We start from the raw sequence: 72,089 nt of genomic DNA on the forward strand, positions 1-72,089 counted from the left end.
ATTTCCCTCTCACTTTAACTTTATATAAGCATTTCCCCTTTTTTTTTTTTTTATTAATGATCATTTGCATTCCATGTTATTGTTACCGATTTATTGATGCGCTTTATCCAACGTACTAATAATCTTTGAATGATCCACTTATAATAAGGAAAAATTTTATGCGATCAATATTTTTTATTTTTTTTTCTTATTTTAAATTAATATTAGCTGTTTACTTGTTTCTTTTAGACTAATATTGTCTCTCGTGACATTTTTATATCATTTAACCGTATCATGAGATATATATTATTGAAAGAAATGTTTAAATATCATTTTTAGCAATCAATTTAATTTATTTAATTTAATAATTTAATAATATATTTTTAATTTATATTTTTAAAAATTAATAATTAATTAATAATTAAAAATAATAAATTTTAATATTTTTTTAATATTTTTTTATTTTAAATTATATAATCATGTTAATTCTATCGTTTAAGAGCTTTAAATCTTGGGATCATTTTTTTAGAGATGACTTTAGCTTACTACCACTTTTTATCCGAAGTTATCCAAATAAACTTTAAACTTTTATAATTTTATAATTATGATACGTGTATATTAAAATTAACTACTAAAATTAGTTATTAATATAAAATATACATTAGAATATAAATATATATTAAAAATAAATTAATCACACATATATTTATATATAAATACATTAATAATTATTTTTAATAATTAATTTTAATATACAAATAATATTTTTAAAACTCTTATATACTTTTTAGGTTAACGTTATTTCTTAAAAAAGTATAGGTAGACAATAATTTTAGTGAACAATGTTATGCATACAATAATCTCCCTTCTCCATTTGTGATTTTCATAATTTTCGTAGGGATATAGTGTATTTTTTATTTTATTAGGCTAATTTTAAAGCACATTGTTCACATTATTTAAAAAAATTATTGTCTATAATTCTACATGACTGATAAGTAACAATTTTATTTTGTTGTTAATTTAAAGTCATGTACTTTAAATACCTAAATAAAAGAAAAAAAAGAAATAAAGTACTTCGTCACAGTCCGATAATTACATTCTCTTGCTCTCTCTTGTTGGAAATAATACACACACCCACACTCTCAAAGTAAATATTTAACTACACCTCACAACACTCTCTAATCAAAGAGTATAGAGGAAAAGAAAAGTCAGATACAAGCTTTAAATGTTTTCGACTGGTGCAAAAAATATAGAGAACTTAGCCTTATATTTATAGCCTAGGCGACCTACTCCATTTGCTATCCTAAGCAATGTGGGACTAATTCAACCAAATCCTAACAATCTCCACCTTGATTGAAATAGTCACACATCTTCAGCTTCCATAGTCAACACCGACAATTCTTTGCTGCCATTGTCTATACCGACAATCATAGTTCAGAGAACTATCATACTCAACCATGAAAGTATACTCACTTGGAATTAGACCACTCCAAGCATTTCGCCTTGGTACAGATCGAAATCTTGCTGAAAATTCATGGTGCAACTTCCAAATTGGCTTTTCCTGGAAGTTCTTCAGCCATCGACATAACTCCGCCACACACCTTGCATCTCAACGCCAACCAATGCCCGTGTGCAATTGTGGACCCGATTGCCACAACTTATCCTTATCCATGGCAGTGCGGCAATACCATGAGGATACTTCTTATCTTCTAGAGATCATCATCTTCTCCTTCAATGCCTTGTGCAAACCTGATTGTATCAACACATCCTTGACTTGTATTTGCCACAAGCCAAAATTGATTCTTCCATCAAATTTCTCTATTTCAAGCTTCACAGCACTTGAATATCTTGACATTGTTGCAACCGTATACTGGAATAGTATAACTCAACTGTAGACCGTGCACTAGGAAGGGTCCACAGGAAAGAGAGGTGGCTCACAATGGACACACTTAAATACCAAGTCTTTCCTGCACTCTGACAGTGTCACACTGCCTTCCAGCAACAATAACAGCAACCAAAGATCAACCTCAAGTCAGGACAAAAATTTTTTCTGATGTGGAAGGTCAGACTAGGCTGCAACCATAGAGCATACTAAGAATAAATCCCACCGAACCGAAGCTACCACATGTTGGGAATAATACATCATTCCCCCTTGAGAAAATACCTTTCACAGAGAAATAAAATAGACACAATCATAACACAAGAATTTAACGTGGAAAACCCCAATTACTGGAGAAAAAAAAAATCACAACCATTGTCAAATGACAACCAAAGAATATCACTATGTGAAAATTGTTACAACACATAGACTTCTTTCTCTCTAACACCGGCACCCCAGTACACCCACACTTTTAAAGCAAATATTTAACTACACCTCACAACACTCTCTAATCAAAGAGTATAGAAGAAAAGAATAGTCAGATACAAGCTTTAAGTGTTTTCGACTGATGCAAAAAATATAGAAAACTTAGCCTCATATTTATAGCCTAGACCACCCATTTCATTTGCTATCTTAAACAATGTGGGACTAATTCAACCAAATCCTAACATCTCTGATCAAATAAAGTCAGTGTAATATTGTGTCCTTGCATCTCTGATACACATAATTTGAAATCCGATTGTTATGGTGATCAAGATAACCATGAAAAACAACGAGAGCATCGAATTGTGTATTAGCTAGGATAATAGTATTATAACTGAATTTGCATTTCGAGGGCGAGGGATAGAGACGTAAAGTAGCTAGAGAAAGAGAGATTAGGAAAAATAAAATAAAATTGTCTCTAAATATTGTAGATTAAATATTAATAACTAGATAACTAGACAATGGTAGTACACTGCACACACAATTTTGAAGGGGAAAAAAATGTAAGAAAATACATGATGTAGCGATGTCGCGCTCAGCATCAATTATTACAAAAATCACACATTATTCATTTTACATATGCCTCGTATACTAAATTAAACATTAATCATTCTTATGATTTTTCACCTGCGGCGTCGTACTGTAATGGGACTTCTAACTCTGTGCTTTCCATCGGTCCACAACAATTCCCCAAATTGATATTTATAAAGCTTAATCACAATTGAAGCCTGTATGGTAACTCTAAATGTCTTCTTCTCGTTGATCTTTGTGAAAGTTAAGGAGTTGGGCACAACAGTAATTTTGCATCCATCTAATTTGGCAGTTGCATTATATGTGCCTGGGGGACCAACATTGGTGAGTGTACGAGTAATTGTTAGCGGACTCAACTTAAGATTTGGTAATGTGATTGAAGGATAGTTTAAGTCATCTATGGTGTGAGTTCCTTTACAAATGAAAGTCCTGTTGAAATTAAGTGCCGAAATGAGTTGTTGGTTGTATCCAGAGGCACATAAGAAGTTTAGGTAATCGTTGAGGTGTAGATCATAAACAAGTCCTGGCTCTATTGCACGGTTTGGTTGAACATGCCCTGAACCGTAAGCAAATGGGTTTGCTAATTTATGATCAAATGCATCTTGAATCGGCTTGTTTGTGTTGTCCAATGTGGTTGCTGAGCAAGATGTACATAAAATAGGTTAAAATTAACAACAATTAAATATATTCTGATCCTCTGTTTAAGTTCATTTTATGTTGTCAAAGTTTATTTATATTTTTGGCGTGAATTACCGGTGGTCATAATTGCTGATTTGATAGCTGCCGGACTCCAAGTAGGATGAAGGGTTCTGAGAAGTCCAGCTATGCCGGCAGCATGAGGACAAGACATAGAAGTTCCTTGCATCACGTTAAATGGAAATCCTCGACGGTTGTCTGTTAATAGGTCAGATGCACTTGCGAATAGTGAATATGCAGCAAGTATGTTCACCCCAGGTGCAGTTACATCAGGCTGTTAACTAACAAAAATTAGTCACGCTAAACAAGGATTTTCTAATAGTTATATTGATATGAAAATCTCTTTCTTATAAAATGGTAGTAGATATATGTGGTTGATAAGGAATCAAATGAAGATGAGACCTTGAGTATGGATGGCTGAATTTTGTTGGGTCCCCTAGAGGAGAACGAAGCCATAACTGGAGCTGGCTTTCTTCCATAGAGGGTTCTTGCCGACGAGAATCTTACTGTGATAGACGAGGCCAACGAGGCCGCTACAGGAGCCCTGCTATATTATTATTATAAACATAACGAACATAAATGCAAATGGACTCTTCGTATTCAAAATATATTCGGGAAAGTTATGGACTGACTATTTCTATATTTCATCATATGAATTAGTATTGAATTAAGGGTTGTTTGTATTTTTGAAACCTTGAAGTTGTTAAAGAAGTAGGATTCCTGGTTGGCAGAGCAGGCGGCCTATATGGTGGATGTGAACCATGATCGCCAACTGTTGACAAAACATGAGGCTCAGCAAGAAGAGTATTCCCATTTTGCTGTTGATTGCGCAAGAACATTCCCTTTGCACCTGCATTCTTCGCTTCATTCCCCTCACTAACTGATTTTATTTTTCCTTCTCTCAAGCATGCCACTATTTTCCCCGTTACTTTTGCTGGGTCAAGTGTTCCTGGCCTACAAAGTAAACTGCCAAACAACAATAACAGTAACAATTCTCACTTAACTGTATCTGAATTTTCATTCAAAATAACATATAAATAAAAGATTGATTTATTTGTACTTACGCATCTTGTATTGACGCATTGGCAAGTTTAGCATCATTGGCATCGATCAAAGAAAATGCTTGGTTTTGTGGCAAGTTTACGAAAAGACTCGCACCCTAACAAAAAATACACCACAGATATTAATTATTATTTCCCTTCATATTGCAAGACATGCATAGAAAAAATTGTGATAGTACCGTGATCCGTTGACCATTACTAAGAGTGATAGTGCTGCTGAAGTCCCTATCAATGGTGCTAGCAGCAATTGTGAAGACCCAAGGAGCCACATTCAAAACGGTTCCAGGTGTGGGTCCATCATTTCCCGCAGAAGCAACCAAAAGAACATTTCTAGAAATTGCATGGAAGGCACCAATGGAGACTTCATCAGTGAAGATATCTTCAGGGGCAACTAAATACCGGCCACCAGCAGAGAGCGAGATGATATCAACACCGTCGCTTAAGGCTTGGTCTATTGCGGCCAACACATCGGCGCCATAGCAACTGGCTGGGTCAGTTAGCGACCAACAAACCTTGTAAGCCGCAACTCTGGCTCTTGGAGACCCACCCTTTGCGGTGCCATTCCCAACCGCAAACACGCTTGCACCTGCCACAAAGTTGCCACCTGCCGTTGACAGAGTGTGGGTCCCATGCCCCACGAAGTCACGTGCTGTCAGTAGCAACGGGTTTAGCTTCCCATTGTAAGCTTGGAAAGCACTGTTGTAGTATCTTGCTCCAATTAACTTCCTGTTTACACCACAACATTAAAATCCAGCAACATTTTGTTGAAAAAGAAAATCAATTTTTTTCCTCAATTTTGAAAATAGAAAATATAAAAAGTTAAAGCATAACCTGTTGCAAGGATTTTTCTTGTTATCAGGTATTTGACAGACATTACCACCGCGCCATTTTGATGGAATGGGGCCATATCCTTTGTCACTGAAACTCTGTGATTCTGGCCAAACTCCTATTCAAGGAGAAATAATTTAATTTGGAGAATGATATTTTATATTAAATGATAGGCAGTTTATCAAAAAAGAAGGAAAAGATAGACACTAATTTAGTACACTTGTTATGCAAGAAAAAGTTTGGTATTAATTATAAAATCATTTTCTGTGTTGGAATATAAATTCAATCTTAATTAATTAATTACCTGTGTCAATGTTAGCAATGATCGTATTTTCACCAAATCTTCCCTTTGGCCATGCTGAGTTCTTGTCATTTCTGTGTAGTCCAAGAAATTCCCATGACCGGGTTGTGTGCAATTTGTGCTCCTTGGTCAAGAACACAGACACCACATTCGGTATTTCTGCCCCGATTATTACAAACATTTATCATTAATTAATAATTAATTCAGTGTCAACTTATTTGAAACAAAATTGAGATAAATTGACTAGGTAATTACTAATTATTACTGTATTACATTGGAGGTCAATGAACCAATAATGGAAAGCGACGTTGATAATAAAAATAATGGAACTATGGATCGGAAGCATTCTCACTTGCAACATGTGCTGCTTCTTCCTCTTCAAGAAGCGCAGCAAAACCATTTATGTGCTTATTATATGAATAGATAATGGCCTCTTTCCCTTTCTCATGGCTGTCAAAGAACCAATACGCATACACACGATATAATTAATCAATTATATATTTTCATGGAAGAATTATTTAATGGTTTTTATACGCTTAACTTTACTAAACTACTCCCACTATATTTAGATAAAATACTTATCATATGTAGTGGTGTCTTTTCTTAAGCTTTGTGTCTATCATAAGCAAAAGTTTAATAATAATAAGAGAAAAATATTTTGTACGTACCTTCCCAAAACTGAACCTAGTAAATTGTAATGATAATTTGTTGCGGCTTCAAGGTCAACAGAGGTAGGGTTTGGGCCATGAGAATGTGCTCCTAGGTATACAATGTAGCACTGTACATATATATATATATATATATTGGTGAAATGCAACATGTTACCACAAAGATTACAACTTACAACAATAATTACAATATATTTTTTTTCCATAAGAAATTAAGCAAGAAACAAATAGAACTGAAGCTACCTTTTTGCTGCTATGAACAGCATCCGGCAAAAATGCTATGAGAAGAAATGATATGGTAATAATAAGGGGAAGATTAAGGTAGTAAAAACTAGATTTGCCCATTTGAATGTGGGAATTGCTTGGCAGACATAGCATACAATTCAATTATATAGGGGATTCATCAATTCCTCGCCTATTATGTTAATGTTCCTTTATCTCTATTAGTGTCTTACGCGCGCTTATTGGTCTTCACAAAGTGCTTCTTCTTCACTCAGCTTTTGCTTTTGGAAAAGCAAAATGTCACAACGCATATTCCAATCCTCTTTTGTTTTTTATTCTTTCTCCAAGATTAGTTTCATATTAAATTAGATTATATTGGGGAAAGGTATATGTTTCTCAAATATAAAGTATATGATATGATATGGGTGTTGATATAATGAATTAATGGGTAGGGTTACACTTGGAAAAGAAGGAAAATTTCTATCGACGACTTCTTTAATTCTTACTAGTTTATAATTTTGGAGCAGCATGTTTCATGAGCTTCAGGTTATTTTAATGTTTTTTGGGGCAAAAGCATCTTCCAAAGCAAAGAGAACAAGGACCATAAGGCAATATCATAACACACTTTCTTTCTTTATGCAGACAAATCACAAACCCTTTATTAGTGAGATAATATTCGAAAGTATTAATTTTATAGGAAAACTCTATTTTTATATTTTCTTATTTTATTTTATTTTCTTTTCATGGTAAAATGCATAAATAAATTATTACTTTTTATTATGAAAAATATAAACTTATTTTGTTTAACATTCTAAATAATTTTGTTAAATGGACTCCATTTTTAATAAATTAGAGTTAATTTACATTATTTTACGGTTAAAATTATCAGTAATCAAAATTTTTATAACAAAAATAGTAGTTTATTCTAATAATAAATCGAGTGTAACAAAAATTTACTATCATTCAAATAACCAGAAATTATTTTTAATATGGAAATGGAAATAATGTTTTGATTGAATATTGACATTTAAAATGTATTATAATATTAGAAAAAGGAAAAGTATAGAGTACTAACATATTATCTACCAACTTATTGCTAACAATAATTAATTATTATATTTTAAATACATATATAAAGAGACACATCCAGAAAATATATTTATAAAGACACTTCTATTAAACACAGCCATAAAAAAGATATTTTTATTAGACACATCCAAGAAGACACTTCCATAAAACACAGTTATCAATAAGAGTTGGCAGAAGTTGGCAAATATGCTGTTGGTAACGTAGCGGGACCGTTGTAAAAATTATTCAACACGCTCCCTACGTATTGACCAATATTACCACGTGTCCAATACGCCCCCACATGTTGCAACATTCCTCCCACACTTGACTTCTCACCTACAAAATCCACCCATCTATAATTATACTAAATAATCCCATTTTCAAAAAATATGCCAATATTCTTTCTATATAAAAAAAAAATCAACCTCAAATAACATTTATAATACAAAAACACAAAGAAAGTCCTCGTGTGAATATAAGAAGCTGAGCACGAAATTTTGTATAACGGACGGAAGTTTTTCAAACAACCAAATGGAATCCAATGCATGTTCTTTCTTAGTCTTAGGTAGCAGTATGAAACCACTTATTAGCAATGAAAAATTAAAGAGAAAGCATTTGACTTTGTACGACATATATATAAACACACAGATACAAAACATAGTATCTGACATAGAAAGTGGGAAAAGAATTGTTAGACACTCGAAAGACTCACAACACACCCCTCACACATTTATCAAATTTTCTCCTCAATTGCAATTTTTAATATTTGAACCCTTGATCTTTAAGTTGGAGAGGAAGAGATATGCCATGTGAAAGAAAGCTCATTGACAAATTCAACGTTGGTTATAAATAAGTTATCACTTTTCTTTTAATGTTGGTTTTAACTTTTTTTTTTTGTTTTTTGTTCAGGATGATGCTTTTAACTAACAAGGAACATAGTTGTTTTTACGTTGTTGGTCTGGGCCTCCTGAAAGAGGCCTAATTTTACAAGGCTACAAATGTTGCAAGGCCAAGACAAGAACATAGTCCAATACAATACTGCAAAGCCCAAGGTCCCTTGTACGCAGAACTAAATAACGAGTTATTGGCCTGAAATTATCAAAGACACATAAGTAACCTGTTCTATGCTTAATAAAATCAACTAAGACACACAAAAAAAGTATATGAAAAAGAAAAACTACACAAACACTAAATAATATAGAATAGACGTTTAAGTACAGTTTTAGATTAAATTTAAGAATCTAAAATAGATGTAATTCACATAGTTCATAGTTGATTAGAAAAGGAAAAATGAAACCCATATTTATATGGCAAATCGCGACACAATATGTTTAGATGTAAATTATGAAGAAAAGGAAAAAAATATGCCATATGGAACACAAGTAGACTCACTTGTTCCTATTTCTTTCCCTTTTCATATATTTTTTTCTTCTTGGTCTTCTTTTCTTTGTTTATCTTCATTAATCACACTGAATAAAGGTCTCGTTCAGATTTAGCTAAAAGATTAACAACTAAACCATTAATAAAAATATCTTTTGTGGTGTGAAGCCGACACAACATAACCTTTTGCTAAAGCAATGAAGATTTTTCCACACAACAATAATTCAACCTTTGAAGTGGGGTGGTCCGGTTAAAAAATGGATTTTGTTTTCCTTTGTGCAAAACTTTCCAAAGTGCAGGATCGGCCACTCATTAGTTGCACTTGGTTACTTTTATATATATCAGTATATCCATACACCAGAACTATCTTCAGCCTTTGAATGCATTGCATCTTTGATTGATCCAAAAAGTCTTGTTATTATACTTATTCAGCTTGAACCATGTTCCAAAAAATCAGGGTTATGATGGCATGCAGGGTAACTATATGCATAGTTCTTAGTGTCCTCATAAATATGGCCTCAGCTGCAATTGATGAAAACAGGGAAGCAAATGCACTCTTGAAGTGGAAGGCCACTCTTGACAGCCAAAGCCAAGTTAAGTTGTCATCTTGGAACAACGGCACAAGTCCATGCAGATGGAGAGGAATTCAGTGTGATAAAACAAAGTCAATCACAAGCATGGATATTCAAAATTTTGGACTCAAAGGTACACTCCATACTCTCACCTTCTCTTCATTCCCCAACCTCCTTAGCATAAACATATACAACAACTTATTCCATGGAACCATTCCCCCACAGATTGCTAACTTGTCCAGAGTTAATCAATTGAACTTGTCCAAAAACTTCTTTGAGGGTTCCATTCCTAAAGAGATCTTCACCTTGACAAGTCTTCGCGGGCTTGATCTTTTCGAATGCCATCTAAGTGGCCAAATCCCTGAGTCTATAGGAAATTTGTCCAACTTAACATATCTAGATTTTGGAAACAACAATCTCTCTGGCCACATTCCTACTGGGATTGGCAAATTGACCAACCTTGAGTATTTTTCTTTTATAAATAATTATCTTTCTGGTTCCATTCCAATGGAAATAGGAATGATGACAAACCTTCAGACGATTGAATTCTCATATAACACTCTCTCTGGTGTTATCCCTTCTACAATTGGTAACTTGAGCAATCTGCAACAAATTTACATTCCTAATAACACACTGTCTGGACCAATCCCACCCTCTATCTGGAACATGTCTACTTTGACCTTGATATGGCTCTTTGGCAATGAACTTTCCGGATCTATCCCAAATTACATAGATAACTTAGCCCCCAATTTGAATTCCCTTTCACTTGAGGGCAACCACCTTTCTGGCTCCATTCCTCCCACACTTGGAAATTTGACAAAGCTCACCGAACTATACCTGAGATTTAACAATTTTTCTGGACCAATTCCTTCCTCTATAGGTAATCTGTTCAATTTGAACTACTTGACTTTCCAATATAATAAACTCAGTGGATCCATTCCTGACACAATTGGAAACTTGAAAAGCCTCTTTTCATTAGAATTGTCCAACAACATGCTTACTGGCTCCATCCCACAGGGCATTAATAACATGACATTGTTGCAAGATTTTTTAGTGGCCCAAAATAATTTCACCGGTCATTTGCCACCTCAAATCTGCTCAGGTGAGTCACTCTTGTACTTTGCTGCTGAGCACAACCGTTTTACCGGTCCAGTTCCAAGAAGCTTGAAGAATTGCTCTAGTATTGTTAGAATCACATTAGAGGGAAACCAGTTGGAAGGTGACATATCGAAAGACTTTGGCATATATCCCAATTTGAAACATATTGATTTGAGTGATAATAAATTTTATGGCCAAATTTCATCAAACTGGGGCAAATGTCATAGTCTTCAGAACTTGATCATATCCAACAATAATGTTTCCAGTGGTATACCACCACAAATTGTGAAGGCTACCAAACTTGGCAGGATTCAACTTTCCTCAAACCGATTGACAGGGAAGATTCCGAAAGAATTAGGGAGAATGAAAAGTTTGCTTGAACTCAAGATCAGTGATAATCTTCTCTCAGGAAACATTCCAACAGAATTAGGATCACTGCAGAATTTGCAAATCTTGCATCTAGCAGGAAATGAGTTGAGTGGTAACATACCAACAGAAGTTGTTGAGTTACCCAACTTGTTGGAATTGAATTTGAGCAACAACAAGCTAGAGGGAGGCATCCCCTCTCACTTTGGTTCATTCCAACCTCTATCTTCTCTTGATCTTAGCAGGAATTTCTTGAATGGAACTATTCCAAATGTGCTTGGACAGTTGACGCACTTGCAGTTGTTGAACCTCTCACACAATAATCTCTCTGGCAATATTCCATCCACTTTTGGTGGCATGTCAACCTTGACATCTGTCAATGTATCATACAACCAGTTAGAAGGGCCACTTCCAGAAAGTAAGGCCTTTCGCACTGCTACAATTGAGTCACTGAAAGGTAACAAAGGCTTGTGTGGTAATGTCACTGGCTTGGTGCAATGCAAAACTAATAGCTATAGCCAAAAGAGTCACAAGGCCATGCAATTAGTATTGTTTCTTATCTTTGGAATACTAGTACTTGTGCTTTGTGTGGTGGGTGTTTTAATGTATATTATTTGTAGAAGTGTGAGAAAGAAAGAAGACTCAGCCAAAGAAATACAATCAGAAGAACACTTTTCCATATGGAGCCATGATGGAAAAATGGCATTTGAAACTATCATTGAAGCTACCAAGAATTTTGATGACAAATATCTCATTGGATTTGGAGGGCAAGGATCTGTTTACAGAGCTGAGTTACCTTCAGGTATGGTTGTTGCTGTGAAGAAAATTCATGCAGAATCAGATCCAGAGGACAAGTCCAATTTGAAATCATTTAAAAGTGAAATTGAAGCACTGACAGAAATCAAGCACCGCAACATCATAAAGCTATATGGATTTTGCCAGCATTCCCGGTTCTCTTTTTTGGTTTATGAATTCCTGGAAGGTGGCAGTTTGGATCAAGTACTAAGCAATGAAGCAGAAGCAAGTGCATTTGATTGGAAGAAGCGAGTGAATGTGGTTAGAGGAGTTGCTAATGCTTTATCATATATCCATCATGATTGCGTGCCCCCTATAGTTCATCGTGACATATCAAGCAAGAATATTCTTCTGGATTCAGAAGATGAAGCTCATGTCTCTGATTTTGGGACAGCTAAGTTTCTAAAGCCAGGTTCAAATTGGACCACACTTGCAGTCACCTATGGCTATGGTGCTCCAGGTAATAAATCCATTTTACCTTGATACTAAAACCATATATGGATTTATGAATGACTAACTTTAAATTTTCAATGTTATAGAACTTGCTCAGAGTTTGGAGGTGACTACAAAAAGTGATGTGTATAGCTTTGGAGTGCTTTGTTTCGAAATCCTTGTGGGAAAGCATCCGGGAGATATGATCAATTCATTGTTGTCACCATCAACCGCATCAATAACATACAATTTGTTGTTGGTTGATGTAATTGATCAAAGGCCTCCCCATCCTGAGAAGTCAGTTGCTGGGGAAATCATGTTAATCACAAAGTGGGCGCTTGAGTGTTTGAGCCAAAATCCACAATTTCGGCCAAGCATGCATCAAGTGTCTAAAGAACTCATGATGGGAAAATCACCTTTCTCTGATGACCACTTTCCCATGATCAGACTTGGACAACTCAATCAAGAATTATTGGAAGCTCCACTTGTGTGATTAATGATTAATCTCACCCGTTTCTTATGAATTAGTGTGATCTAATGGGGGTTCATGTAACGCAACTGTATCATAGGCGTGTTCAATTTGTGAGTGTGTGTGTAACATGTATGTATGAGTTATGGGCAACTGTACCATAGGCTTGTTTAATCATTTTGCATACTGGTTACTGGGATATGCTAATCATTGTGTCTTTGTCTTTGAACTCAATTCTTAATTTGGGTGGAAAAGAAGGATGAGACTATAAACTAGAAAAAAGAATGTGGCATATGTACATGTCAAATATAAAGATGGATAACACAATACAGACCCTAAGTTGGGCAACTCATTGAAGGACCGGGAAGTGCACTTACGTGATTGCTTCATTATGATCTAATGATTCATACTTCATATATATAAAATAATCCTCCTGTGTCTTAATTCTTAAGCTTGTTTACTTTGGCAGTGTGTTGTGTACCCTTTATATGTATGAGTTAAGGTTACTTTCTTTGGTTAGGTTTTGTACCAACCAATCACAAAAGCAGATAAGCTTGTTGAGTTAGAATGAACGAATGAAAGTAGAGCAATGTCATTGTTAAATTTCTCAATAAAAATAGAACAAAGCTATTAATAGGAAAAATTGAACTATGACTAAACTAATTCTTGATTTTATTGGTAAAACTTGAAATATATTTTAATTTTATCTTTTAATTTTGCCAATGAGTTATAGCTCAAATGGCATAGACTCCCCATACTCAATTAAGAGGTCGCGGGTTCGAGTCACATATCTTTCCAAGGACTAATCTGTCACGGATTGAAACTCCATTTAAGAATTTGTCGCTGGCCAATGAATTACTGCATGCAAAGAATTCGAATCTCCAACACTTACTTAAGCAGACTAATGGGTAACCGTTACATCAATCCAACTTGATTATTTTTTTTATTTATTTTGTTAGAAGTTAAATCTTTTGGAGGCAAAAACTGAAAGTGATTGTAAGTATTTTTTTTGGGTCCTTGAATAAAATATTGGAGGAAGGATGAGAGTTGGGCTTTTGGTAGAAAGGAAGGTGAAACTATATAGTATATACCAGAAAATGATGGGTCAAATGTTCAGGTGAAAAGAAGACTGACAATAAGAAAACCAGGCCAGGTAGGGTGTGGGATGTGGCTAAAACCTTACCAGAATAACTTAAAGAGCCTGGTAACCCGTAAGCCATATGACCTTATGACCCACTTATATTTTAATCTTGTATTCGTTATGTGTGATCTGCTAAATTATTGCGGAAATGGTGGGTCTTCATGTTTTATGGGTGTGTGGCGCAGTGCTTCCCCGTCCATTTCATTTTGTCAAATTATTTTTTGGAAAAACACAAATTATCCGTTTAAAATTTTCTTTTTTAACTATAAGGAGAAGGGAAAACATTCCGTCTTCCATTTCCTTTAAAAACATTTAAGGAGCAAGGGAAATTATGCGAGTTAAGCCCCACTTTAGTCTCTGAGATTGACGAGTTACACTGATTTAGTTCTCCAGATCTCGATTGCACTAAATTAGTCCCCCAGATTCAAAAAAATGCAGCACGTTAGTCCTTACCCTATTTTCTGTCACCGGAGGACTGACGCCGTTAGTGACTTGGCAAATATTGCCACGCTGGACACTAGGAAACGGCGTCGTTTCTAAATTGGCGCTAAAAACCCCTTTTGAGCGACATCGTTTCTATGCGATGGAAAACAAAACGTTGGCCTCTCCCTCTTTTGTCTCCACTCTTCGTCTTCAACCCCTCCATGAGTGACGCAAAGGAAAAACGTCTCTCTTCCGTTACTCACTGAAAATAGGAACGAGTAAGCAATAGGATTCCGGAGACTGTTTGATCACGAGTGAACACTGTACAGTTGTCTGAGGAGGTACTTTGCTGCAACAAGGAGCTTCTGTTCTGTCACCGAGGTTAGTGAAGATTTTAAAAATTTATTTTTTCAAATTTTAGGGAATGCGTTGATGGTTGTTGATCATAGTTTATTGCTTTGTATATTGTTTTTGCCTAAGGTTTGTAGTGAAATTTTGGCTAGGGTTTTATTTCGATGTTGTCTGCAACTGTTTTTTTGGGGTTTGTCTTCATGCTCTGTTCCGATGGTGGATAAATGTGTTTTATTTTGATATATGTTTCTGTAATGTATGAATGTAGTTGATGAAAACTATCTTAAAGAGATCATTGTGTGGAACTGGTGCTGAAAAGAAATTTTTTTGTGTCCAAGCCCAAACCAAAGTCAAAGCCCAAAATCAGAACTAAAGCCTATTGCACAAGGTCTGCTTCACAAGTGAGGACAAGGCAGCAACATGAGAAGAAAAAACAAGTGCTGAGGTTGTCTTCTTCTGAAGATGAACACACCACAGAGGACAGTTCATATGATCCTGGGAGAGATGATAGCTCAAGTGATGATGATGTTGTTAAAAAATGTGAGACCAAGAGCAGAGAGCCTGGGTCGAAGCATGCACCTGCTAAGGGACTAGCAAAGTCTAAGAGGAAGTTTCTTAACGATGATGATGCATTGGTGGTGGATGATGAGGAGTGTGATGTGGACTTAAGTTTCTTAGAAGTCCCTGTGATAGGAGATGAAAACCTAGACAACTCATATGATCCTGGAGCAGAGTCTGATGGTGCTAACTCTTGGTACTCGGAGGAAATGAAGACTCCTCCTCCTTTGGAAGATGAATTTTCTGAAGAAGAGCCAGATGATGTATTCCCGGTATTTAGAGATGGTATTCGGTTTGGTGATTTAAAACTTGAGGTGGGGGATGAAGTTTAATACAAAGTCTGAGTTCAGAGAGGCAGTGAGAGAGTTTACAATTCAAGAAGGTAGGAGGATTCAGTTTATTAAGAACGATGCTGTGAGATGCAGGGCTGTCTGTAAGGCTGAGGAGTGCAAGTGGGTGGTATATGCCTCACGAGATCATGAGGAGACATGTTGGCAGATAAAAACCTTCAATGACGACCACACGTGTGCTAGAGAGACCACCAACCGAGCTGCAAATAGGAACTGGTTGACTAGCAAGTTAGTGAAGAAGGTTAGGAAATATCCTAACTTCAGACAATGTGAGGCAGCTGTCTACTTCAAGTCCAAGTGTGATCTGGTGCTAAATAAGAATTCAATTTCTAGAGCCTTGGCAGACGCTAGAGCTGTGGTGTATGGAGATGAGAAGGCCCAATATGCAATGGTAAGGGACTATGGAGAAACCCTATTAAAGTGTAATCCGGGTTCAACAGTTAGAATAGGAACCATCCCCCAACCAGATGGAGAGGTGATCTTTCAGAGGATGTATGTATGTCTTAGTGGGTGCAATAATGGTTTTAAGGCAGGGTGCAGCGACTGATTGGTTTAGATGGTGCGTTCCTTAAAGCTCAAACTGGAGGCCAGATTCCACCCGCTGTGGGTCAGGACGCAAATCATCACATCTATGTTATAGCATGGGCAATTGTGGATGTCGAGAACACGGAGAACTGGAGGTGGTTTCTGGAGCTACTCCATGAGGACCTCGGAAACTATAAAGAAAACAAATGGTGCTTCATGAGCGACATGCAGAAGGCAAGTATAAATTGCTAGTGCATGCCCTTTCATAGTAGGTTGTATTATTAGAACAGTTCTTATGGTATAGCCTATTACTAGTTAATGTAAGTTCTTTGAGTATTATGTGTCCACATGATGGTCTGAATAGCTGTGAACTGATTATACTGTTTGTGTATAGTATGCTGGTAACATGACTTAGGGACTATTATGTATCACGTATTGTAAGTCAGGGACTATTATGTGTCACGAATTGTATCTCAGGGACTATTATGTATCACGATGTGTAACTTAGGGACTATTATGTATCACGATTTGTAACTAAAGGACTATTATATATCACGTATTGTATCTGATTCACATGCAGGGCCTGCTTTTTGCAGTCTAGGAGGTAATGCCTCATGTCCACCATAGGTTCTGCGTGTGGCACTTATGGAGAAATTTTAACAAGCAGTGGAAGGATTTAGAGTTAAGGGGTTTACTTTGGAAATGCGCACGATCAACAACTTATCAAGATTTCTCTGACAATATGAAGAAGATTAAGAAAATTAATGAAGAGGCGTGGAATTACCTGAACAAGTGGCCTATGGAGTCCTGGACAAAGTCAGCATTTAGTCATGCTCCTAAACTGGATAATATCTGCAATAACGCTTGCGAGGTCTTTAATGCAAGAATTAAGGAAGCAAGGGCCAAGCCAATCATCACGCTACTTGAGGAGGTCAGAATGTTTGTCATGAGAACAATCGCTAAAAACAAAGTTAAGTTAGCCAACCATGTGGGAAAGCTACCACCAGTGGTTCAAAGTAGGTTGGACAAGATCAGGAAGGAGTCTAAAAGTTGGATGACAATCTGGACAGGGGATGATGAGTATGAGAAGTTTGAAGTTCATGGTCATCCAACTAACATGGTAGTGGATTTGGGCAAGCGACTCTGCACATGTCAATTTTGGATGCTAACAGGTAATTAATACTTTATTAACCAATAGACCTGTGTTAAATACTTTAATGACACATTACTTTGTTAATTCCTTCAGGAATGCCCTGTGTGCATGCGTGTGTAGCCCTCGCAAGGGTGAATAAGAGACTTGAAGATTTCTGTCATAAGTGGCTCACCATGGACGCATATAGAGACACTTATGCACATTATATAAATCCATTACCTGAACAATCTCTTTGGGAAAAATCTGAGCAGAATAGACCACAAGCTCCAAAGAAAAAGAAGAAGCCAGGACCAGTAACAAAGAAAAGGAGAAAGGATGCAGACGAGGGTAATGAGGGAAGCAAGAAATCTAAGGTAACTGGGACTCTAAAGAGACAACTAAAACCGTTTACTTGCAAATACTGTCTACAAAAGGGGCACACAAAGAGGGGTTGTCCAAAAAAGAGAGCAGCTGATGTTGCTCAAGCTCTTGCTGATGCAGCTGCAGCTGCTGCTAAGACAAAACCCACTGAACAAGCACCTACTCAAGCTCCTCCAGATGCACCTGCTCAGGCTCCTCCAGAAGCACCTTCTCAAGCTGCTCCAGAAGCCCCTGCTCAGCCACCTGCACCAGTTGAGATTGACCTCTTCCAGTCAAACTACTCCGATGCACAATAGTCCCAACATAGTCAAGAGGTAGTTACATTTAGTTTCACAACTCATACTCAAAATTGTTGTCCACGTTCAACTGAATTTATGTCCTACTGAAACAGGATCCACCTGCGAGGCCATCCATGTTGCAGACCAGAAGGAGGTCCTCCACACCACCATCAGGATCGATCACTGTGGATCCACTACAAGGAGCAAGCTCAGCCACATCTTCAAGACTGGCTAACTTCCTGAAATTTGTCCCAACACCTGGCTTCAAGCCACCAAGGAAGAAGAAATGAAGATGTACTTGATCCTGTTTTTTCCTATTTTGGATGAAACTTTGAATCTTTTTGTAAATCATGCTTTTTGTTTTGTGGACTGAATTTATGGCAGTAGACTTTTAATATATTTGAATACAATATGACAATGATGACACTCTGTGTCCTTTGGCTAAGGTGTATTTTGGAATTAGACCTACTCTTTACTTGTCTTAAGAGTTGTCATTAATATAGCAGGATTATTGTTACTTTTGTTAAAACTTATTGATATGGATATTATTATTGTGACAATTTCTTTCAGCTTCAATTATGCTACTTCAGATGCATTTTTTTGCAATTTCTTTCAGCAATTTCATTGAATGACAGAAAACAACTATGACATTTGAGAAGGAGAATTTTTCTTTCTTCTAATACACTTCCACCCTGAACACAGTAACACAAAGTCATCTTCAAGCTTTAACTACCAACATAAAACCAACAACAAAAACTATAAACAAAGCCAAAACTAGAATGTACATTTTTTGGGTTCTAACTTCAGCTTCTATCTTCCCAATTCTCCAAGCCAAATCTACCCTAACTTGGTCACCATCCACAGTAGACATTACCCTTCCTCTCAGGCCTTCTTCTCCAATGTCAGCCCAAACAAACAAACCACACCACCTCTTACCATTAATATTGTAGTTAGGGCACCCAAAGAATGGCTTGTTAGGGTTAGCCTCTGTTGTAGACCACCGAAGAATAGGGCGGCACCCACACCCACATCACTGCGGAACACCCGATGCTCTACTTCGACTGAAACTCCTTGTGTTGGACCGCATGGAACTCTGGCTCCCACTTGCAATCATGCTGGTAAACTCAGAAGGGAGTAGGAGACGAAGAACTAAAGAGAAACGAAAAGAAGAAGAAGATGATGGGGTCACAGGATGAACTTAGGTTTTAAAAGGGGGATAAGGACTAAATTGGAGCAAATCAAACTTTAGGCCACGTCATATAACCGTTAGTGTGTCCAGCGTGGCAATATTTGCCAAGTCACTAACGGCGTCAGTCCTCCGGTGATGAAAAATAGAGTAAGGACTAACGTGGTGCATTTTTTCAAATTTGGAGGACTAATTTAGTGCAATCGGGATCTGGAGGACTAAATCAATGCAACTCGTCAATCTCAGGGACCAAAGTGGGGCTTAACTCGAAATTGTGCACCCCATTTTTTTCTTTTTAATTTTCTTTAATTTTTTGAGAAAAATTAGAAATTGTCCCAGTAATTTTACCCTTTTGCATGTATTCCCTATTTTAGCAAAACTGGAAAACACCTAATATTTTTTTATTGTAAAAAAGAAAAACTATATAAAAAAATAGCCAAATTATTATGCATATATGATATACGTTAACAGTAAAAGAGAAGAGGGGAGACCAGGTGCTCAACTTCATTTTCTATTTTTTTTAATGATATTTTATATATGAATAAATTTATTAAAAAATGTGAATTTTAAGTGTGTATTTATTAAATTTTATATCCAATTTTTGGATTTGGAAATTTTTGTTTGCAAAAACTGATTTTTAAATATTTTTGTTATTTTTTATAATAAAATTATTTATATATTTAAATAAACTTTCACATCAATTTCATTTTTAGATAATTAAATATGAATCCTCTATAATTTTTAAAAAGATTAATATTTTCCAACAAAACCGTCCATATCACCTTTGGTAGGTAAATTGTTAATTTCAAAGACAAAGTAAGACCAAAAAAAAAAAATAGTTATCATTACATGAGTTCAAGCTCATTAAAAAGGAGAAATATTAACCATCTTGAGGTGGTATAGTGATTAGATTAGTTTATTAATCTATTTAAATAAATATTGAGAGTTTAAATTTTTGTTTTGTATATATAATAATTTATTAGTTAATAACAAATTTTTAAATAAAATTAAGATTCATGACAAATTAATTGTTAATCAGGTAGAAAATATCATATGCACATAAGATAAAGTCTCAACTATTATACCGACATCCCAAAACATTCAACTCCACAATACTAAAAACAGTTTCCATTTTGCATTCTCGAACGCTCAATGACAGCTCCACAGTTTCAGAAATGCATCCATAAAGGCTTAAATCCGATCTTAATCTTTGTTGAAGCGATCGTTTAATAATCATTCAGACAACAAAATTAAGTAAAACAAAACTTCCTACAGGGGTTTTGATAACAGCTACTAATCACTTCATTAATTCTTCTTCTCCTTTGGAATGAGTAGTGATGCCTATAAGTTTGATTTCAGCATGTTTTCAGAAAATGAAAAAACAACTTGCCATAAATTATCTCAACAGGAGTGTAATAATGATATTGAATCTACATAGCTATCCCTTGTATTGAGCCTTTGAAGGAGATAATTAGTGAATGATCAGGATGTTTAATTAGATGCCAAATTTAAAAAAGGTGTATACTTCATTATGTTGTTTGTTCTGTTGCCATTGTTTTTCCCTCCCCTACCTTTAGCTTTTTCTTTTCCAAAATGTAATGAGGCATACTTTCTCTCTTCTTTTTATTTTTCTTCTCTAGACTTTTGCTAGCTATGTCACACTTTTCTTCTAGTGCTCTTTATTTATTATTTTTTAAACCCGTACTTATTATTTCAATGCAAGACACCTGTGCATGTGATTATTATTATGAAAAACATTAGATCATCAATAAAATTTATTATTTTTAACTATTAATTAATTATTAATATTTAAAAATATATACTAAAAATATATTAAATTATTAGACTAAAAAAATTGAATTAATAACTAAAAGTGATGATAAAAAATAATAAATTTTAAATTCTATTAGACTATTAGCCATCTAGCATTTTTCTATTTTTATTCCCTGTTCTTTTTATTCTAATTTTTTAGAAATGAAAAAAATTGTGTATAATTTAGTATTATGGTTAATTTACGTTTTTTTTATATAAATTTTAATTTTTTTTATTTTAATAATAACTCGGATCCTCATATTTCATAGGGCACAGATCAAAAGATCATATTAGTATATCTAAAAAATTTTAAAATAAAAAAATAAATGTGACCCTAAAATTTACATATTTAAAAAAAAATAAAAACCATAAATCTGACCATTACATTTATAATATTCATAAAAAAAATACATATTTTACATTGTTAGAAAATACGACTGAAATTATAACACTAAAATTAAAAAGCGTCAATTTTCTCTTAAAGCGTCCTCTTAATTTTTTTTGTCTAAAGTTGAAAAAAAGAGCTTCCTCTCGAATCTCCATCCAATGCAAAAGAAAATCATTAGACCTGGAATTTCATTTCATTCCTAGAAAGAATACATTCACTCATTCAGTAGAGAAGCCCTTTTCTTTTTTATGCGACGTAGATATATATAGAATTGTTGTCCATTTGTCTTGTATGCGTTCATACTATATATACCCAATATATATGGATACGATGCTGGTGGTTTAATATATTTTATCTAAAATTTTATCGTTATCAATATTTATTTTTAATATTAAAAATTATCGTCTAATTTAGATTTATACAATATTAATTTTTAACATTCTATATTAAATTGTAATTATTAATAATTATTTTATAATTTGTTAATAAATAGGATATACATTTCTGTCAAAATAATATAATTCATTTTTATAATTGTAACTTTAATAATATTTCAATATGGAAAAGTCTACGTTACCAACAGCATATTTGCCAACTTCTGCCAACTCTTATTTATAATTGTGTTTCATGGAAGTGTGTTCGTGGATGTGTCTAATAATTAATATATCTATAAAAACATTTCTATTAAACACAGCTATAAAAAAGACATTTTTATTAGACACATCCACGAACATACTTCCATGAAACACAATTATAAATAAGAATTGGCAGAAGTTGGCAGATATGTTGTTGGTAACGTAGTGGAACCGTTTCAATATACGTACTGAAACTTTAGAAGATAATTATTTTCAGACAATAGATCCAATATTATATAAAAGCAACATCATATATATAATAATTGATACAACTCAGTCAAGGGAGACTTTAAACGGCATATATGTACGACGGAACAATGCAAAGATAAATTATGTTTTCGTTATTGGAGACATGGAGCTGTCTACATAAAAAAAAAAGTTGAATTCCTACTAAGCTAATCAACTCACTCGAAATAATTACAACCAAGTTTGCATCACTACTCCTTTTTTTTGGGCACATCATCACTAAATAATGTTGACTTAAACTTGATTCTCCACGTAACAAACGTTAGTAGTAGCAGATGATCCCACACCACTGATCCTAATATAATCCATATCGATATGTTAGTACTAGAGACAAGAAATTAAAAACATTATGTTGCCCACTTTATGAATTTACGAAATTCCTCGTGATTATTGTTGGTAATAATACTAGATGAAGTGGATATGATATCATTTGGTGCGTCCTTTTAGAGATTCGAAATGGATGACAACAAGGCCAAAAGCAGTGTGGTCACTGCTGGTGTTTCACATCACCAATAATGTTTAAAAGAATCTTTTAGGTGTATTTGAGACTTACTGTAAAGTAAATGACAATTCAATAAACAAATGAACGCTTATCCTTTTAATTTGGTAAAACCCTTACTGCTTATCCTTTTGGATCCTACTAATATTATTAGAGGTAAAAACTCAGGTGCAGTCGACTTCACGTGAAGTTGATAAGTGAGAGCCGTTAGATGATTTGACTTATTTGACGTCTAACGACTTTCAGCTATAAACTTCACATAAAGTCGACGCACCTGAGTTTCCAACTTTATTAGATCATCAATTTCTTGAGATTGTAATGCTATCTTCATTAATTCGTTTGTTCCACTCCTCCCACCACAAAAACAGAGTCGTCACCCCTCACTATCAGAAAGCATATACCCAATCCATCTACAGAATGAGAATATTATCTAACTCTTGGCACTTATAAAATTCTATTATTAGAAGCAGTTTGGAGATTGAGAACTAGTTCAAACTTTTACGTTGAATATTATTCTCGAATAATTAATAGTACAAGCCATGTTCATGCACGCACACACAATACATATCTGAAGAAAACATAACATAAATACACGAGGAATAAAGCACACAACATTCGCCATGGTTACATTAAACAGTAACATTATATACATAAACTCATTTGCGGCGTCGGATTGTAATAGGACTCCTGACTCTGTGCTTTCCATCTGTCCATATCAATTCACCAAATTGATATTTATAACTCTGAATCACACTTGATGCTTGCACAGTAACCTTGAAGGTCTTCTTTTCATTTAATTTAGTAAAAGTCAAGGAATTGGGCACAACAGCAATTTTGCATCCGTCCACTTTGGCAGTAACGTTATATGTGCCTGGGGGACCCACATTGGTGAGTGTACGAGTAACAGTTTCTGGACTCAACTTTAGATTTGGCAATGTGATTGAAGGATAATTCAAGTCGTCTATGCTGTGATTTCCTTTGCAAGTGAAAGTCCTGTTGAAATTAAGTGCTGAAATGGCTTGTTGATTGTATCCAGAAGCACATAAGAAGTTCAAATAATCGTCAAGGTGCAGATCATAAACAAGTCCTGGATCTATTGCAAGGTTTGGTCGAACATGTCCTGACCCATAAGCAAAAGAATTTGCTAGCTTATCATCAAATGCATCTTTGATAGGGCCGTTTGAGTTGTCTAGTGTGGTTGCTGCAAGGGCAAATATAACTGAATATGTTAAAGTATGTTGTAAATTAAAAATAAGACAAGTAATGCTAATTTGACGACCAGAAAAGACAAAACAACCAATAATTACAAGAAAATGAGAGTGGTGGCGAGAACAATTCAGATTCATTTGTTGGTTCATTTCTTATTATTTAACTAGTACGTATTTGTCGAATAAAACTATATAATATAGTATTAGGATTTAATTGATCTAATCATATCAGTTAATAATTGTAGCCATATATAGTTGAAGTGGAAAGTGAATTTAACTGATATCTCAAAATCATTATTTGTAGCCATATAGCTGTATGTGAACAAATTAGAGTTTCAAAGTCTTGTTATAAGTGGTAATTATTTATTAGTTAAAGTTGATTATTTTTTGTTGGGTAGGTTGCTACTACCTTGAAAAAGTATATATATATATATAGAGTATGTACCGGTGGTCATGATTGCAGACTTAATAGCGGCGGGACTCCAATGAGGATGAAGAGTTTTGAGAAGTCCGGCAATTCCAGAGATATGAGGGCAAGCCATAGATGTTCCTTGTAGCACATTGAATCGAAACCCTCGACGACCATCTACTAGTAGGTCAGACGCACTAGCGAATAGTGAGTAGGCAGCAAGTATGTTTGTTCCTGGTGCTGTAATATCAGGCTGAAACATAAAATAGAAAGTTACCTACTATGAAACAAGGCACCACATGTGATATATATATATATGTAGTTGATAATGAATTAAAATTAAAATGTATTGACCTTGAGTATTGATGGCTGAATCTGATTGGGCCCTCTAGAGGAGAATGAAGCCATAACTGGAGCGGGTTTTATTCCAAAGAATGTTTTTACTGGGGAGATCTTTATTGTTGTAGACGCCGTTATTTTATTAATATCACTGCAATAGTTGATATTTGATAATGAATTTAACATCTTGGTGTACAGACATATAACAAATCTTTTATTACTAATATATATATATATATATATATATATATATATATATATATATATATATATATCATTTTTCCACTGATTAACAACCAAATTATAATTAATTATTCATGAATTAAAAAATAAGAAAAATTTAGAAACCAACACTTTTATTAAAATTTAGTAAATATTTAATTAATAAAAAAAATGAGTAATCTCATACTATTAAAAATATTATTAATAATTAATTGATAACTATAAATTACAAAATTTATAATCTCTAACACTCTTCTTTAAAAATATTTTATTTTTATTGAATACAGGATTAGATTCTCTCCAATAAAAAAAAATGAGATGATATCAATTGTTTAATCTAATTCTTTATTACATTTTTTTTATATTTATTTTTGGTCCAAATTAATAATAAGAAATTACGATTCTTTAAAGTGTTAAAAAAACTGAAGACATCCATTTCCGATTGAATACCATATTTTATTGTGAAAATACAACGAATGATCATGCACAACTTACGTGGTAGCAGTGATATTATGATGTGGGTGTGGTGGTATAGGAGGAGGGTGGACATTTGGATAATTCACACACGACATAATGTGAGGCTCAGCAAGAGTTGTTCCCCCATTTTGCTTTTGATTTTCCATGAGTATTGCTCTGGCACCTGCTTTCAGAGCTTCCAAACCCTCCGAAACTGATTTTATTTTTCCTTCCCTGAGGCAGTCCACTATTGTTCCCTTGACTTTTGCTGGGTCAAGTGTTCCTCGTCTACAAAGGGAACTACAAAAACGCAAAATAATAACAACAAAATTATGTGTGTAATTAATCTCACCATCCATTTAATAATAAACAAGGCTCGGATAAGTGAATTGTACTTACGCATCTCGAGTTGTGGCATTGGCAAGTTTACCATCAGCAGCAAGGATCACAGGAAAGGCCTGGTTAGGTGGCAAGCTTGTGAATAAACTGGCTCCCTGAGGGAAAAAAAAAAAAGAAAAGAAAAAGATCACAAGAAACAATTTATGAACTTAATTTTGCTATGCTGTAAAATATTAATTAATTACATATTACCATATATTTACAAGCTTAGTGTGTATGATCTAGCTTAAAGATGAGAATAATAAGACGTACGGTGATTTGTCGACCGTTACCAAAAGTAATGGTACTACTAAAGTTCCTATCTGTTGTGCTAGCAGCAACCGTGAATATCCAGGGAGCCACATTAGCGACGGTTCCAGGTGTTGGTCCGTCATTTCCAGCAGAGGCAACGAACAATATGTTGTTAGAAATAGCATGGAATGAGCCAATGGATATCTCATCGGTGAATATATCTTCAGGGTGCACTAAATATTGGTCGCCGATGGAGACGGAGATGATATCAACACCGTCGTTTATGGCTTGGTCGATTGCGGACAAGATATCGGCCCCAAAGCAATCAGATGGATCCGTTAGAGACCAACAGACTTTGTAGGCTGCAACCCTGGCTCTTGGAGAGCCACCCTTAGCTGTGCCATTCCCAACCGCGAATACGCTTGCTCCTGCCACGAAGTTGCCACCTGCTGTCGATAAAGTGTGTGTCCCGTGCCCTACAAAGTCACGAGCTGTCTGTAACTTCCCGTCAAGTTTCCCATAGTATGTCTCAAAAGCTACGTTGAAAAATCTTGCTCCAATCAACTTCCTGATGCTCATAGCAAAAAATAATAAATAAGTCCCATTGCTAGAAGAGCAAATGCCATTTTTTAACCATTACAAAATATTTTTCTATTATTTGAAAATTCTTTTTCAATTTTTAACTATTTAACTAAAAAATCTAAGCGGTTTCTGGCACATTAACCAGTCACCATTTATAAATACCGAGTATTTAAATCAATTACTTAAATGATTAAAAACTGATTAAACTAATTACTTAAAGTTATTAGAACTCAATTAAAAATGTTCAATGTAAAAAATCATGGTCTTTTAGTTAATATATAGTACGATATATATATATATATATATATATATATATATATATATATATATATATATATATATATATATATTACAACTATTAACTAAAAAATAAAGTTTTTATAAAAATATAAAAAAATATTTTTAATATATTTATTATATACTTATTAAAATAAAAAATTTAAAATTTTTTACTACTAATAATAAATCCTAATATGTACCTTAAACACATATTTTAACTAAAATCTTTTTTAAAGACACTTCTGTATGTGTCTAGTTAAAATTAAACGCTTTTACATTTTTTATTATTTAAAGAATAAATAAATTTCTTTTTACCAATAAAAAAATTGTGTATTTTAAGTAAATGATTTATTTATCTCTGTTTTTAAAGATATAGTTAAAATTTTAGTTATCTTTTATTTAGTTATAAAATAAATGTACACTTAATACAAATATAAATTTTTTTTCAAGAAATAGATATACTAACTAAAAAGAAAAGGCTATCTAAAAGAAAGATGAATCAGATACCAAAAGGACAAAAATAAAAAAGGAAAGGAAAAATAAAAGTGACCTGTTGCAAGGATTTTTCCTAGAACTTTGGAATTCGTTTATTTGACAGACGTTACCCCCGCGCCATTTTGACGGGATTGGGCCATATCCCTTGTCATCGAAACTCGTGGATTCTGGCCAAACGCCTATTCAAATCGAAATTAGTAGAGTATTAACAATAGAGATTATTTTTTTTAAAAAGAAAAAAAAAAACGGGTGTTATACTTTTCTTTTTACCTTTTTTTTCAACTTTTGATATGCTGTTTCAATTTTTGATAGCATCATATTGAATAAGAATTCATCCAGTAATTTAAGTTAACAATCAATCATGGTATTAATATCAATTAATTAATAATAATATCATAGAATTTAGTTCTCAATTTGCAACTATGTGTAGAGTTCAGAATAAAATTATACAAATTAGGTGGATAATGTAATTTCAAAAACAAAATTAAAACTGAAAGTGAAAGAATTATTTCAAAAATAAAATAAAGAAAACTTGCAAAAATTGTATTCTTTCCATCTATCAATCTATCATTACGACCCAACAATATAAGTCGTATTATACATATAGTTATTTGGTTTGTATGTAAATAGTAATTGCAATTTATTGGAAAAGTATAGATAGATAATGAAAATATTAAATAATATGAATAATAGATATATTAGATATTTAATATGCAGATAATTATCTTAATATTAAGATTTAGGTGGATAATTTAAGTGTAATGTGTTTTTACGACCAATTTTAAAACATTTATTTACATTGTTCACAACAACCATTATTTACTTAACAAAAGTCCGACAGCATTTCATTTATGAAAGCTAGATACCTGTATCAATGTTAGCGATTATTGTATTTTCACCAAATCTTCCCTTTGGCCAAGCTGAGTTCTTATCATTTCTGTGTAGTCCAAGAAATTCCCACGACCGTGTCGTGTGCAATTTGTGCTTTTTGGTCAAGAACACAGAAACCACATTTGGGTTTTCTGCCACAATCAACACGTTGTGTCAATAAATAGTTAATTTAAAACAAAATTGAGAAAGATTGACTAGCTAGCTAGCAAGGTGAACATGAATTCTCACCTGCAACGATTGCTGCTTCTTCCTCGTCAAGTAAAGCAGCAAAGCCATTGATGTGCTTATTGTATGAGTATATCATGGCCTCTTTCGCTTTCTCATGGCTGTCCAACAATATTCACAACATATAATAATGTTTTTGTAACTGACAAAATATTTTGTACTCAAGTGAATAATAAAGGTATGCATGCTTCTATATGTGTATATACCTTCCCAAAACTGAACCTAGCAAATCATAATGAGAATATGTGGCGGTTTCCAAGTCAAAAGAGGTAGGGGTTGGACCATGAGAATGTGCTCCCAAGTACACAATGTAGCACTGTAGACAAACAAAAAGAGATTAGAAAACCAACTGCACAACTAATCATTCATAAATCATACCACAAAAATCGCAAATTCGAAGTAGAAAACTTCCAAAAGAATAGGAGCCTAGCCTATACCTTTTTGCTGCCATGGGCAGCTCCCGGCAAGAAAGTGAAAAGAAGAAACGATGAAACAAGAAGGGGAATGAAAATATTAGAACAGCTCATGATTTTTAGTGATTCGGATACTGCTTGGCAGACATAGCATATATCTATATATAGACAGAGAGCGCTTCCTACACTCCCCCTAATTGCTAATGGAAAAGTAATACGGCTATACGGGTGATACACAGTAGTTCTTGTTTTCGAAAGTAATACGGGTTAATATTTTTATTCATAAAAAAATTGAGAATTAATTAATATTAATTTCGAGTAATGCTACGCGTACACCAAAATTAGCCACCAAAGTTAGTTACCAGTATAAAATACATGTTGAAATATAAATATACATTAAAAATAAATTAAATTATACATGTATTTATACACAAATACATTAGTGACTAATTTTAGTGTACAAATAACATTTTTAAATTTAAATATATTATAAAAATAAAAAATAGTTGGTTATTTAATATTCTTTTGTGAACAATGTTAGAGATTAGTATTTTTATTCATATTAACTAATACTTTTGATAAATACTCTATTTTTATTCTATTAAAATTCAAATTTTAGTTTGTACTATTTAAAGTTAGTCAAGTATTAGGCAAAAATTATAAATTTTGTTGAATAATATATTATTACTCTTTTTTTATTCTAAATTCTAACTTTTTTTTCTTTTGCTTTTTTAATCAAAAGTTTATTTATTCCACTATTGAGTATTGACTCATCATCACTTTTCTTTCTAGCTTTCCCACTGTTTATATTGTTTTTAGGGTAAAGTATACTTTTTCTCCCTGAAGTTTGGCAAAAATTTTAAAAATACCTTTAAGTTTTATTTTGTTTCAATTTTGTTCCAAAAGTTTTCGATTTATATTAAATATACCCTTGACGGCTAAATTTTCAAAAAATTTAAGACTAATCTAACAATAATGCATGAAAATTATGCTTAAGTTACTTGTGTTGAGGATTGTTCTTATGAAATTATTGTTGAATTGATCTTAAATTTGTTGAAAAATTAGCTGTCATGAGTATATTTGATACAAATTAAAAATTTTTAGAATAAAATTAAAACAAAATAAAATTTAGGAACATTTTTAAAATTTTTATCAAATTTTAAAGACAAAAATATACTTTACCTTGGTTTTACTATGTTGACAACATGTTTCATGTGGACAAAAGCATCCTCTAAATATAATATGTTTCTTTCTTCGTTAAAAGTATTGCGGAAAAACCCTTTATCACTGTGACGCGATTCCGAAATATTCGACATTATATTCTCTTAACAAACCTCTACTAACGCTTTAGTTAAACAATAAATTAGACAAAAACTAAGTACCAATCATTTTAAAAAAAGGTTAGAGGGCTAGCAAGTTTTATAATTTGTAACTATTAATTAGTTATTATTAATATTTTAATAATCTAAAATTATATTTAATGGTATAAAATTGCTCACTTTTTTTTACTAGTTAAGTACTAGTCAGATTTTAATAAAATTGCTCATCTCTAGACTTTCTCCTATTTTTAACTGCTTCATACAAATAATTTAAGACCCATTATTTGCTGGTTTGCACCGAATTTTAATTTTTGAGTAGTGAATTAAATTATGCAGTAACTTTACGTGTTTGCTCATTTTTCCCCCAGTTTTCAAAAATATAAATCTGAGGTTTGCATGGATTAGTGGATTACATACATCTTCTACGTCTTTTTCTATTTGTGACGATTCTTTGAGTTTTTTTTTTTCGGATAGTGAAATAAGATTAAAAAGTAGAAATTATAGCTAAATTTATAAAAAGAAAAGTTGCACATTGAATTGAAATTATTAAAATAATAATATGCATTATGCTCATTTTACGTTTGTACAAAAAATCAATATTTCATGTTTATTATATATATATAAAAAGGTAATGTTATGAAGGCAAAAAAAAAGTCAAATATTTAGTATTCATTAATTGTTGCAGTAATTAATAAAATATTAAATAAAATAAGTTCTGATTATTTTGGCTAAATTTTTTGTTATCAAATATTTTTTATATATAAAATACTAGTGTTAAATCCGTGCGATGCACGGACTTATATTTTAATTTGATATAGTAAATCAAAAATAGTATTTTATAACTATAATTTTTTAACTTTAGTATAATATTATCATTGTTATTATATAATAAGTATATTGAATATGTTATTTTATATTTATTCAAAGTAAAATGTAAATGGAATAGTTTGAAATCTATAATATTTTTTAACAATAAGAAAAGAGACCTGAAAAATAAGAACATATATAACTGTATTAGTAACATATCAATTTTGCACTAAAGTTTATATCAATAGACTAACAAAAGTTTATTGACAATCTAATATTTTACTAACCTCATTAGATAAACAATTGTCATATGATGTTGTGCTTCATGTTACACATTTCATTTCAAGTCTGAAAATATAGTTAGAGATAAATTAAATTAGTTATATTTACGACAAATATTTGTACAAAAGTGTAAAACATAACATGTTACAAAAATGAAAATACTATTTTTCTTACCTAAATATTATTAAAAACTTCTTTGAACATGACATTTGTTATTGATGACTTTGAATTGCTGTCTTCGTCCAAAATTAGAACCTTAAGGCCACCGTGACTCTTAACTCTTGACAAAGCAACTTTAATATTGATTTTGACAAGTAAAGTCCTACATGTGATAATGATTTACCACATAGTGAAATACTTTGGTTTTTCAATATTTTTCTCCTCTCTTATATAGTATTCCGTCAGCCAATAATACCCAAGTTACATTCCAAATACGATTTGGTTTGCTAACACTATTAGATATCAATAGTATCATAAACAGTTTTTGCAATTGATGACCAGACCTCATTAATAGCTGTAGTGAATTTCCTATCGTCACACAGTAGTCCCATGGAATAGTAAGCATCTTGGAAGTTATAATATGTAATCCCATTAACTGTTCTAATAGACTCATATGTTGTGCAACCTCTCTGAACAGTTAATAAAATTCTCATATAGTAGATATCACCTGTACCCGGTAGAACATAGTTTAACCTCCCGATAGAATACCCTCTTTTGCGTGGATGTCATTTCCTTGCTTCTCTATCATAAACAAATTGATTTGGAAACTCAGCATACGTCAAAATTTGACCTGCTTCAAATTCTTTGTTGTCCTCCATCCATATTAAGAACATCGTACCTTTTCCTTTCTCTTATTTCATGATTTCCTCAAGATCATTATCATCTTTAAAGATGATATTTTGCTATCTCCAGACAAATAAAAGGTTAATCTCATCATTGAAGGCCACATCTGATGAATATCATAAGCCAAATACCTACAATCATAAAATTGTTTGATCTCATCAATAACCTGAGCATCCTCTCAACTGGAAACGTCCTTTAAAACTCCAACTGCTACCCTATCTGGACCTTTATTCACGTACTTAAAACAAATATTTGATAGCATTTGACTTGTTGCAATACTCTACATTAACATGCGCTTGATAAGACATCAGCAGATATGCATTGTATGAAACCACATTCTTATTATTTGTAACACCCTACTACACGGAGCTTTATGCTTAAGCCGTAAAATAGAGGTGGTGTGGTATTACGACCTCTAAAATATATATATATATATATATATATATATATATATATATATATATATATATACAACAAAGTAGAATACTAAGATACAGAATAACAAGCTCCTGACTCAGCATGCGAAGCTAAGACTGGCCGGAGTAATAAGTGTATACATACGTACATAAATACATTACCCAAAGTATCCTAAAATACAATATAACAACCTGTTTCTCCATCGTTGACCTCTAAGAGGGACATACAAGTTATATATACATATGGGAGAATCTAAACAAAAGTACAAAATATGTTAACCGAATATAAGTTCCCAAACTATGCTTGGCTTGCTCCGAAGTCTCAAATGCTTACTAAGGTGCCTCCGACCTGCATCTGAAAACAACAACATATATATGATATGAGAACCAAAGATTCATAGCATGGTAATGGTGCCATCAAAGATAAGAATATAAGGTCCCGGAAAAGCCAGAGGCAATCCTAGAACTCCAATACTCCGATATAAAGCTTAACGATACAATTAAACCAGAGATTTAGGTGAGTTGTCTAAGGTTCTTAGGTTCTAAACCAATTGTAACTTAACACTTCAAATATCACTCTCCTCTAATCCTCCAAAACACCGGTAGAATTACCCTCAGCGTCACATTCGCTAACATGAGGGATCTCTCAGTTGTAGAGATAGATAAAATAGATAAGAAAAACACAAGTAGAGTACAAGTACAGCAAATAGAACATATAACAGTTAAGCATAGATGATCACTTAGTCAATCCAAAACAAAAGACACCAAACAATCACATAAATACATATGATGTATGCCTACCCTATGGCTGATAAGTCTCATTTCTCGGTTACTTAGCCAACTCGACATGTCCCGTAGCTAACCCAAGCATCGTCCTCTTGAAAACTAGTGAGCAGTACAGTACCACAATCCTCACCTGGTGAGCGGTAAACCACCACGATCCCCACCATCTGCGAGCGGTAAACCACCAGGATCCTCACAAACATTTTCAATTGGAAAAGAAACAACCTGTGGGTGGTAAACAACCACGATCCCCACCATCTACGAGTGGTAAACCACCTCGATTCTCAAATACTGGACAAGCAGTAAACTACCACGATCCTTGCCAGGTCAAAGCTCAAAGATCAATTTCATTTTTAAAATTCACTATAAATCATTCATTTCTCAAACACATTCATCGTATATCCATGAGTTTTCCCAAGCTCATTATTATAATCATTCATATCATTCTCACACTTCCGTACTTCCTCAAGTATTTCACATTAACTCAGTCATCATTCATATCATGTATCATCTCATACTCATCATTCTTATCAATCATCAACTTATTCCCCCTTCTCAATCCAATCCTTCACTCCTCAACCCTTTTCTATAAGTTCATCCTCCATCCTAGGCTTAAAAATTAGGTATCAGATCCTATAGAGCAGTTACAGATGTTTGGAAAAACTAGAAAATTGGTGTAAATCTTAAAACACACTTTTTTTTTTTAAAAAGCAGGGGTCCGCGTACGCATTCATATGGCCGCATACACGACCTTGAAAAATTTTCCATCCCGCGTACACATCACCCTACTGTGTATGCGGAGCCTCTGGACAGAGGCCAATGGCCGCGTGCGTGTGTGCCGTGTATGCAGGCATAGTAGTAAATGCAAAAGCTGCTATGTCCAGAATTTCCTGTTTTTCACACCTAACTTCGGACGCACATAACTTCGAACGACATAAACTTCACGAACCCAATTTTCATTTAAAACAAGTTTGACAAAAATTGAGGGTCCGGAAGCCAAGTTATGACTCATCGAAGTTGGTCAAAAATAAGATTTTTCATCAAAATGACCAATTCTCAATTTAACCAAAACCTCAACACATATCACATTATTTGTCAGCTAACACAACCCTAATGCTTACAAACATTATACATCATCAATTTATAACTCTCATTATACTTCTAAACATTCTCAATCCACCACACACAATCATTATTCATTCTCAAATATTATCATCATAATTCATCACACATTCTCTTCAACTTTATCATTCAACACAATCATCGTCAATCATTCATTCATAATTCACTTATCATCATCAATATGTCACACATTTCCATCAACCTCATTACTCAACACAATCACCCTCAATAATTCATCAAACATTTCAACAATTCACTTAACAAACTCTAACACAAGTCATTAATCCACAATCACACATATCATACAACTTATCCTATAGTCATCTAACCTATATTTTCACAAAACATTATATGTTATCTATGAGAAACCAAAACCAAATCTTGACTGATTTCTCTCTAAGCCCAGAACGTCACAAGGATCACCATTCCACAAAGTCCAAGGATCCACACCTCTTGCAAACAGAAATTCAGCCCCAACGATCCAAATTCCAAGCTTTCAACACCACCAATTTGCCACCAACACTTATAATTTAATCTAATATCACACATACATCACTAAATCAACACCCCGTTCTCTATATCAATAATTTTACAAGGGTTAGAGGTTTTTCACCTTACCAGTAGAAGTTTGGAACAAGACCCAACAAGTGCACAAAGTTAATTTGATCCTTAAACACCGAAATTACACAAAATTTTAACACTAAAGCTCAAAAATTTTGAAACTGAAGAGTGAACAGATGGAAACGAAAGTGAAGCTTACCAACAACTTTGTTCCATGAGTTTTGTATAGAATTTTGAGACAAACGCATGGCTACTGACGGCTCATCAATCGGAGTTCCGGATTGAAAGATATAAGCAATTGAAGGTTGGACGTGATTAGATTTTCCTTCTCCTCTTCTCACTGTAACCCTCCCCCTTTTGTTTTCAATGTGTTTCAGTTTATGATGGTGATAGGGCTACAAATGGAGATTTTATATGTTAGGCCTTGGGCTCGGTTTGGGTTCGATTCAACTGGTTCGGTCTGACAGTTTAATTTTGGGCCAACTTTTTTAAAATTAGTGTCAAAATTCATGTTTTAATTAGTTCTACTTCATTAGACTATAAAATTTAAGTTTCTAATTTTTTTTAAATAATAATTAATTTATTGGCCAATTATTTACTAATTTCGCTGGTTTTACATTATCCATATGGACTCTCTTCTTCTCAGTAACAACTTCGGTGTCTCGTCTTCTATATGATAGGTATCCACTATTATCAATAACTGTGATGATACTGAATATTTTGGGATAATATTTAGTGCAATACCCATCTTTCATGCAGGAAGATTTTGAGAAAGCTCTACCACATGGTCCATGAATCATATATGTAGACACAGCTCTAAACAATTTTGGGTATCGAACAGGATCGGACAACTCTGATGATATTAACCAGTCAATTTGAGCTGTTGTTGTTATCTTGTGGTCTCCACTCAACCATAAAAAAATGTGAGCATGTGGTAGACCTCTTTTTTAGAATTCTACCGTGTATATTCCTTATAACAAAAGACAAAAAAATAATATGTTATAAATAAACTATCTATTTTATATATGTGCTTTGATAAAGATAAGGTTGATAATAAAAAATCAATAATATGTTAAAAATAAAAAATATTTTGTCATTTATTTTATAATAATTTAAAGATAAATTTCTCTAAAAAAAAGGTTGGATGATGAGTAATACCTGCATCTAGCATTCCAAATGGAATTTCTTGCTTAAGATCCGAGATTATCACGTTAAGCTTAATTTTGAACACTCTACATAATATATCCGGTCGGTCTTCAACCTTTAAGTTTCTTGGATTGTTAACTCTGTCAATCTCTTGCTAACTCGAGTTACATATCATTGTGATGAAGAGGTCTGGATATCCATATTTCTTACAAATTGCCATATCATCTTGACAATTATTAAACATATATCTTATGCCACCAGTGAATTGAAGGACACGGGTAGGATGACACGTTTACATGCTTTGGAAGCACGAGTCTCACCCCTAATAACTGCATCTTGAATTCCCTTATATATATCACTCTTCACCTTATCTTGGTTGTTTCAATAGTAGGTCAACCTTTGTGCTTCCACTACAAGAAAAATCACTTTTAGTGGCCATTTATTTTACTTTTAGCGGCAATAAAAATAGCTACTAATACATTTACCGGCAATTAGACATTAGCCGTCTTATGCTTCGTCGCTAAAAGGTTTTAGCGGCAATTATAACATTTGCCGGTAAAGACCGTTTTAATGGCCGCAAAAAGTATATAACTTTTAGCGGCCATTTTCTTGGCAATTTATATGGCCACGAAAAATAATTATAAGATTGCAATATTATTCACTTTTAGTGGCCATTACTATTACCGCCAAAATCCATTTTACGGGCAATTTATATGGCCACTAAAAATAATTCTAAAATTGTAATATTATTCACTTTTAGTTGCCATTATTATTGCCACTAAAATCTTAAGACTTTTTTTAATTGTATTATACTCATTTTCTTAGAAATAACAAATTATCTTTTTTCTAGAATCAAATATATATTTTGCCAACAATAGTTATTATTATGCATAATATAAATACACTAAATTTAATTACTACAAAATGAAATATTTCATTAAACTCAAAATATTGATACACAAATTTTTCTTGAAAAGTAATAAACCTACAAATTGAAACAACAAAAAATACTACAAGCCTATAACTATGTTACATCAATGTAGCAATCCAAGTGTTAGCAATAATCTAAAATTGTACCTTTAAAAGTAGCCTACTAACTTTTAATTTTAGCAATTGATCTAAGAATTTAAAAATAGATAAGAAAGGAAAATCATGAATAATGAATATCTAAAGAATCCAAAACTGTAAATCTTTGGCTGCTCTTCAAGGAATTGATAGCTTGCCAATGTTTTGCCACCAGAGAGCAAGTACAATTGATCAAAGAGTTCAAACACTTCACTGCTTGGTTGATGAATGGAAGTTATCACTGTTCTTCCATCTCTTGCCAATGCACGCAGTGTCTGAGTCACAAAGAAAGCTGAAGCAATGCAACAACAACAAAAGTAAAATTTTAATTGGGATAAGAAAATTTAAACAAACTTAGAAGAGAAAATCAAAACAAAGAACACATATCTAGGATGAGAAAATTGTAGAATTTAATATAGTAAATTAGGGTTTAATAATTAATATAGTTCCAATGCTGTTGTTGCAGCATTCCCCAGCAGGTATCCCTGAAGAAAAAGAGCATCTCAAAGACTATTCATGCTATTTTGTGATTGGCTGTTAAAAGAATACATTTGTTGAAAAGAGAAAGAGAAATAAATCATAAATGAAACCTGAAGATTAATCCATGGTTGTATTCCTTCTTCATTTCCTGTAAACATTGGAATTTGTTGAATGATTAATCTGGTAACATGCTTCATATGCTATAAGAGTTTTAGCTTTCCAGACAAACATAGATGATACTTGTACCTTGAGAAATTTCATGAGTAATTACAGGAATAGCAAATGTTACTGACCCACTTTCAAGCACAAAAGGAAGGTCTCCCTCAAATCCAGGGAGGTACTTCTGTATGTTGCCACATTATATAATAATAATAATAATAATAATAATATGTTGAAAGAAATGAACAAATAACATCATTCATGCATGGATCATTTATTGTCAGTCTAATCCATATCTTTATCCATATATTTTTTTAATATCTTTATTGGATAATCTTTATCTAATTTTACTTTAATTAGTTCATATAATTATGGCTTTCGTCAATAGAGCCTCCATAAACCAATTTCAATTCTCATACAAAAATGCTAGACATCTCATAATCACAGTTAAAAAGTCATGCATTATCTTCTAGAATTTCAATTCTCATACAAAAATGTCCAATAATTAGCACTAATTGGAAGACTATAATATTCTTAAACATCTCAAACGGTTCCTTGTTACATTAGTTAAAAGACTTAGTCAATAGGTCACAATCTGAAAGAAAGATAGGATAATTAAATGCATTCTACAACTTACATCAGGTGGGTTGGAGGCAGGCTTTGGTGATTTCCGATCAGGAGTAGCAGCAGGCTTTGAATTCACAGATCGCGGCGATTGTTCAATGGAATGGCACAGATTTTGCAAGGGTATGGTGATTCGGATTCCGATTTGGACACTCCTCTGCTAAGTTTGCTGCCTCTTGGAGTTGCTAGTGATGTTTTGTTGGGAGTTTCAGACAAATTGGATCTACCATAAGAAAGAATTGTAATGCCAATAACAGATCAATAATTCATTTTACAAAACAGAACATGACAACATAAGAAACAAAAAGACACAAAATGACATAGTTATATACACTCAAACTAATGGATCTAAACAAAAAAGGAAAGTGACCCTAATCCAAAATTCAGCATCCAGAATCATTGGCAAGCCAAAAATAAATGAGAATCGGAGTGAAAATGACAGTGATATAATAATCAGTTAATGCAAAAGGCCCTAAGCTAACATGAACACAGAAAAATCAAGCTGAAACTATAATCAAACATGAGAAAAAGAAAGAAACTGAGAAACACAATACAACTTACAAAAAAGTTACAAAATTTAGGTAAAAAATTCCACAATAGCATATCAGAACTACTGGATCAAACCCTATAAAGCAGAACCCAACCATCCAAACAGATCAAAAAAGAAAAAGAAAGGAACCAAATTTCAGATCTTCACATGAAACTCATAGAAGCATAACCACAAACACGAAGCAAGCATGCTTCAAATGCTTCTGCACTTACTTAGTAGCTTTTGAAGCCATGGTTGGGGGTGGTGGAGGAAGTAGTCCCAACAGTTTCTTTCATCAATAGAGCCTCCATAAACCACAGTTTCTTGATCTTTAGATCAGCCAAAAGATAGAACCACATAGAAAATACAATGTAAATACATACACAATAGGCATACATAGACACATAATGATTCTTAGTATCTGAATATTAATAATAACAATAAATCTAGATCACATCTAAAAAAACAAAAGAATTGGAGTATCATCATGATATTTAGATCATATCTAGATCATATCATAGAGAAAGAAACCTTAATGCATATGGAACACAATTACCTGCTTCAGAAGGCTCCTTAGTATCCCTTCTATTCTCTCTCGTAAATCAAACAACATTTTCAAAATCAAGTCACAAAGCCATCATTTGTTCCACCTCTCATTATTCAAATTCAGCTTAAACAGAAAAAAAGAGGTAAAAAACTAAACCTAGAACCGATCATAGAGACAAATGAAATAGAATAATTACCGCCATAGCTGCATTTTGGTACTCATTGAACAAAGAAACCGAAGGAAACCTTCCAGACAAGCCATGCCACATGCCATTCTCCTTCTCCTCATCTACCTTCTCGCTCCTCCTTCCGTCGCCGCCAAAATACTGTGGCGACAACTCCTTGCAGCTCCCGCTCACCTCTTGCCCCGTCAATTTCCCAATCCCCGGTGACAGGTAAGACTCCGGCGACGCATAGGCCTTCGCTGGCGGTGTCTTCTCCACAATCCTGACCAAAGAGAGAGGGCTGCCGCTCCCGCTGGCCTCTGGAGGAGCAACGATCCTCGCCACCTTCCTCGGCGGTCGGTAAGCCACGACTCCAGCACAACCTCGACGAAATCCTGCGATATCCGGTGGAACTTTCCCGGCGGAAGCGACGATACCGGTGATGGCGATGGTTTGGATACCGGAGAAGGGGATTGGCGTTGATTGGGATAAGTGATGGTTGGTAGGGTTTTGGATTTCGATGAGGAGTGGGATAGGTGATGGTTTAGGGTTAGGTTTTTCAGAGAGTGAGGGAGAGAAAAGGGTGGGTCTTCTTCTTTCTATGAAATTTGATCTATTGTTATAAAAAAATTATTTTAATAAAAATTATACCAGCCATAACACTATGGCTACTAAATTTTATTTTATTAAAAGTAGTTTTTTCTTATATTTTTACTGGCAATACTAATAATTGCCATTATAATATATAGAATTAGTGGTAAATATATAATGGCCACAAAATGATAACTTAAATAAACAATTAGCAGCCATTGAATTATTGCCGCTAAAAATTTGTCGCTAAAACTAATTATTCTTGTAGTGTTCAATCATGGAAAAACAATCAACCAAAAACTGCTAAAATAATCTTCCACCATTGACAATCGTTGCATAATCGATCCTTCTTTCTTGTATTCTAAATGCTATGAACTCCCTTAAACTCACATGTTGTCTCTTTCTATTTTTATCAGCCCTATGAGATTCTCGCAAAGAAATGTCTTTTTGGTAGCCATCTTTATCGTAAGAAAACATCATAGGATATTGAAAAGGAATAAATGTGGGGTGTATCTCATAAATCTTTTGTAGATGTCCAGACTTTAATTGAACTATAATATCATGTCCTTCATCTCCAGAATCAAAATCTCCTACTATTAGAGCTACAACCTCGTTAGAAGATGATAAATTGTAAATCCTCGCGTCTTTTGATTTTTTTTCGATACAACCGCAGCCTTATATTTGTGATATCATCTTGATTTAGTTAGTTTCTCACTGTCCTAAAGGTGTGAGAAAAAAATTATGTTGATCGATCATGTCCTTGAGGTCTAGAACCAAGGATTGGTCAAAGTTGTTGCTATTTGTTCTTGAACTGTATAAAAGATTAATTGAAAAATATTAGTATTCATAATTAACCAAAATCAAAGTATGAATTACCTTAACATGGATCTAATCAGTTTGGAATGCATGATACAAACCTGAAAATATCTATCCTATTTAAGATCTCATTTTTTGTATCATAAATATATAACTGCGTGAATTTTGGCCTTTGTCCCTCAATTGGCACTAAGCATCCAATTCTGTGGTAGTTTTGTCCACTCATAATGAACTAGGGAGGACCTGTCCCATCATTGATGGAGGTCTCAATTTTACCACCCAGGGACATGAAGCAAAACATGCTATTATAAGTTCTTATATTATCCTTAAAATGTTTGCTATTTTGGTTTGCTCTAGATATTAAATCTTGTAGGAGCTGAGGTGGACGTTGCAAAAAAGCAGTTGTATCTTCCCTCGCATACAACATATTTAGAATTCTATTGGATCCTATTTTGGACTTCTCTGATCTCTCCTCATACTACATCATAGCATCACAATGCCAACAAAAAAATCATGGCTCACCAATGTCTATCACATTTAATAATCACCAAGATAGTAAATTCTATTTCAGTTATATCTACAACAAATACTTTATATAAAAATATTCCTTCCTTCACCATGTGAAGTATAAAAATAATATCTATAAAAAATTATCGATGACTACAATCTATGAATTAAAAAGATGAGATCATATAATACGATTTTATTGTATCAAGATCAAGGTTTAAGTTTTATATGCACAGTAATCAAATAATAGGAATTACAATAAATCCATTTCCAAATACAAAAAATATAATATATAACCATATCTTTGTCAGAATTTTAAAAATTTATGCACTAATCGATATTTTTTTGTTTAATAAAAGCATAGTAATAGTAAATAATAAGGTGCTGATATTGTTGTCTTTAAACAAAGAGACTGAAAATGAATAGTTTGTAGTTAAAATAAGAGAGATAAAATACTTCTATTATACAAAGATAACAATGTAAATTGAGTACAGAAAAAAATTATAGATGTAATAAATAAAAAAATTTAAAAATTAAAACTTTTAAGAAGTCGCTTAATTAGGAATTAATATTAGAAATAACTACCTTAGCAAAACAACTTAAAATTTAAAAAATAATCACCTAAGCAAAACAACTTAAAATTTAAAAAATAACAACCTAAGCAAAACAATCTAAGCAAATTACTTAAATTTAAAAAGTACCAACCTAAACAAATAATAATTTATAATTTATAAATAAAATTTTAAAAATTTCTAGTGACGACACCTAAGCAAATAACTTAAAATTTAAAAAGTAACAATCTAAGCAAATAACTTAAAATTTAAAAAGTAACAACCTAATCAAATAATAATTTATAATTTATAAATATAATTCTAAAAATTTTTAGTGACGACACCTAAGCAAATAAATTTTTAAACTCAACGTATGAGCATCATATCAACATAAAAGCTCCCCATTTATATTACTATGAAGATAAAGATAAAAATAAAGATTAGCTTTTTTCTTTAAATAAAAGAATAATATTATTATAATAAAAATAAAATACACTAAACAATGAAAATATTGTATTATACATCTCTAACTCGTATTTTTATAGTTGACTCATAGTTACTTAGTTAGGATTTTCTGAAATATAATTGAGTTTGATTTGAATTTGATTTAAATTTATAGATAAAATAAATAAATTTAAATTATAAACTCTAATAACTAACTAATTTAACACTATAATTTTTTTTTTAAATCAAAGAGAATAAAGAAGAATATAAGATAACTACAATCAATTAGGTGAACTTAGCTATTGTTATTAGTTATTAAGTGAACTTAGTTTTCTTTAAAAATGATAATTTATTAGCTTTTTTTTAAATAAAAGAATAATATTATTATAATAAAATAAAATGTAACTATAATTTTAAAATTTAAAAAGTAACTTGTTAAGCAATTGATAAATAATTTTTTAAATTCGTTCAATAATATTAAAAACTAAATATCTAATAAGAAAGTGTATTTAAAAATTTAAAAGCTAAAAACCTAAGCAAATAACTTAAAATTTAAAAAATAACAACCTAAGCAAAATAACTTAAGCAAATAACTTAAAATTTATATATAAAGTTTTAAAAAATTTTAATGACGATACCTAAGAAAATAATTTCCAAACTCAATGTATGAGCCCCACGTCAACAAAAAACTCCTCTTTAAAAATTAATAACCTAAGGAAATAACTTAAAATTTAAAAAATAACAACCTAAGCAAATAACTTAAAATTAAAAGGTAACAACCTAAACAAATAATAATTTATAATTTATAAATAAAATTTTAAAAATTTCTAACGACGACACATAAGCAAATAATTAGTTCAACAATATTAAAACTAAATACCTAACAACCTAAGAAAGCGTATTTAAAAATTTAAAAAGTAACAACCTAAGTAAATAATAATTTATAATTTATAAATAAAATTTTAAAAATTTCTAATAATGACACCTAAACAAATAATTCCCAAACTCAATGTATGAGTGTCATGTTAGCATAAGAACTCCCTATTTGTATTACTATATATATATATTAATGTTAGGAAGACAATAAGATAAGTTTTGTCTGATTTTAGTTAAAATTTTTTTGTTACCAAACATTTTGATATATAAAATATGTATGTGGTTGTTTGTTCCAAACCCGTTTCCCGGGTCCCCAAACGGCCTCATTACGACCCAACTCCCCCGAGTCTAGGCCCTAACCATGCCCCACCAGCCAAGAGATCGTCAATCTTTAATTAACATTCAAATTTAAATACTCTCTTGATCTTAGTTAATAAAATAAGATAAGATAACAAGCACAAATTATATAACGGACCATCAGGTATGTTACACACTCTTAACTCTCACATATACCTCTTAGAACTATTTTGTCTTAGCTTGACCATTAGATTATCTTTGTAAGTACCATTCTCTGCCGTTCCAAAAACATCTGACTCCGTGTTCGCATGAGGCTGATAAATCTCTGATCTTTCTTTTAATCCGTACTAGTGACATCTTGTACATTGTTAAAAATAATACTTTAAAAATGACTCACCGTGCGATTAAGATAATAATTGTATATAATCACCAAGTTTCAGTCTATTGATTTCCAACATTCGCCACTAATTTTGTTTCGCGCGATCATAAAATGGGAAAAAAAAGATCAAGTTAAATAGACGCCAGTAATTTTTTTTTTATTTTTAAGAGAAATTTAGATGCCTAATATTTTTTATTAATATTAGCTAATCTTTTGAATTAACACTTTATATCTACATTATCAAAATTTAGAATTTAAACTTTAAATTTAGTCTTTAAAATTTAAAATTAATCAACTATTAATAAAAAATAATAAATTTTATTAGTTTTATAGTATTGTTCATTCTTTTAAACATTTTTTGGTCAACCATGCATATATCCTCTAATAAGGTGGGTATGATAAATTTAAACCACTTATGTCACGTTTAAGATGCATACACTACTTGAAAATTATTATTAATAGTAAAAAAGTAATGGAAAGAATTTGTTAAAAAATTGTGGTTTCTATGTTTTTTTTTTTTTTCATGGTAGGGGTTTCTAGTTTATTAACGGTAAAGAATATCTTTTAAGGGATAAGTACGATTTTGGTTCCTAAAGTTTTGTGCCAAAATCGAAATCGTCCCTCTTGTAATTTTGGATTTAAAATCGTCCTTAACATTTTTTTCGTATTAAAATCGTCCTTTTAATTTTTTTTTTATAAAAATACCCTCACCACTACCAACATAATTACCTCCTTCACCACCACCACCACCAACTGCCACTCCACCACCATTATCAACATCATCATCATTATCAACACCCACTGCCACTCCACCACCACTAACACCATCACCAATGCCACCGCCGTCCCCCTCCCCCCTTTCCCCTTCCCCTTCCCCCTCCCGTTCCCCCCACCCCCACCCCGCGTCCCCTCCCCTCCCCCTCACTGCCTCCCCCTTCCCCCCATCCAGCGTTCCCACCCGTCCCCTCTCCCTCCCCATCTCCCCCTTCCCCCCACCCCGCGTCCCCACCCGTCCTCTCCCCCTCCCCGTATTCCCTTCCCCTACCCCACTTCCCACCTCCACCTCCACCTCCACACAGAGAAGCAGAAACAGAAAATCAACAAATTCAAGCACAAATTTAACACAAGCAGAAACATAAAGTAACAAATTAACAAATCAGCAACAATAATATTCCACACCAAAAGAAGAAGAAATCCAGAAATTCACAGAATTCACAGAAGAAGAAGAAGAAGCGGCGGGCAGCGGTGCGGCGGTAAGAAGAGGAAGAAGAAGAAGAATAAGAAACAGGCGGCGGTGCGGCGGCGGGAAGAAGAAGCGGCGGGCGGCGGTGGGAAGAAGAAGAAGAAAAAGAAGAAGAAGAAGAAGAAGAAACGGGCGGCGGTGCGGTGGCGGGAAGAAGAAGAAGAAGCGGCGGGCGGCGGGCGGCGGTGCAGCGGCATGACGTCCCCCTTCTCTCCCCCCTCCACCTTCCCCCACCCCCTTTCTCGGCCCCCTCCTCCCTTTCTTTCTTTCTCTCCCCAGTCCCCACCCACCCCGCTTCTCTGATCCCTTTCTTTCTTTTTTTTATTTTATATTTATTTTATTTTAAAATTTTATTTTTTTATTAAAACAGGGGTAGTTTAGAAATTAAATTAAAAATCTTATTTAAAAGGACGATTTTAATACGAAAAAAAACGTTAAGGACGATTTTAAATCCAAAATTATAAGAGGGACGATTTCGATTCTGGCACAAAACTTTAGGGACCCAAATCGTACTTATCCGATCTTTTAACTATACGATCGCAACCGTTTTTGTTTTCGTTTTTAATTCTTCTTTTGGGAGTGAGTAGCAGCAACCTAACAAGTAGCAACGATAAATTTGGGTTTGAAAAGGATTAATTTTTTGGATATTGGAACGAATTTTTGAATGATGATTTTGGAGTGTCTATTTGGATCGGTACAAAAAGTCTCAACTAGGTCTAGCCAACCCAGGAATTTGGGGTTTGGGCCAACCCAATCCAAAATACATTTTGGGTTAGACTGGGTTATAAACATACGAATAATTACCCAAATCAGTTATTGACCTATCGATTTAGGGATACCATCGACAAAAAAAGAAAAAAACTCAAATTAGTCCCTAAAATTTTTAAACTTAGATAGTTTAGAATCTAAAATTTAAAATACACAAAAAAATTTCAAAGTTTAATTCCATCGGTCAAATTAGTCTCCGACCAAGTTATTCCGTTAGTCACTAATAGAAAATACTGACATAGAACGTTAACTCGCACACGTAACCGTTAAGTGTCCACGTGTTGCGAGGAGAAGAAATCAGTCCCTATGTTGAGAAGAAAAACAACGTCGTTTTTCCTAGGGATAAAACACAGCATTTGAAGGTCAGGTACTTTCATCCCCCTACTTCTCCCTTCATCTTCTCATCTCCTTCAATAACAGTGCATCTATCATTGCCATCTCTACTCTCAAAACACCACTTCACGACCAATTTTACCCCTTTCCTTTCATCTTTATTATTCTCTTTTTCAAAACACCATAATCACCACCATTAACACCTTGATTGTAACTACAACCTTCATAGCATCTCTTAAACTCCACCATCATCGTTAACTTCAACAACATCAAGAATTAAATACAAATTAGAAAATTCTAAAATCCCAAATCAACATTAAATCCAAACAATCCATCACCATAATCAAATTCAATGACATCGATAATTAAACACAAATAAAATACTCTTAAAACTCTAAATCAACATTAAATCTGAACAAATTCTTCCAATTGCCAGTCTAATGCAGTTGAAGGAATTGCAAATCAGCTCTGTATGAATTAACCGAAGAAGAAAATTATAAGATAATAAAGATTGAAAATCTAATAAGCTAAAATAAGAAAAAGAAAATAAAAAAGAGAGTAATAAAAGCATAGCACCTTGCAGCAGAGAAGAACAGAGGAAGAGAATCGGAGAGACAGTGGCAAGAGCGCAAGCAGAATAGTAGAAAAGGGGCAAGATGATGGGAACAAAGACAACAAGCGGACTCAAGAAGCAAGGAGAAGAGAGTGCAGCGAACTAGAGAGGGGTGGTGGCATCGGCGAGAGCTGAAGCAGTGACTATCCGAAGTAAATGGAGAAGGTGAAGAGAGACAAGATTCACTACAAGAAAAGCGCTAATTACCGTTAGATTTACCATCGGATTTAGCGTCAACTTTTACCGGCGGATTTAGCTTCGGGTTTTTTGACAGAAAGGAGGAGAAATTTGTCGCCAGAAAAGATTACCATTGAAACAGCTTTCTGTTGCTAAATCTGACGGTAATTATTGGCACAAAAACGTAACTCACCTGTGCCAATTTTACCGTCAGTATATTCTGCCGGTATCACGGTTTAGTGAAACGCGTCGCTTTGGTTATTTACCGGCGAATTAATCCGCCAGTAAATCCAACGGTGAAATTGGGATAAAATTCAAACGCAAAACTCTTCCCCCTCACTTCTGCAAACATTGCCTCTCTCCCTCTCTCTCTCTCTCTCTCTCTCTCTCTCTCTCTCTCTCTCTCTCTCTCTCTCTCTCTCTCTCTCTCCGTTGAAGATGTAACCGTTGCGACCGCCAGGAGCACGTCATCGCCGTTGCCACCACCTGCAGCACCCTCTGTCGCCGTCGCTACACATTGTCATCGATGTTGTTGCTGCTATCCCTGCCGCATCCTCTTCCGCGGTTGTTGTTCACGTTGCCGTCACTGCCGCCTCTATCACCACCACATTAAAGAGATCCTACAGCCACTATCATCAGATTTATTGTTGGTATGGTTATTTTATTTTTTCAGATTATTTTGTGAGTCTAGAATTTTTTTAGAGTATTTGATAAATTAGTGGTTAAATTTATTTAATGAAGTATGTAATTAGGAGTTGTTGTGTTAATTTAATGTTAGTAAAAATTAAATAATGTTAGGGTAGGTTAAGTATAGTGAGATTAAGAGTACTTGAGTTGTTGGAATATTTTAGTTGAGTTTATTGAATAAGTTTCTTTCAATTGCATTAAACTTATGTCGCTTAAATTTGTGATGCTTGTTGTTATAAGGGGTTGCGCACTAGAACGGTTAGGATTTGATATTTTATTGAATACGTGTATGTTATAATTTATGCCTGCAGCTATTTTCTGTGAAAATTGTTATATTTATTTGATGGATGTATCTGAATTAAGGAGAAGTTCTGCCAAATTATCATTTAAATTGTTTGAAACATGTTTGGTTTGTGAGAAAATAATAATTGTAATTGGCAGAAAATTCTAATTATAGGGTACACTCTGCCGAATTTTCTAAAAACTTTAATAAATTGTATTATTGGTTGAATTCTAGGGTGTATATTGCAATATGATTCCAAGTTATCGTTTATGGATGTATGATAGAGATAACGGTAGACGGGAGGATTTAAAACTTGAATTCTTTGAGATGGTTAACACGTTTGTTTCACATGTCTTCAGCATAGAACCGTTTAGGTCTGAAGGGGTATCTAGGTGTTCGTGACATAAGTATCAGCTGACTAAGTGGTTAGGACCTTCGAATATATAATACTTCACCTCTACTGTAATGCATCCAAGGATGGGTATTAGATGTGGACAAAACATGGAGAAGTGGACAAGTAGGGAATTAGCCTGTCTGCCTCGAATTTGAATAGGTCCAATTATTGATCAACGAGGGTTTGGTTGGTGAGAGAACTAAATATGGAAGAAATAAATTAGGAGGGGTAACCAAGAGAGATACAACGAGATGATGTTTGATACGATAGGTGTTATGGAAATGGAAGAGACTGAACAAGAGCCTAACCTGGAGGCAAAGAGATTTTATCATCTATTAGAATCTGTCGCAAAACCTTTGTTCGAGGGGTGCGTTCATTCGAAATTGTCTGCATGTGTTAGAATGATGAGCATTAAGTCGGAGTCAAATCATACCCAAGAATCTTTTGATAAGTGGGCTACCCTTTGTAATGAACTGGTACCTATAGGGGCCATTGGCATCCCCCGGAGCCGCTACAAAGCAAAGAAGTTTGTTTCATAATTGGGTCTAAATTCAATGAAAATTTATCTTTGTTTGAATGGTTGTATGCTGTATTACAAGAGTGGTGCATACCTAATAGAATGTAGATTTTGCGGATCACCGATGTTTCAAGTCGAGAGAGAACAGATTGGTAAACGGCGGTTAAAGAGAGTTCCAATGAAATGGAAGCACTACTTGCCCTTAATCCCTAGGCTGAAACGATTATATGCATTGATGAGTTCGACCCCTCATATGACCTAGAATAGAAACAACAATAAGAGAGCTGATGGAATCATGACACACCCGTCACACAGAGATGCTTCGAAGCATTTTGATCGGGTCCATCCTAATGTTAGATTAGTTTTGTGCTCTGAGGGGTTCGCACAAAATTCTAATTTTGGTAACGCATACTCTTGTTGGCCTGTAGTGGTGATACCTTATAACCTGAGTCCCGAAATGTGCATGAATGACCCATACATGTTTCTAATTTATATCATACCTGGTCTCAGCAATCCAAAGGACAAAATAGATGTCTTCTTGCATCCATTGGTGGATGAGTTAAAGGAGTTGTGGATCCATAGTGTAGATTGTATGATATTTCGACGAAGACAAACTTCCAAGTGCATGCTGTATTGATGTGGACCATTAACAACTTTCCTACATATAGGATGTTATCAGGTTGGTCCACTCAGGGCAGAATGGCATGTCCCATTTGTATGGAGGATACAAAGGCATTTTGGTTGATGAATGGCGGTAAGAATTCGTGGTTTGATTGTCATCGAAGATTTCTCGACATGGATCATCATTTTCAGCGCAACAAGAACTCGTTCAAAAATAATAAAATTGAACAAGAAGAGGCACTCGTGAGGTTGGGTGGTAGGCAATTTTGGTATCGTGTCAGTAGAATCCCAAAGATCGTTGATAACAGAGCAGGTTTGAGACCTCCGGAATATGGCAGGGAGCATAATTGGACTAAACAGAGTATATTTTGAGAGTTTCCTTATTGGAAAGACAACTTGGTTTGACATTGTCTTGATGTGATGCACATTGAAAAAAATGTGTTTGATAATATCATATACACAGTAGTGGACGTTGAGCGAACAAAGGATAACGATGAGGCTAGGTTAGACTTAGTGGATATTTGCAGGTGGCCAGATCTGAAAAGAGACTTAAGAACGATTAGTAGGATAAACCAAAGGCGGTGTTCGCTCTAACGAAGGACCAGAGACAAAATGTTTGTAAGTGGATTAGAGGATTGAGGTTTCCTTATGGTTACGCCTCTAACTTGAGCAAGTGTGCAAACGTCTTACGTGGTAGGCTTGTTGGGTTGAAGAGTCATGATTGTCATGTTTTCATGGAGTCTTTGCCTCTTGTCGTGTTAAGAGAACTTCCAACCAATATCTGAAAATCCCTCACAGAAATAAGTGAGTTCTTTAGGGAGTTATGTGCTATGAAACTTAGCATTAATGATCTCACAATCATGGTCAAGAACATTCTTATCATACTTTGTAAGCTAGAAAGGATATCCCCTCCATCATTTTTTGACGTTATGGAACACTTAGTAATCCACCTACTGTACGAAGCAAGCCTATGTGGGTCGGTCCAATATAGGTGGATGTATCCATTTGAGAGGATAATTGGTTCATTCAAGCGCACCATGAAGAACAGAGCTCAGATTGAGGGCAGCATCTGCGAAGCATTGCTAGCTAGGAATTTGCTCATTCTATTTTCAGCCTCATATTGAGTCACGTAGAACAAGGGTTAGAAGGAACAATGAGATGGGAGAACCCTTGTCAAGTGGAACAACATATTCAATCTTTGCTATATAAGGAGCTGCAATGGGTGCGAGTAGTGACTATTGGTTAGAGAAGAAGGAAATCAATACCACACATCTGCATGTGTTGCTTAACTGTGACCAGATTTTATCCTACCTCATGTGAGTTTTTAAGTCTGCATAAATATTACAACCAGTAAGATTCTAACTTCTTAATCTAATCAAAACTTCTTTATCATATTCTGTCATATAGGTTATTCCAAGAGAGAAATCCTGATACCTCATTGAACAATTTTTCACATTAGTTCAAAAAATACGTGAGCGTGCATCTAATTGACATAACAGATTGGAGACTAGTTGCACTTAGTTTGGGTATAATGAATAAGGGCACAAGTTACCCGATATACAACGTTAATAGATATCAGTTCCATTTTTTACAGCGGTCGATTGGAAAGAAAACATATAATACCAGAGTTTGAGTTCATGGGGATTCAGGCGGTGGTCATTCTGATTAGTCATTCTCGTGGATAAATTTTGACGCAAAATCTGACGGTAAATAGTGTACCGTCGGATTTTATTTATTTTGTCAATGATAAATTGGTGCATAATTTTCAAACCACAACTACCGACAAGTGCACTGGGTCGTACCAAGTAATAAACTCACGGTGAGTGAGTGTCAATCCCACGAGAGTTAATGGACTAAACAAGCAATGATTGGTTAACTATTCTAGTTAGACAATTGAAAGTGAGAGTTTTGGAAACCAATTAGCATCAAAGACAATGAATTAAGCGAAGCAAGCAGTAAATGTGCGAGAAAATACTGTGAGAAAAGAGTTATGGTTTTGGAGTTGTTTAGGCTTCCGGATTAGCAATTTTTATCAACTACCTTGATCATGCAAATACTATGAGAAAATCCTAGGTGATTGAATTCCAATTCCTTGGAAATTCAATCTCTTCTAACCTAATCAACCGTCAATTTCTTGATCAATTAATTGTGTTCAAAGGTTAAGTCCAATTTCTAGTTTATAAGCTACACAATTCTTAAGAACCCAGAAATAATTCGATTATATGTCACATATCACATTAAATCTAGATAAATGAAGAATTATGAGAAAAGGGTTTCAAGCTGTAATTCCAATGATGTAACTTTTCCAAGATTCAAAAGGATTCAAATTAGATTAGGGTTTTTTTCAATATACTCTAATCTGTGGGATGAAGAACAAAACTAATTCTTAAACATAAATCAATGCATTAATCAAGAGTAGAAGAACAAATATTTATTAATCCATGAAAGTAAACAGAGCTCCTAACCTTAACAATAGAGGTTTAGTGGCTCATGGTGCAGAGAAAATCCTCAGAGTAAAAGTGTGTAAAAACTGAAAAGTACCGAAGTGGAAGAGAGAAGAGCCCACAGGGCAAATCTTTTCCCTTTTATATCTAATCCTAATTGATACTAAAACTTAAATTAAAAACCTAATAATATCTTTTCTAATTTCTAATTGATTTAAAAATTAAATCAAAAGCTTCAATGTGATTTGTTGCACACAATGGGGACCACTCCATTCAGCGCACCTGGCGCTAAATGCTGTGGCATTTAGCGCCACCCTTCCAATGAGGTTGCACGCAATACGAAGTCCGCTAAACGCCGGGTCGTGGCGTTTAGCGCCAACATGGCAGAATTGGATATCGAGGTTTAAGGTGCCGGTGATGTGGCTTTTGGCGCTGAGATGGCAGAATGGTCTTCTCTTGTCTTCTTTTTTAATTCTACCAATCTCACCTGAATGCTATCTGTAATCAATAAAATACAACAACAAATCAAAGTAGCATCTAATAGGGAGTAAATCACCTAAATCTCTTAAGAAATCAACAAATTACCATATAAATCATATATAAAAGATATGAATGATGCTCACGCATCATAAATATGACAGTACTCAACATTTTTCTTGTAGTGATTTTTTTTGGGTCTTGGTACGTTTGTGGCTTTTTATCAAGGTTTTGAATCCTAGTTAATGAAAAGGTAGAGAAATTGATTGTCTGATTCAGAGAGATTTAATGGTTATTGCACACAGATGTTGAAGTAGGTGAAAAGATAAAGGAAGAATGAAGAATGGATTGAAAGTATCTGGCTTCAAAAACTGTATTGTATGCCTAGAAAAATGACGTCATTTTTTCCCCTCAGCACAGGAACTTATTTGTCTTCCTTGCGATACGTGGACACTTAACGGACCACATGTGCTAGTTAATGCTCCATGTCAGCATTTACCATTAGTGACTAACGGAATAACTTGGTCGGGGACTGATTTGACTGACAGAATTAAGTTTTAGGAATATTTTTTTGTGTATTTTAAAATCTAAATGACTAAAGTGTTCGATTTTAAAAACTTCAGAGACCGATTTGGATAATTACTATAAATATATTAATAGCATTGAACTCGAGAAGTATTGCTGCTGCGACAAATGAGATTGCCTCTTAAACAGGCTGCTCCAAGTTTAAATCCCAACTAAGACTGGAAAGAGGTTTAAAAAAAATCCTCAAAGTGTGGGTGTGTGGATGTGTGAGTAGTGTAATGATAAAATAAATAAATAAATAAAAGAAGTGATTTTCAGGAGAAGCTGAAAAAGCACTGGTGTCAAAAGCATAAACAAGTGGCTGGAAAAGCAGTAAGATGTTAGTTTTCAGCACATAATAAGAAAAGGCAACACATGTGCAGACTAATTGGCTAAAGAAAGCTTAAAGATGAAACTAGGATATAACTTTGTTGATCTCCTTCCCCCTAGCTTTGAAAATTTACTTAGACAATGATGTCAGAAAGATTATCTTATCTCGTATAGTTAACATCTTGTAATTGTATCTGTTTTCTTGGGATTTAGCCCCTTTATATTAAAAAAAAAACATTGTTTTTCTGAGTTTGGTTGCAAAATTTTCAATTCTAATCCACAATTCCAGACAATCCAAATAAAAATAAAGAAGAAAAAGTTTGAGTCTACATTCCACACAATATGAAATGATCAAGTCTCGGACCAAACAATAAATTTGTTGGCTTACTTGCAGCCGCATTCGAGTTCAAAATATGGGTTTAACCTCACTACAAGAAAAATGTTTTAGCGACGAATTTTTAGTGACAATAACATAATAGCCACTAATTCTTTAATTTATGTTATGTTTTTACGGTAATTATATATTTGCTATTATTGTATTACTGTATGTTATAGTAGCCATAGTTACTATTATCAGAAAATTATTATCTTTTTTTTTTACTTTCAATTTTAATTTTTTAAAATTATTATAGTGGTCATTGCCGCTAAACTTTTGTTATCACTTTTTTTTATCTTTAACTCCTAAATCAAATTGAAAAACGGAAAGAGAGAGAAAACTGAAAAAGAAAATAATATCGTCACTAGGTTAATTCGCGTAATCCCTCTATCGCCGATCACCACTGCCGTAATCGTTGCCATCGCCGACGGCCGCCGTCCATCATCCTACTCTTTGGACCTCGTTTCCATCTGATCCGCCTCAAATCCGCATCGTTGTCATCGTTTGTTCGTCTCAGATCTATGTCACCAAGGTCTTCCAGCTACCGTTGCTGCTCTTGTCGCAACACCACACCTCTGCTGCTTGCACCGCCGCCATTCTTTCCCGTAGACGCACAAGATTGTCACCGTGGGTAGGTCTTCTCCCTTTATTTTTTTGATTATGATTTGAATATTTAAAAGCCTGTGATTCTCTCTCTGTGTTATTACTTTTGCTCTGTTTGCTTGCTTGATCCTAATGAATCTGGCAGATCAAACTGAAATCGAAGTATTTTCTTAGTAATAAATCTTATTTGGATTTTGGTTTAAGATTATGTGGTTTTTAGAATATCATCACTGCTAGTTTCATTGTCTTTAAATTACTCAACTATCTTGGAAGAAAATATGTTCATGGATTCAGATTATGAACTGCATTTTTAATTAGTAGAAGATTATGAATTGTATTTTCAATTTTCATGGTTAAATTTGAGGCTAAAACCTGTTTAATCAAACATAAGTGAATATAACAAAAAAAACAATGTCATGATTTCATGTCGTGTTATACATTTTTCTCGCTCTCTCTGTTTTATTTCAATAATGGAGTTGGGAAGCATACTCTATACTTCCTTGAGGATTAGACCATTCTCATCGCTGGAGCCACTGGCTTCCTTGCCAAAAGTACATATATTATTCTCTCTTTCAATATATAATTCATTCATATTATTAAATGTATTTTTGTATTTGGTTTTGTAACATAAAAACAGTTCTGGTGGAGAAAATATTGAGGGTTCAACCAAATGTTAAGAAGCTATTTCCTCTTTTAAGAGCTGACGATGCTAAGTTTGTTACTTATTGCTTGCAAAATGAGGTACTATTAATACTTAGTCTCTCACACTTGCTTGCTTTTCTAACTAATACTATTAATGTTGCAAATCATAGGCAATGACTTGTTTAGACTGTTAAAGGAAAACTTAGGTCCAAACTTCAATTTTTTCAGGTTGCGTTTGTTTTTAAGAATAGGATAAAATAATATACTAAGAACAAGACATAAAGGACAGAAACATAAAACTGAAAATAAGACATAATTTCTATGTTCCTATCTCAATGTCTCGTTCCTAAAACCGAACGCATCCTAGCACAAAAGTTGACACTCATTCAAGAAGATATTTCTTGCTAAGATTTGGGTTTGGACTCTCATTCGATTCTCAAGCAACAAATTTACGACCAAACACATGTTATTATTAATTTAGTTTCAACTACCAACTTTGATGAAAGGTACATAGTACATACATATATATTCTGATGATCTTTTTTATTTTCTTTTAATATAAAATTAATAAATTAATATTATATTACAGATATGATATATCGTTGGGCCTAAATACCTTTGGAGTTAAGCACGTCATAAACTTGTCCAAAAAATGCACTAAACTCAAAGGTGCTTGTACATATATCAACAGGTTTGTATACATCTATATATCAAGTTACTTGATGATTAGCTACTAAGCTGGTTATTAAAATGAGACAAAAAGTGATGTCATGCTCCAAGATTTGTATCAAGTATTTTATTTTATTTTTTGCTTGAAAAGAAAAATTGACTATTGTGGATATCCAAGGAACCAAGAGTGATGCCATGCTCCAAGATTTGTTTATTGCTAGTAGTAATATTTTAGTAGGTTGTAAATCTTTGTCATGCCATAAGCTGCAGTAGTATAGTACTTCTAGGAGATTTCACTACAACAATATAGATTATTTTTTAGGGTTATAATGTGTAAAAGAAAATTAAAATTTGTCAAAAAAATAAATTTTGACACTATTTTAACTATGAAAATATGTTAATAAAAGTTTTGTCAAAAATAGTATTTTTAACGTATAAGTGATTGTGAAAAAAATTTAAATTTTATTTTGATAAATATTGACTGTCAAAAATAATTTGTTAGAAAATTTTGAGAACATATTTTTTGTGATACTTATTAATTGTCAAAAATACTATTTATTTTGACACTTATTGACTATAAAATATTCTCAACAAAAAATTTTAACAAAGAATGAGATGAGATCTTGAAACTAAAGAATAACTTGAGATTTTGAAGATAAAAAATGAGTAGTATAATCCTAAACTGAGAGCAGTGTGATGTCAAAATTAACAGAGCCAAAGAAGAAGAAAAATACTGGAGTAAATTAAAAACAAATGAGTGTCAAAATTGATGAGTAATTTTCTACGGTCAAATTATTCATCAAGAAAACATAGAAAATTTGACATTTATGATATTTGTCAAAAATATATATTAATTTTGACATTTAATTATGGTGTTAAAAAATAAAATGTTAAAATAACTCTATTTTCTTGTAGTATTTATTTTGGGTCAAAGTAACAAAATATTTAAGCATTATTTGAAAATTTAATTAAAATTTTTGAACTTATTCCTACAAGCTTGATTATGATATCTTCTAGTGTTCTTCATAGAGGGGCCACCACTGCCTTCTTTTTTCGCACCGTCATGCGCCATATCAAACGTGCCAAAAAATTGGTACTCTTCTGTTTCTCTTGAGATTTAATTCTAATTCTATATGCAATTAGTGTTTGTATTGTACTGTTTATGTTCTATTATCTTAAAATTATAAAGAGAACTACATTGATATGTTACTATCCAAACTTGTATATATTGATTATAATTTAATATGTACAAAACACTAAAATAAATGCTAGATTTTTATCATAGGCACATCATTATCTTTGTAGTATTCAAAAAAAAATTTTGGAAACAGTTTTAGGTCTTTGAAAATGTTTAATTGACTGAAACTTGTGACTAATCTAGTGGAGTTAGAAGTGTTAACTGTTTGGTGATGCATCAATTGAGCAAAGTTATATATGTGAGATGGAAGAAGTGATGTAATGTTAATAATGTCTATATATTAAAAAAAGTATTAAAGTTTTAGTAGTAATAATAATGACAACTAAAAGTGAATAACAGAAATTTAGAGTTATTTTTAATGGCCATATATATTGTTTATAAAACAGCAATAGTAATGGCAACTAAAAATGAATAATTTTATCATTTTAAAATTATTTTTAGTGGCCATAAAAATTGTCAAGAAAATAGCCACTAAAAGTTATAATTTTTAGCGGTCATTAAAAGATCTTTATTGATAATTGCCGTTAAAACTTTTTAGCGACAAAACATAAGATGGCTAATGTCTAATTGCCGATAAATATATTGACTACCAAAAATAATTTTTCTAATAGTGCCATACAGTGGAATATAAGAATCCATAGTGGGTGTGTGAATAAGTGTGTGATTTTGTGATGTAATACCTAAAATTAACGACGGTCAAATTCATCTGAAGAAAAAATTGATTAAATCTATGGTAAAGAAAAAAAATGATAAAAAGATAAAGATTCACTTTCATAAATAATTAGATATTTATCTAAAAGAATGTGTCATTTTAATTTTATTAATTTTTTAAAACAAATTTATACACTTTTCTTAGTTCTTTTAACACAAAAGCCTCTTCATCATAGAATTATTCTAAAAAATTTTAGGAGTTGATTGTTGTCGAAATTCCACAATGAATAATTCCTAAGATTCCACTTTGGATTAAAAATAGATAGTGTATTTGAAAAAGTCTAATTTTTTTTTTTAAGAATTGAATTTTTTTCTTTGTTTTGGAATATAAACAATACATAGATTTAAACTCTCTTCAGAATTCTAACTCTCATTTTCAAGTAAAAAATTCAAGTCTGATTTACAAATCCATTCTCATGAGATTTGTATTTAAAGGTAAAATATTTAAATTAATCATTCTATAATTTGATATTTCAAGTATACTATTTTTCTTTCACCTTTTCCCTTCCTTCTTTCCTCTTTCCTTTTCTTTGAGCCATCTTCATTCTTCATCCTTTACTTTTTCTTTTCACATCTTCTCTCCACCATCATCTATTATTATATCACATATTCTCTCTTCTCTTTTCCTGTCTTTTTCTATTAAAAGTTTCTATAAGTAGTTTTTTTGTTAAAGGTAAAATAATAATGTTAAATATATTTTTTTTTCTTCCAAATCTAAGAACTAGCGTGAGAATTGAATTAAAAATCTATTCTCTAAAAAATTTAATTCAATTCTATCTTATTAAAGTTTTTAAATACATAGAGAGACTTCAATCATACATGATAAATAAGAATACGTTTGGTTCTAAAAATAGAATAAAAAATAACACTGAGAATAAAATATAAATGATAGAGACATAAAAATTAATATTTGTGTATTTTGTTAATGATAAACTAAATATAAAAAAAAAAATTTAAAGTCTAATTTATTCTATTTTTTATATAAATTTTTTAAAAAATATATAATAATAAAAAATATAATTGTTGAACCATGCAATGCATGAGGCGTATGGCTTTGATTTTGCTATGTATTTTTTAACTATGGATTCTTTAAATTCATCAACTTCAAAAGCAAATTAAAATTTGAATGAAATAATATTATTTGTACACCAAAATCAGCTATTAAAGTTAGTTATTAGTATAAAATATATGTTAAAATATAAATATATATTAAAAATAAATTAAACCACATATGTATTTATACATAAATATATTGGTGGTTGATTTTAGTATACAAATAATATTTTTTATTTAAAGAGTAGTTGGAGCAAGAGATGAAGTGGATAGGTGGGTTGCAAGTGGTGAAGATTTTGGCTCTATAAATAGCTATTGAAGCTGCCATTGAAGAGCATCAAACACACAACACATCAGAAGTAATTAAAGCAAGCTAATATTTTGTGGAGTCTCATGTCAATGTGTCAGTGAGATATTTTGTAGTAAGGGTAATATTGTAGATTATATAATATAAAATTAGAGTGTTGTGAGAAATATATGCTGAATTTTAGGTAGATTATCCAAAACTTATTAGTTATTACAAATTATAATAGAAAATGTCTATTGTCATTACACTATATAATTATCATTAAATATTATGGATATTTTTAGGGCTCATTTTTTTGGATATAATAACTCTGTGTGTGTTGTGCGTCATTATAGAGAATAGGAGTGTTTGACATGAATGTGGGGTAGCTTTTTTTTTTTAAATAATGAGATGAAAAAATTGGACTATCTGATTTTTTTGTTAAAAAAATTATACACACAAATCGAACGCTCCGATTTGTGTCGGAGGAAAATTTTAAATTTTAGTGTATCTAATCGGACCATCTAATTTTAATATGAATTTAATTTTTTTATTTCGGGACAATCAAATCGGACCGTCCGATTTGATTATTATATATTTTATTTTAATGCATCAATACAAATCGGTCGGTCTGATTTGTTTGCAGATCTCCTTTCTTTTTTCTTCTTCTTCTTCTTTCAGTTCCTCCACCAAGATCTATCTCTATCATTTCGTATGAGTTAAAAAAAATTGACAATGAAATTCATATTCATGTGAGTGAGAAAAATGGATGATAGAGTCCTATTAAAAGTATATTATTTTGGTAAAATTTTTCTAAAGGAGTAAATTTTATTTATGAAAATTCGTTAGATATTGTTATTCCATTCACAATTTCATTTGAAGAACTAAAAAGTGTGATTTGTGAGAAGATAGATTCTGAAATGTCAAAGAAAAATATCATGTATTTTATATAGGTATCATATACCGGTATTTGGTGGATTCGTTCAATTTCAAACCAAATATATAACTGATGAAGCGAGTATGCAAGAGATATTTTCAATGTACATTGAAAGTCGCGCTCAGATGTCGTTCATTGAATTGTATATTGAATTCGAACCATCTGAAGCCGACCAAAATATTGAACGGGAAGATTACAATAGTGATAGTGAAGAAGAGTTTAAAAGTAATAACGAAGTTGTTGGTCCAGACGGAGACAAAGATCAAGGTGACGGAACTATGGAGGCAAATGTGACAGACGTGATAAATGCACTAGCAAACGGACATCCGTTTGAGGAGCCATCTTTCATGCGAGTTTTGGATTTGGAAGCTATGCATGCTCCGGAGTTTCCGGAACATATGAATACAGGTACGTAATTGCCTATATATTTATACGAAGGATTAGAATTTTTTAATAATTTATATTGATTGAGAGACCAAATAGTTACGTGACTTATGAAAATATACTTAATTATCATTTGTTTATGTGTTTATTTAGGTAAATTTAAGATAATAATTTTTTTAGTTAGTTAATGATTTAGTTAAAATATTAATTAGTATTTATTTATGTGTTTATGTTTTTATTTGGTTAAAATTGAGATAATAACTTGATGTAAAGTTTATTGGATATGTCTAAAATGAGCACAACAATTATGTGCTTATTGAATGTGCCACATTTATATAGACCGTTAGATTTTATTAGATGAAAATCAAAGACTAATATAAAAGAAGAATATTGATGAATTCTAATAAATACAGAATATTCTAGTATATAAATAAATACTTTAAATGACAATACTTTAATACACAATACTTTAAATAGTAACAAAATCTTTTATTCTTAATAATTAAATATAAAACATATAAATACAAAAAAATATGAATATTCTTTATTCATTAAGATTAATTATCATGTGAAATTTTTTATAATATTAAAAATTATATTAAAATAATATTTTAAACTGTAACATAAAAATATAAAATATTAAAATTTTATTTTATATTACTTGATAAATAATTAAATTATTATATTCAAAATTTATTAACTAACTATTTTTGTTAAAAATATTATAATATAATATAATTTTTCATCAAAATATTTTAAAAATATAATTTATTTAAAATATTATATATAATACATGAAAATATTAATTTTTCATTTTTATTTTTTAGAAAAATAAAATAAATAATATAATTCTAAATACATGTCTAGTACATTATATACTTACTTATGTTAGTAAGACCTAAACTAATCAAACTTACACAATTAAAAATATTAAAACTGTAAATAAAATCAGGCTATTGCAGAAATATAATCACATAAATACATTGTTTCCTTTTATACCTTTCTTAAAATAATATGTATACTATATATTATCTAAATTAAAATGTAGATCAGTTATCATATGTAATTACACCTATATATATATATATATATATATATGGATTTGTCTAAAAAAATTAGAAAAAATAAATTATATTATTTATTTAGTTTTTTCAAAAAATTTAAAAAAACTAAAAAAATATATATTTTCATGTATTATATATAATTTTTTATTATACCTTTCTTAAAATAATATGTATACTATATATTATCTAAATTAAAATGTAGATCAGTTATCATATGTAATTACACCTATATATATATATATATGGATTTGTCTAAAAAAATTAGAAAAAATAAATTATATTATTTATTTAGTTTTTTCAAAAAATTTAAAAAAACTAAAACAATATATATTTTCATGTATTATATATAATTTTTTAAATAAATTTTATTTTTATAAATATTTTGATAAAAAATTATATTATATAATAATATATTTAACAAAGTAATTAGTCAATAAATTTTAGATATAAGAATCTAATTATTTGTCAAGTAATATAAAATATTATTTTAGTATAATTTATTAATATTATAATTTTTTTTGCATAATAATTAATCAAAATGTATATATTTTTTAATATATTTTTTTATATTTATCTATTTTATATTCTTTTTGGAACAAAAAATTTTTACCTTTATATAATGAAATATATAATAATCTTCTTAATATATATATATTATTTTTTTATATATTAAATAATTATAATAATATAATAAGATTAAAATAAGCTAACATATTAAAATTGTTACATTAAAACTAAAAAATTATATATTTTAATCTTGAATTTAACAAAATATATTTGTAATAAATTATATATGATAAAAAATATTTTGTAAAAGAAATTTGTACACCAATCAATATATATATATATATATATATATATATAAAGTTGGGTCGACTTAGAGAATAAAAAATTTAACTAAAAAAATAATTTTTTTTTAAAATAATTAAATTAAAAAGGATTTTATTATAAATATATAATTATAAATATTATATATGAAACTATAAATGTTAAATTTAAAAAATAATTTTAAATTATTATCTACTTAATATTACTACAAAATTAATATTAATAAAAAAGATTAGAAAAACTATGAGGTGACATATATATTAGAGAGTTTAAAGAATAAAAGAATATATACCAATTTTATATCAGTCACTATTACGTACAAACATATATATATATATATATATATATATATATATATATATATATATATTCAGTTTTTTAAATAATAATTTTTAAAAAAGAATATTTTTATGTATTGTATATAATATTTTAAATAAACTATATTTTGACAAATATTTGATAAAAAATTATATTATATAATAATATTTTTAACCAAAGTAGTTATTGAATATAATAATCTAATTATTTATCAAGTAATATAAAATAAAATTTAATTATTTTATATTTTTATGTTGTAGTTTAAAATATTATTTTAATTTAATTTTTTAATATTATAAAAAAAATTTTGCATAAAAATTAATTTTAATAAATAAAAAATATTTTTTGTATTTATATATTTATATTTTTAATTACGTAAATTTGATTAGTTTAGATCTTACTAATATAAGTAAATATATAATGTGATAGACATGTATTTAAAATTATATTATTTATTCTATTTGTCTTAAAAAAATAAAAAATAAAAAAGTTAATATTTTCATATATTATATATAATATTTTAAATAAATTATATTTTTAAAATATTTTGATGAAAAATTATATTATATAATAATATTTTTAACAAAAGTATTTAGTTACTAAATTTTGAATATAATAATTTAATTATTTATCAAATAATATAAGATAATATTTTAATTATTTTATATTTTTATGTTACAGTTTAAAATATTACTTTAATATAATATTTTAATATTATAAAAATATTTTGCATAATAATTAATCTTAATTAATAAAGAATATTCATATTTTTTGTATTTATATATTTTATATTTAATTATTAAGAATAAAAGATTTTATTGCCATTTAAAGTATTGTGTATTAAAGTATTATCATTTAAAATATTTATTTATATACTAGAATATTCTGTATTTATTAGAATCCATCAATGTTCTTCTTTTATATTAGTCTTTGATTTTCATTTAATAAAATCTAATGGTCTATATAAATGTGGCTCATCCAATAAGCACATAATTGTTGTGCTCATTTTAGACATACCCAAGTTTATTTATATTAATATTGATGTAGTGAGTATTGATTTTTTACATTGAAACACGTCGTGGGTTTTGGCTATTAATAATTTCTCGACCACCCTCACTCCTACTAGAGTCTCCAGATACTAACCCTCCAGAAGTATCTGAGGAAGTGCGGCATGGATGCCTCGCGTCCAAAGAATATCTACCTGTCATCATATCAGGCTGATGGCTAGATTGTGATTGGCCTGGATCTGCAGTCATGAATCCAAGTAACTGGCTAAATGAAATTCCGTCTCTTGTATCAAATTGTGGAGTACTCTAATACTGCTGATGTAATAGGTATGACGGAGTAAATTGTGTTTGAGGTACATATGGGATCAAAGACTGTGGTTGTTCTTGTGGAGGTGGAGGTAGCGGTGGTTATGGCTCCTGCTCTTGATTGTCATCATCCCTAACTGGATTACCCTCATCATTTTCTTGCACCACAAGATCCAACAAGTTCAAGTAGTTGTCATATTTTGAACGATACCAATACACGTAAATCTCTAAGGGATGCTGTGGAGACATGGGAAGCTCAGTAGGAACGTGATTATATCTGTTTGTCCGCTGCATCACCCAAAATGAATGAGTCGTGGCTGTGGTCCCATCAAGATTTTTAAGACCTGTTAGGACTTCCCCGTGTGCCTTGTCTAGACTCCGTTCTTGATGAGAAACTCCCCTGAATGAAACCAAACTGTCGACTAAACCTATCGGTTGCATGTCACTCAATGCATTTAAATGATACCAATGGTACCGTAACACTCCACACAACTGAGTGCATGTAGATGTTTGCAGGAATTATGTCTGGTTCAATGCGATCAACACCATAGGCCATTAGGCCTCCCATACAAACTGCACACAATAAAAGAAACAGATGATTACAAGCCAAATAATAATAATACTAAACCCGAAACAAATACTTCTTTGATGAAAACATACTTGACCTTCCTGAAGATCATCCAATGACTTCCTAAAGTGAGCAAGACTAAGATATCTATAGCGTCAGTCTCCACGCTCCCACTTACGCCACCTAATATGATTTATTTTATTAACACAATTGGATTCTAAATATGAAGATACGATGTAAGTCGATAATGTTACCTGTTTGCAAGCGGAAAACTGCGGGGTTCCCTAGGAACTGGCGCAATATATGATAGACGGATCTAAGCCCACGCTAGCAGAAGTGTTAGTGCACCATCGATTTTCTTGCAGTCAAAACAAGATGCCTTGCATAGCGCCCTGTACAGGTGTGTTAGGCATGTTGATCCCCAACTATACTGTCCGATACTGACAAAATCACGAAGCAAAGGCAGAAACTTCCAGTGCACAGCTGCTCCAAACTTGTCTCCAAACAAGATTGTACTAAATAACAACATAATGTGGCGCTTCATGTACCTCTAAATACTGTTTTCGTCAATCAACTCTAAACGTTCTTTTAAATTCCGAAGCCACGTCAATTTTATGAAGCTTCCTCTACGGTCTGACTTTCTCGGTGCAATACCAAATTGGTGCAAACACTCAGCCTCTAAAGCTTCGTGACTATTCATAGTCACTCCTGTCACTGAAAGACTGTTTGTTGGAAGACCAAGAATAACAGTTGCATCTTCTAGTGTCACATCACACTCACCAACCGAAAAGTGAAATGTGTGTGTGTCTGGGTGCTATCTCTCGACTAAAGCATTTACAAGTGCTTTCTGACATTGACGTATTCTAATTTAAAAAATATGATAAAAATCAATAAACTGTAAATGCTCCTCCACATTATGATTGTACCGATTCGAAAACAATAGATGGTTACATGTCAAATTTTGTAAACTCTATAAAAACATAACAAATTATTAGTCAAATCATTAATAATTACTCATTTACTATTAAAAATTAATAATTTTTTAATAATAATAACTAATTTATTAAACTAATACTAAATTTACTATTAATTAGCTAATTTAGTAACTAGCATGCATACATACAACTAACGTACCAATGATTTAGCTATCATTATTAAAAATTTTCCAAATTTAACTACATAAAATATATTAATTAAATATCTAACAATAATAATTAATTATTGAAAATACCAAAAAAAATTAATTTTACTAAATCTAATTTACTAAACTCCAAAATAATAATAATAATTTAACTTCTAAATTTTATTAATAATACTAGAAATTATTTCGAATAGTTTTTAATTTTTAAAAATTATGATATTATTATTCATATTAAATATTTTAGTCAACTATTTCCTAAATTTTTATTGAATTGTTTTTTACATAATTATTTTTTTATTTATTCATAAATAATTTACCGGATAATAATTTCTATTTCACTAATAATAAATACTAACTTATTACAATTAATAATAATTAATAAATAAATCTAATTTTTATTTAACTAATAATGTTCCACTTTATTAAAACCTCAACTACAATAATACAATTATGCCAATTAAATATCTAATAATAAATAAATAATTTTTACCGGAACAAAAATATATTATTTTACAAAACTTAATTATTAATCATAATTTCCAAAATTATTACAAAAAATTATACAATAACTCTAATAATAATAATTAATTATAATTCCTCAAAATTGTTACAAAAAATTCTAAACATATATTTTTTATTAATCAATCATATTAATCTAATTCAAATATTATCATTGATTAAAATGTTCACTAACTAAATTTAAATATATATATTTTTAACTATTATTTGAACATATATTTCTAAATTTCTAACAATAATAATAATTCTGTAACATATATTCTTAAATTTCTAACAATAATAATAATAATAATTCTGTAACATATATCATTTAAACATATATTCCTAAATTTCTAACAATAATAATAATAATTCTGAAATATAAAAAATTTTATAAAACAAACTTACATAATCAAAATGACAGAGATAATTGATAATATAAAATTCAGGATGATTAACATCTTTATATTTTTGTTTTTTTGGCATTGTAATTTTTTTAATTGAAGAAGAAGTTAAAACGATGATGAAGAAGAAGAGGAAAGAAAATGTTGGCCAGTTGGATTCAAGAAAGGGACTTCGAAGAAAGAGAGTGAGTTCAGAAAATGGGGCATGTTAGTATAAGGAACACCTCGCTGGAGCATAACGCATGCACGACACGTGGTTGAGAGGACGCAAATTAGACGGTTCGATTTATGCCTCTTAAATTAGACCGTCCGATTACCTATTTTTAAATCGATTCGGATGATTTCTTTAATTTTGATACTATATTTGCATAAAATATTTATGCACTTCATAACTGCGTCCTACACTATTTTTTCTTCATATCTAAATTAAAAAGTGTATTTTTAGAGTTTGGCGTGTGGTTTTTTTTTTTTTTTTTTCATTTCAGAGTTTTTCGCGTTAAATGGACGGTATTATATATATGTACTTATGTATTTTACTATTCACTATACGGTACAGTACTGTTGATATGTAGGATTGCTATTAGCCTATATAGTTACTGGTTATTTGTACGGTATTACAAGAGGCGCACAATTTTATTTTTTGTATTTACCGATTATACTCTGCATCAATTTTAGTGTGTTTCTGCTTATGCTCATAGTTTTAATATGCTAGAAGTGTGTCCGATTATCCCTAACAATAATTATGAACAATAGAAAAGAAATTAAAAAATAATTGTCTTTTATTATATTTTTGTGGTTTTTTTTGGTTAAATAAAATATAAAATATATTAATTCATGTATCTATGTCTATGTCTATTCTATCAAAAAAGACATAAAATATACAAATTTAATATCATAAAAATATGGGATAAGTATTATTTTGATCTCTAACGTTGAGGGTCAGAATCGAAACCGTCCCCAATGTAATTTTGAATTTAAAATCATCCTTAACGTGTTTTTTTTTTATTAAAATCGTCTTTTTTAATAAAATTTTTAATTTTAAAAAAAGAAAAGAACGCGTTTTGGGGGGGGAAGGAAACGCGTTTTGGGGGTGGGGGCGAAAGGAAACGCGACGGGGGGAGGGGAGGGAGAGGGGAAAGGGGAAAGGAAGAGGGGAAAGGGGAAGGGGGGAGGGGACGGCGCCGGCGAAGCTTGGAGCTGCCGTCGCCGTCGCCGTCGCCGTCGCCGGAAGAAAGAAGAAAGGAGAGGGGCTTCGACGGAGGAGAAGAGAAGAGGGGAAAGAGAGAGGGAGCGCCGGTGGATGGGAGGACCGTTCATGCATGCTTCTGCCGCCGTGGAGTGCGTCGCCGGGAAGAGGAGCCCGACGCGAGGAGGGCGGCGCGCGAAGGAGAGAGAGAGGGATCCGAGGCTGAGCTGGTCCGCGCACGCTCCGTCGCCGGTCCGCGGGTGATGGGTGGCCGAGGAGAGAGAGGGATCCGAGGGTGGAGTGCGTCGCCGGTCCTCGCACGCTCCATCGCCGCTGCTGGTGATGGGTGGCCAAGTGCCGGTGGTTTTGCATATGCTTCTTCTTCTGCTGCATCTGCATCTTCTTCTTCTGCATCTGCTTCTACTTGAGTTTCTGTTTCTGATTCTATGACTGCCTCTGCCTCTGCTTCTGTTTCTGTGACTGCCTCTGTTTTTTATTTTGATTTAGTTGTTGAATTTGGGTTGATTTGTTGAATTTCTGATTTCTAGATTTGTTGAATTTGGGTTGATTTGTTGAATTTCTGATTTCTGAATTTGTTGAATTTGTGTTGATTTTATTGATGTTTTTTTTTTGTGGTGGAGGTAAAGGTGCTGGTGGTGGTGGGAGTAAAGGTGCTGGTGGTGGTGGAGGTAAAGGTGCTGTCGGTAGTTGAGGGCATTTTTGTCCAAAAAAATTAAAAGAACGATTTTAATACGAAAAAATACATTAATGATGATTTTAAATCCAAAATTACGTTGGAGACAGTTTCGATTCTGACCCTCAACGTTAGGAACCAAAACAATACTTATCCCTAAAAATATCTATATCTATATTTTATAGACCAAATATAATTTTGTATTTTTCTATTTTAACGTCCTAAAAACAAAGGCTAAAAGAACACGTTCGTGGCCCAAAAATATCTGTGTTTATATCTCATTTTTATTTTGTTATCACGTCTTTCGTTATTTATTCCTTAGTGTAGACTTCTTCTGTTTGTTTTTTGTTTTTTTTTTCTTTTTCTTTTGGCATATATAGCACCATCCAATCACAACATTATTTTCACTAATCTTATATTTATTAAAAAATATAACTAATGTAAAAATAAGGCAAAAAAATTTATATATGGTTGATAAATTTTATTTTGGAGCATCCAATAATGAACTATATCGATAATATCTAAAATATGAGTGGGAATCTAGCTAGAACAATTTATCCCACTGAACTGTAAAATAAAAAAAAAATTGTGCAAATTCTATTTTTAATTTTTATTTTTGTAAAAAAGAATTTACAGCAATTATATTGCCATCAACTTTTTAATGTTGAGAATGATGAATCATATTCACTATCTTGAGCCAAGATAGCTTCTGGTTTTGTAAACCTCACACAGCGAATAGAGAAGAGGTAATAGAGTTTTTCAAGTAGAAAGAAATTAATAGTAATCGGTAAAGAATGAAGGATGGTATTTCCCACCAGAACGTGCGTGGAACAACTTCTCTTCTTCAACCGGAACTATAGTGTATGAGACCTTTTTTTTTCTTCTGTTGATTTGAAGCTCTCCCCTCCCCTCTCATCGCGCTAAAATTCACCAACACTTTCCCCTACAACCTTCCACCGCTGCGATTTCCTACTACTGCAGGATCCACAAAATTATTGTTTTTTTGACAGGTCGAAAATCTTATATTAATTTAAATCTACATGTTGGACATTCTTCTAACCAAATAGAGCTAGTTTGATTACATGCAAGTTTAATTTACTAACTTATGAGCTGCTTTATTACGTTTCTGGCTTGCATGTGTAGTATGTGAATTGGCAAGTACTTGTGGGTGTTATTGTTGATAATATTAAACATAAAAAAAAAAGTTCATTAATGAATGCTAAATAAGGCAAGTTATAGTTGTTTTTTGTTGATTTTCTTTGGTTACCAAACATTTTCGGCTAAAAAATTGTTAAAAATTTAATAGTGATGATTGTTAAAAAGAAAAGAGAAAGTATTGGAACCAATATTAATTGTGTACAATGTATACAATGAATTAAAAAAAAGGTAAAATTAAAAATAAAAATTAGATCATTAATTAATTATTTAATTTCAAATTTTAAAATTTGAATATTAAGATTAGTATTTAAATCCATTCACACTATATACGATTATTTCTAATCTTACCGTAACTTTCAATACACGTCCAAAACTCACCGTCATCTTCTCCGATTCTCACCTCGCGTCACTGAATTTCTCGTTGGCCATACCGAGCCTGCCACATCCTCCCACCGACACTATCCTCACCTCCACCGGTCAACCCGATGCGCCTCGCCCTCCGACGCTCAGCCTAACGTTGCTGCCGCTGTTTTCGTGCATCTCTTCCAAATTGGCTTCGCTTTCTCCCATTCCTTCAAGCGTCTTCTCACCGATGATACTACCATACTCTTCTTCTTCTTCGGATCCAAGCATGGTTAGCTTCTTTCATGATTTGAATCCTATACTTCACAACAGTGCCGCTTTTGTCATGACTAGTCCTTCAAAATTATGTTTCACCACAATAATAGTTTCTTCTGTTTATTCATCTTCTTCTATTTTAATGGTCAATTTAGGATGGTCATTTTAGTAGGTATGCGGATGGTTATTTTATTTTTATATAGATAATTATTTTGATTGAATTGAGTTTAGTTATATATAATTAAAATATGTTAGTTGTTCAATTCATTAGGTATGTGGATGATTATTTTTATCCTTAAGTGGATGGTTATTTTTATTAAGGGTGAGTGGCGTGGCAAGCTAAGTAGCGACGGTGAAATGGATGATTATTGATGAAGGTGAGGTGGCCGCCGGTTGAAAAAAAAAAGAGTATTGGAGGATTTCAGATGATTATTTTTTTGAAATAACTAACTGAATTTTTTTAAAATTTAAAATTTGAAATTGGAGAATTTGAAATTTAAAATTTGATGTGAAATAAAAGTTCTTAAATTTATTATTTCGTGGGTAATTTTTATTTTTAACTCATATTGTGTTAAATAAACAACCTATTGTACACATTGTATAAATACCCCATTGGCTGTCTAGCGGGACTCAAAACGAAAAGATCAAATATGCTCATTTTTCATTTGAGCACCGCTAGGGAGACAATGAAATATGTATACAATGTATACAATGGGCTGTTTATTAGGCCCAATTAATATTAATAGAGAGAATTATCCCATCAATAACCCTAATTCTATTATGGCTGTTTAGTTTAACACACCACTCAATTTTTCATATTTTCACTTTTTCCCCAAATCACCCAACCCTTTTGTTTTCCCGTCCCCCTCCCCCCAATACCCAAACCCTCCCAATCTTTGCACACACTCGTGACGGCGTAAAACCCTGAGCTCCGCAACTTGCAACCGAGGAAGGTCACCCCTGAACGCAATACTCCTCATCATTGGCATCAAGGACGGCGCCCTCTCTCTGCTGAACATCCCGCCGTCTTTGCAACCGAGCCGCTGGGTGCGACGCCGCCGACCAAGAACGCAACCAAGGAGCCCTCACCGATGAACCGAACAGCAGCAGAGTTCTCCTCGTGCGGGCGCTTTCCTCTCCATAGCAGCGGAGCAGCCGACCCGAGGAAAACAGCCGTCTGATGGTCAATAGTTTACCGGAAACACAATGAACATCATCTCTGAAAGAATCCTAACCATCCAATGTAAGTGGGTTTAGTTGTTAATTTTTCAATTGGTAATCGCTGTTGCATGTTTGAATGTAGATAGATTTTGTTGATTAAATCCGTGATTACCCATGGTGAAGAAGCTGTTGTTGCTATTTTATTATCGCAGAGCCTGTGGAGTATGTAGTTAGTTTAGGTTGTTGATATTCATGGTGATTTAACTTTGGCGTGGGAAAGGTCGAAAATGTTTGGGATCGAGTTTATATAGTGGTTAAATTTAAATTTTTTTGTCCCTTTCCCTATGGACCATGTGCATGCAACGTGACGTAAACTGGCTGACAAGATATATGCTTTTTTTTTCTTTACATCTTTTTCTGACGAGATAAACTCATTCATATGCACTGTTTGCTGCAGTGGTTATTTCCTTATTGTCGGGGGGGGGGGAGTCATTGGTGGGTATATGCATTTGAGGTGAATGCAAAGCGAATAGCTATACTCGACAGTTTGTATTCTGCACCAGTAGATGATGAACGAGATAAACTCGATGCATATGTGGTAAGATACTATACTTCTTTTATTTAGTATACAACTCTGTT

General features: G+C 32.4%; 5 protein-coding genes and 1 pseudogene across 6 annotated transcripts; 3 read left to right on the forward strand and 3 right to left on the reverse strand.

Moving 5' to 3' along the window:
- Positions 1 to 2,753: 2,753 nt before the first annotated feature.
- Positions 2,754 to 7,151, reverse strand: LOC112744379 (subtilisin-like protease Glyma18g48580). 2 transcript variants are annotated; one of them, XM_025793985.3, is made up of 11 exons: positions 6,670 to 7,151; positions 6,427 to 6,536; positions 6,111 to 6,208; positions 5,762 to 5,917; positions 5,461 to 5,575; positions 4,809 to 5,355; positions 4,633 to 4,727; positions 4,262 to 4,534; positions 3,971 to 4,112; positions 3,626 to 3,842; positions 2,754 to 3,509 (listed from the first exon to the last, which is right to left on the reverse strand). In XM_025793985.3, exons 1-11 carry the CDS (start codon positions 6,802 to 6,804, stop codon positions 2,965 to 2,967), a joined length of 2,433 nt encoding a protein of 810 aa, XP_025649770.1. In that variant the 5' UTR covers positions 6,805 to 7,151; the 3' UTR covers positions 2,754 to 2,964. The 2 variants fall into 2 exon arrangements, with proteins under 2 accessions (XP_025649770.1, XP_025649769.1); XM_025793984.3 differs by having other exon boundaries at positions 3,971 to 4,115; positions 6,670 to 6,858.
- Positions 7,152 to 9,222: 2,071 nt separating this feature from the next.
- Positions 9,223 to 13,279, forward strand: LOC112744380 (uncharacterized). The gene is made up of 2 exons (XM_025793986.3): positions 9,223 to 12,387; positions 12,467 to 13,279. Exons 1-2 carry the CDS (start codon positions 9,537 to 9,539, stop codon positions 12,850 to 12,852), a joined length of 3,237 nt encoding a protein of 1,078 aa, XP_025649771.1. The 5' UTR covers positions 9,223 to 9,536; the 3' UTR covers positions 12,853 to 13,279.
- Positions 13,280 to 16,918: 3,639 nt separating this feature from the next.
- Positions 16,919 to 17,985, forward strand: LOC112743274 (uncharacterized). Its single transcript, XM_025792494.1, has 2 exons — positions 16,919 to 17,348; positions 17,423 to 17,985. Exons 1-2 carry the CDS (start codon positions 16,919 to 16,921, stop codon positions 17,983 to 17,985), a joined length of 993 nt encoding a protein of 330 aa, XP_025648279.1.
- A 5,234-nt stretch (positions 17,986 to 23,219) lies between these two features.
- On the reverse strand, positions 23,220 to 29,064 carry LOC112744381 (subtilisin-like protease Glyma18g48580). Its single transcript, XM_025793987.3, has 11 exons — positions 28,907 to 29,064; positions 28,676 to 28,785; positions 28,473 to 28,570; positions 28,220 to 28,375; positions 27,409 to 27,532; positions 26,019 to 26,565; positions 25,767 to 25,861; positions 25,407 to 25,667; positions 24,705 to 24,840; positions 24,387 to 24,603; positions 23,220 to 23,934 (listed from the first exon to the last, which is right to left on the reverse strand). Exons 1-11 carry the CDS (start codon positions 28,994 to 28,996, stop codon positions 23,390 to 23,392), a joined length of 2,379 nt encoding a protein of 792 aa, XP_025649772.1. The 5' UTR covers positions 28,997 to 29,064; the 3' UTR covers positions 23,220 to 23,389.
- Positions 29,065 to 37,075: 8,011 nt separating this feature from the next.
- LOC140178760 (uncharacterized) lies at positions 37,076 to 45,629 on the reverse strand. Its single transcript, XM_072216001.1, has 4 exons — positions 45,563 to 45,629; positions 39,762 to 40,327; positions 38,503 to 38,712; positions 37,076 to 37,854 (listed from the first exon to the last, which is right to left on the reverse strand). Exons 1-3 carry the CDS (start codon positions 45,627 to 45,629, stop codon positions 38,698 to 38,700), a joined length of 648 nt encoding a protein of 215 aa, XP_072072102.1. The 3' UTR covers positions 37,076 to 37,854; positions 38,503 to 38,697.
- A 9,414-nt stretch (positions 45,630 to 55,043) lies between these two features.
- Positions 55,044 to 55,984, forward strand: LOC112743275 (fatty acyl-CoA reductase 1-like; annotated as a pseudogene).
- Positions 55,985 to 72,089: the final 16,105 nt, after the last annotated feature.

Source organism: Arachis hypogaea, chromosome 14 (genome assembly GCF_003086295.3).
Source record: "Arachis hypogaea cultivar Tifrunner chromosome 14, arahy.Tifrunner.gnm2.J5K5, whole genome shotgun sequence".
Classification (NCBI taxonomy): Eukaryota; Viridiplantae; Streptophyta; class Magnoliopsida; order Fabales; family Fabaceae; genus Arachis; species Arachis hypogaea.

What these genes read in the sequence shown, in the direction of transcription:
- LOC112744380 (XM_025793986.3), top strand. Translation starts at nt 9,537, where the DNA reads ATGTTCCAAAAAATCAGGGTTATGATGGCATGCAGGGTAACTATATGC. An exon ending in CTATGGCTATGGTGCTCCAG is followed by an intron (nt 12,388 to 12,466) that starts GTAATAAATCCA and finishes TCAATGTTATAG; the next exon opens with AACTTGCTCAGAGTTTGGAG.
- LOC112743274 (XM_025792494.1), top strand. Translation starts at nt 16,919, where the DNA reads ATGAAGAAGATTAAGAAAATTAATGAAGAGGCGTGGAATTACCTGAAC. An exon ending in TCAATTTTGGATGCTAACAG is followed by an intron (nt 17,349 to 17,422) that starts GTAATTAATACT and finishes TAATTCCTTCAG; the next exon opens with GAATGCCCTGTGTGCATGCG.
- LOC112744379 (XM_025793984.3), bottom strand. Translation starts at nt 6,804, where the DNA reads ATGCTATGTCTGCCAAGCAATTCCCACATTCAAATGGGCAAATCTAGT. An exon ending in CATTGCTAACATTGACACAG is followed by an intron (nt 5,576 to 5,761) that starts GTAATTAATTAA and finishes CTCCTTGAATAG; the next exon opens with GAGTTTGGCCAGAATCACAG. An exon ending in ACTTCTTTAACAACTTCAAG is followed by an intron (nt 4,116 to 4,261) that starts GTTTCAAAAATA and finishes ATAATAATATAG; the next exon opens with CAGGGCTCCTGTAGCGGCCT.
- LOC112744381 (XM_025793987.3), bottom strand. Translation starts at nt 28,996, where the DNA reads ATGAGCTGTTCTAATATTTTCATTCCCCTTCTTGTTTCATCGTTTCTT. An exon ending in CTAGGTTCAGTTTTGGGAAG is followed by an intron (nt 28,571 to 28,675) that starts GTATATACACAT and finishes ATTGTTGGACAG; the next exon opens with CCATGAGAAAGCGAAAGAGG. An exon ending in AATCGCTAACATTGATACAG is followed by an intron (nt 27,533 to 28,219) that starts GTATCTAGCTTT and finishes CGATTTGAATAG; the next exon opens with GCGTTTGGCCAGAATCCACG.
- LOC140178760 (XM_072216001.1), bottom strand. Translation starts at nt 45,629, where the DNA reads ATGCCGCTGCACCGCCGCCCGCCGCCCGCCGCTTCTTCTTCTTCTTCC. An exon ending in CCGCCACCGCACCGCCGCCC is followed by an intron (nt 40,328 to 45,562) that starts GTTTCTTCTTCT and finishes CAAATTTCATAG; the next exon opens with AAAGAAGAAGACCCACCCTT.